At 47.9% G+C, this 70,534-nt stretch overlaps 3 protein-coding genes across 4 annotated transcripts; all 3 read right to left on the minus strand.

Moving 5' to 3' along the window:
• Positions 1 to 11,158: 11,158 nt before the first annotated feature.
• Positions 11,159 to 16,282, minus strand: KRT1 (keratin 1). Its single transcript, XM_046012333.1, has 9 exons — positions 15,686 to 16,282; positions 14,452 to 14,666; positions 14,079 to 14,139; positions 13,569 to 13,664; positions 13,234 to 13,398; positions 12,976 to 13,101; positions 12,213 to 12,433; positions 11,680 to 11,714; positions 11,159 to 11,588 (listed from the first exon to the last, which is right to left on the minus strand). Exons 1-9 carry the CDS (start codon positions 16,280 to 16,282, stop codon positions 11,230 to 11,232), a joined length of 1,875 nt encoding a protein of 624 aa, XP_045868289.1. The 3' UTR covers positions 11,159 to 11,229.
• A 9,320-nt stretch (positions 16,283 to 25,602) lies between these two features.
• On the minus strand, positions 25,603 to 37,880 carry KRT77 (keratin 77). 2 transcript variants are annotated; one of them, XM_046012332.1, is made up of 10 exons: positions 37,541 to 37,880; positions 37,293 to 37,510; positions 31,864 to 32,078; positions 30,687 to 30,747; positions 30,079 to 30,174; positions 28,943 to 29,107; positions 27,305 to 27,430; positions 26,966 to 27,186; positions 26,527 to 26,561; positions 25,603 to 25,925 (listed from the first exon to the last, which is right to left on the minus strand). In XM_046012332.1, exons 1-10 carry the CDS (start codon positions 37,878 to 37,880, stop codon positions 25,618 to 25,620), a joined length of 1,785 nt encoding a protein of 594 aa, XP_045868288.1. In that variant the 3' UTR covers positions 25,603 to 25,617. The 2 variants fall into 2 exon arrangements, with proteins under 2 accessions (XP_045868288.1, XP_045868287.1); XM_046012331.1 differs by having other exon boundaries at positions 37,293 to 37,880.
• A 10,432-nt stretch (positions 37,881 to 48,312) lies between these two features.
• On the minus strand, positions 48,313 to 57,311 carry LOC123946401 (keratin, type II cytoskeletal 3-like). The gene is made up of 9 exons (XM_046011827.1): positions 56,739 to 57,311; positions 54,219 to 54,439; positions 53,146 to 53,206; positions 52,403 to 52,498; positions 52,001 to 52,165; positions 50,404 to 50,529; positions 49,595 to 49,815; positions 48,879 to 48,913; positions 48,313 to 48,587 (listed from the first exon to the last, which is right to left on the minus strand). The coding sequence occupies exons 1-9, from the start codon at positions 57,309 to 57,311 to the stop codon at positions 48,313 to 48,315; spliced, it is 1,773 nt and encodes a 590-aa protein (XP_045867783.1).
• Between the last annotated feature and the right edge of the window lie 13,223 nt (positions 57,312 to 70,534).

Consider the following 70,534-nt stretch of genomic DNA (forward strand, 5'->3'; position numbering starts at 1 on the left):
AACCTGGAGAACTTCATAGTCCAGCACTCAGGCTGCTTAGATGACTCTGGAAAAGAAGGCTTTCCCTTTGCCTTAAAATTCAGACAACCATCTGTCAATGGGGAGCGGTCTCCATCAGCTTCTCCCAAGAGCCAGGGACAGGAGTAATGCTAGGTAGTGAAGGGGAGGGATTTAAGTTATGCTACTGCTGAGGCTGGGAGGTGTCCTCTCTGGGGTTTTAGCAACAGCACTTGGCTCTCTGATTGACAATGGGGAAAGCAGCCTCCTCTGTGCCCAGGCAGACCAGGGGCCCTTCAAAGAGCATAGAGAACACGGCTCCTTATCAACCATTGTGAGACTCGTGGTAGGGAAACAGCATGAGAGGAAGCTTCTGAGACTGGTCCAAGATCAAGCTGCCCTGTTCTAACTCGGTCGTAGAAACTCAGGCTTCCAAAATGGGGCCTTTGGGAGCCCCTCCTATCCCTTTGGTCTTCTTCTCCCTCTCTGACTCCGTGGAAAAAGTGACCATGGTCTCTGAACAAAAAAGATTCTGAGCAGGGTGCCTGGGTGGCTCAGTAAGTTAAGCATCTGTCTTTAGCTCGGGTCATGATCCTGGGGTCCTGGGATGGAGTACCACGTTGGGCTCCCTGCTCAGTGGGGAGTCTGCTTTTCGCCCTCCCCGTCTCCCCCTGCTTGTGCTCTCTCTTGCTCTCTGTCTGTCAAATAAATAAAAACCCTAAAAAAAAAAAGGAAGGAAAAAAGAAAGAGAGAGAGAGAAAGGAAGGAAGGAAGGAAGGAAAGAGGGAGGGAGGGAGGGAAAAGAAAGGATTCTGAGGGACTCTGTGTTCAGGGGGAGAAAAGCCACGGTGATAAGTGACCCCCCCATGGAGTGCCGTGTAACACACAAAGGCTACATCACATGCCGGTTAAGGACGTGGATGTGTGTCACACCCCTTCAGTGAATCCCACCACTTATCAGCTCTGTGACTTTAAGAGGGTTACATTCCCTTTAGTGGCCCCTATTTCCTCATCTGTAAAGAGGGCAAGATGGTGGTCTTTACTTCAGAGAGTTGACATGAAAGTAAATGGAATAATGTATGTGGCACTTAGCACAATTTCCAGCAGGAAGCACGTGTCCCTGCTTTCCCATTGTCCACAGCAGCCACAGATGTCTAGAAATGTCAACACTGTGGTGAAATAAAATAAATAAAATAAAAACAACATCACCACCCAACCCTGCTCTCAAGACCACCCCCCAGTCCCCTGCTCCCTATGCTCCTGTCCCTTCTCCAGCTGGATCCCCACTGGCAGTCAGCTCAGCCCCACTCAGGTGTTAACCAGCCACTCATGGCAGAGCTAGAGGTATCAGTTCTAGGAGATGAAACCACCCTGTGGATGAGTACTTCTTTTAAAAGGAAGATTCTTGAATGCTCCAAGACCCATAAGAACAAAGCCATGGGGAAGAATGAGAGACAGGACAACACCTTGGTCCCCAAGGAATTAGCCTTCTCCAGGCACTCCAGATATGTGGCTACCCACTGGCCCCACCTCACACTCAAGAGCTTTCTCCAGGACGAAGGACGGTAGTGGTGATGCGCCCTCCCTGTAACAGATCAGATCGCCCTCACCGATGTCACTTTGCTTTCATAACCTCCTGAAGTAAGCAGGGCAGGTACTATTATGCCCCCTTCACACATAAGTAAACTGAGCCTCTAAGGTAGTAAGAGATTTGCCTGCAGTCACCAAGTGAGTAATGTGGCAGACTTGGGACTTGTACCAAGTCCAAGCAGGCTCCACATCCCTCTGTGAGCCCCACTTCCGCTCACTGCACCCTCTTCTGCCTAATGCCTGCTCCCCACACAGAGGCTGGAGGAGAGTTTTCTGCCCCCTCTGAAAGGCTCTCCACTCTGTTCCAGTATCTGGATTAAGAGCTCGGAAACAGGTTAAAAACCACCCCAACCGATACCTTCATTTGTGAGAAGAAACGAGCTCAGTGACTTGTCAAGATCCCGTGACAGACGAAGAACCCATCCCACAAGCCCTGCCACATACCACCTACCCCTGACAGCACGGAATTTCCAGCCTGAAAACGCCTCAGGTAAACCAGCTGTGAGGGCTCAATAGATACCATGATCAACGCTCAATTACCCACAATGAAGGAAAATAGGAAGTAAATAAGAGGTTCATCCTTTCCAGGATGTTAAATCTTTCATGGTAACGCTTCCCCAAGGCCGTTAAGGCATCAAACCACCTCCTCTTTCCTATCCACACCTCTGTGGATGGCCCAGGAAGAGGCTAATCGGTTGGATCCAGGGGCAAGATCATCCAACCCTCACTCCATCAGACATTCAATAACCACAGGCTGGTGATCGTCCTGCCATGGGATGTACTGCATTTCTTGCCCTGGTCCTGCCAGGGACAGTCCCCTCTGTGGTAGCACATGGTAGGTCACAAGTACCAGTGAGGAGGCATGAGGCTCCTACTACAGAGCCTTGCCTCAAAGGCTGATGTCCTCAGCGTGGAAACCTTGTTTATGCATTATCAAGCCAAGAGAGAGGATTACGGAGGAGAAGGCAACCAAAACTTGGCACTTCCCCTGGAGCCCAGAGGAGTTTCTCCAATCCCAAGCACACCCTAACAGTGAGCACACTGTGAGTGAAGACACTCAAATGTTAACCTGCTGGTGTTGATCAGGAATGCTTTCAACAGCAGGAATGTCTCGAGCTTTCTTCAGGGACACTACCTCAGTGTCACACTCTGTCTTCTGCTCACCTAGAATGTTCTTCCAGTTCCACCAGGTATAGAACAAAAGGGAATCAACTGTGCTGACAACAGGAAAGATGTTAAGGTTGGTAATAAAAAAAAAAAAAAAAAAAGGTTGGTAATAAAAGGGACTAATCAACTACCCTGTTGCATACAGAGTAGGAATGAGGAGAGTAGAAATGCATATGTTGTTGGTCCAGAAAGCTAAGCCAGAGACCCGCCCATCCCTTCACCCCTTCTGGTCTTCCAAATAACTGAGGTTAATTAAGGACACCTGGATGTAGCTAGAGGAGAGGCAAGATGGCCTCACTGCAGTCCTTGCCTATGCACACCCCGCCATAAACAACCCATGCCCAAGGATGGAATTCTGGCATTTTCTCAACTAAACAAACAAAAATGTTTTCCAAATCACCTAGCTGATCAGTTCAAACCAAGATCACACTTTTATACTTTCTTAAATAAAAAGTCAAAATATTCTAGAAGTTGAATCTGAGACTTGGGGAAAAGAAGAGAGAAAGAAGAATATGGAGGTTTGGGGGAGATTATGGGAGAAGGAAGAAGGAGGTCTCAAAGTTGGAAGTGGTTCCATTCATATAGCTGACTCTCTCTTGAAGTACCCCTGCCTCAAGAAAGGCCAGTCTACTCATGTATCTCTAGCAGAAATTAACCCGTCATCTTGTCTTTTATAGGGTGTCACTGCCAAGCGAGAACAGGCCTCACTCTCTTCTTTCAACAATGGCTTGGTCCATCTTCAGTGAAATTAACCATCATGCCCACCCTCAGTCATCTTTGATCTCCTTTCAAGTCCTTCTTTTGCCTCAGTTCTTGCCCCTGAGTTCACACTAGCTTTTCAGGGAGTCACTCAAACTTTCCAAATGCTTAGGATTGAATGCCACACTGTGGGGGCGTGGTGTGCAATACGTTTTACCCACTACCAAAGACTCTCTGTACCAAGAGGATTAGGATTTAGCTACTTCCTTATGTCTTTATAACTATCAGAACAGAACCAAGAAAAACATCTTTTTATTATTCCCAAGAACTTTCTGACATACTCAAATTACATGATCTTCACCCTCACTACCCCTTGGGAACGACTACCTTGCCATAACTGATCTAGGTCCCATCGATGTGTGTAAAGGAGCCTTCACACCAGCAGAGGACACTCTATACTGCTTAGACAGAACTAACAGAGCCTATTGACAGATTGGAAACTGGGCGTGGTGATGAGGGAGGGGTGAGAATAACCCAAGGTGAACCTGGGAAGGTCATAAGTTGACTAAGACTGCTGCATTTTTCTGATAATGGGTGACAGGGAGTGCCACATTCCCTCCAGCAGATATGGGAGGGGCAACACAGTGACACAGAGCATCCCAGAGCAGCTCGGGTATCCATCCTTCCAACAAACACCAAAAATTGCTGGCGCCACCCAAACGTCTTGTGGGCATCTTTACCTACCCTTTCATCTGGCACAAGATGCCAGCGAACTGTGACTCGAGCAACTTTATAGACCATTTCTCTGGCCTCCTGCTTTAGCCAGCCTATTAGCCGTGTCCTCTTCCCAAGGGAAAGGGCCAGTAGTGTCCACTTCAACCCTTTCACCTGCCCGGGTCCTGATCATGTCTAGGCTCTTCTCAATGTGTCGCTCCTCCAGGAAACTTCTGCTCACACTTGACCTCTCCTCCTGGCTGTTTTCTTGGACTGCACTCTTTCCCTCTTGGTTTCCATGACATCACACTCTCATTTCTACTATCCTCTGCGACTGCTCTTGTACACTTTACTGATTTCTCTTTCTTTTCCATCCTTAGGAAAACAGTCTCAGGAGTTTGTTCTTGATTCTTCTCTTTCTCTTCCTTTTTTTTTTTTAAAGGAAGTAAGTTTCTTTAATTGTAAATGAAACAGAAACTAATGGAAATAGTCACACAAATCAAGGTCCATCTCTGAGATGGAGATATAGCTTTCCCACAACTTCTCCCACTCCATGGGTGCATTACACACACACACACACACACACACACACACCAACTGAAAATATGTACTTCATATTCTCTAATGGGTGCTCTAAAAATGTCCCAGCTTCCAAGTGTCCTAAAGCAACAGTAATGGCAGCAGCTCTTTCTGCCCACCAGTCCTGTCCTTGTGCTTTAATAAAACCACCTTTTTGCACCAAAAAAAGAAAAAGCAATAATATTGCCCTAGAAATCTTTCGGAAATCTGTGGAGTCATTTTTCTGCTTGTCGCTGTGATTGGGGTGGGGAGTGCAGCTACTGACACTTAGTGAGCATGATCCAGATTATGCTAGACTTCCTGAACAACTTTTGAATGCCCCACCATTTATAATGGCCCAGCCCAGAACCCAACTCCATGTCACATATACACACAAAGTGGTTTTACTCAGTTTTCTGTTCTCAACAACAGAGTTGTTAGAAAATGCAACAGCTGTGTAAATCAAGAGAAGACTATATTTTCTTTTCATTAGAAAGCTTACAGGAATTTTCACCTTTGGGGAAAATTGTGTTGGTCAGTGACAAAGTTGCTCGCAGTATTTAGATTGCCAGGACAGCAGACCTGCATCAACCTGCGTTTGTAGCTGACTGCACAAATGGCGATTCCGTCTGTCAGTGCAAACATCTAATGCTTCATTGTGTTTTCTAATACAGTCCTGTCTGAGAAGTTTCAGAGTGAAATATAGATGATATGATTACCAGTATTTTCCCTTTTGTGTCTCCTTTATATTGCAGTTAAGGCACTGTGTTGATTTATTTTAATTTTATGTGATTGCAAGATTTACCATCTATTCTTTTCTTTTCCTGACAGTAAAAGCATACTGTTTTCATTTTTGTTATAAAACAGAGACTCATACCTTTAGAATAACTGACCTAAAGAAAGAATATTCCTTTGCAAAGTAAGCTTTTATCTATGTCCATAAAGCCGCGGTTAAAATATCCATACACGTTTTTGATAGAACAGAGTAGTTGAATGAGACTTCCTCATAGTCCCTCCTAGGGACCGACGTTCTAATGAAGACTGCCCTGGGAGGTTATGGTTTCTAAAATTCCATGCAAAGCCATAAGCTCTGGCTCAAGATTATCTTTTGAATTTTCTCTCCCTAGGGCTAGTGAACAGCCCCCGAGGCTAGTGAAGACCCTCCCCCAAGAGAGGGAGTAAAGATGGCAGAACTGAGCTAAGCTGAACTAGGAGCTGAAAGGTTGCAGGCAGAGCTGCTGGACAGCTGGGTTCTGCTGGGTTCTGCTTTTTCCCCACACAGGCACTAGATGATTGTCTGAGGCCTGGAATTGTAGGAGAAGAGGCACCCAGTGTGGGAGAAAGGGAGAAGGTGGGAAGGTCATTCTTCTTCAGAGTTGGATGCATCTTAGAACTCTATTAGAGATTTGGCTACATTCAAGCCAGACAATTATAAAAAGAAACTTTGGCCAGTTTAGAACTTTGGAAGACTGACCTTCCACGGTGAACTGATCTCTGTGACACTGTGACCATTCAAGGAAGAAGAATGACCCAAAAGGAGTTTCAAGGGTCGATGGAATGATTCTGTCCCTCCAGCTGAAATATTAGGAGTGAGACACATGGATCCAGACCCAGGGAAAGGAGCTGGGTGCAGGCAACTTAAGGTAAGGGCAAAAGGCTAAAACTGGCTCATAGACTGTGGCATGTGGGAAGCCACAGCCAAATTCCAAAATGTTCATCTGCTGAAGAACGTGCGGTTCTGGTGAGGGTTGGGGGGAGGCTGGGGTGGTAGTACCTCTGAGAAAAGAGAATAAATATTTAAATATATTTTTACTCACATGTGCATATGCACATACCTTTGAGAGGATATCCAAGAAACTACAGTTGCCCCAGATAAAGGGAACTCTGTGGTAGGGGATGGAATAATTTTTATCATATGGTTTTACTTGTAGATTTTCATCCTTCTGAATACTTCGATAAGTACCTAGCATCAAATTTGCACCGAACTTACCCAAGGATGAAATATGGGAGTCTAAGGGAAGCCTGGGTGGCTCAGTAGGTTAAGTGTCTGCCTTTGGCTCAGATCATGATCCCAGGGTCCTGGGATCTAGTCCTACATTGAGACTGCTTCTCCCTCTGCCTGACGCTCCCCCCCTTTGTGTACCTCTTTGTGTACTCTCTGAGAAGGAAGGAAGGAAGGAAAGAACAGAGGAAGGGAGGGAGGAAGGAAGGAAGGAGAAATATGGGAGTCTAAGATTTTGAGAGGTCATCACTAGATCTGGGGAACCCCACTATCTTGGCTGGAGAGCCCCGGAAGAATTACGTCTGGTCTCATGGACTTTAAATTTTCTCCTTTTGAGCAAGTTCCTCCCATATCTGTTTTTCTTTCCCACTGAGTTTTCTTGGCAATTCTCCCTGTACCCCTTCTTCCTGAGCTATCTCATAGTTTAACTTTCAGATTTTGATGAAGTTCAGTTTATATTGCTAGCCCCAACAATTACATGGATAGAGTAGAGGCACCTCAAAAAAACCTAACTCATCATTTCTCCACACTAGCCCTCTTGCTACATTATGTTATTACCCAAGCCAGAAACATGGAGAATTCCTCAAATCTACCCTTTGTGTCACCCATTCCCAACCCACATACCAATCCATCACCAAGTCCTAATAATTTGAATCCTAACTACCTGTGGAATGCAGATCCACACCCTCATTTCTGGCCACCCACCCACCTCTAAGGACCTGAACTTAAGGTGTGAGACTTTGCTGTCTTTTGCCTGCACCTTTGCAATCATTCCCTATCAAGTCTTCCTACTCCATTATGGTCCCTTCCAATCTGGTCTGAGTGATTCCTTTAAAACACCCATCTGACCATGCCAGTCTCCTATTAAATTCCTTCACTGGCTCCTTCTCACCTGTAATAGCTGTTTCAGCCCCTAAACACTTGAAAGAAAAAAAAAAGCATTTCCATAAGCAGATCTCTCATAAGCAGACCAGATTTCTTATAGGATATTCAGGTACAAGAAAAACTGTGGTCCATGCTCAACTTTTACTCCACCAGCAAAACAACCCTTTTGTCCTCTACTATCCCAGTACATAGTACATTGCAATAAACCTATAGATCCAAAACCCCACCTGAGAACTTCTGACCCACAAACTAGAGTCCAGACTCCTTTGATGCCTACAAGGAAGGTCCTTTCTGAGTGGGTCTAATGAGTTCTTCACCCTTATTTCTTGTCACTAACTTCATGTTCCTTCATATGATCAAACACTTCATGTAATTTCATTCTTCCATGTCATTATCCATATTATTTCTTCTGTCTGGAGTGTCCTTCTCTGCCTTATCTGCCCAACAAACTCCTGTTTATCTTCTAAAACCCTGCTGTGCATCCCTTCAGTGTGTACCATTTCTAGATCTTCTGTGTTTTTATCATCACATGTTTTGGGTGCATTGTAACAGCACATTTGCATGCAACCCATCACCCAAGCCTCTGAACTCTTTGACAGCAAGAGCCGTGTCTTGCTCATCATAGTATCCCTGAACATGTGAACTTGTCCCTGATACATAGTATGTGTGCAGAACTGTTTGCTGCACAGAATGGAAGCCCAGATGTTTCCTCTGCTGTCTCTCTAATACTAATGCATTTTGACACTTCATATTATTCAATTTAGTTCTTCATTATATACTGACCTACATGTATATTACTGACCTACATGTCAGGTCCTTTAGACCTGACAGGTTTGATAAGTTTCGCTGTAAATTGTAGGATCTGTGTTTCATGTCTGAACTTACCGAGAAAACCCAAGTCCAAACAAGATCAACAAGGGTTTCTTTTTTTTTTTTTTAATTTATTTATTTTTATTTGCTTATTTACAGCATAACAGTGTTCATTGTTCTGGCATCACACCCAGTGCTCCAGGCAGTACGTGCCCTCCCTATTACCCACCACCTGGTTCCTCAGCCTCCCACCACACCCCACCCCCTCCCGCCGCCCCTTCATAACCCTCTGGTTGTTTTTCAGAGTCCACAGTCACTCATGGTTCATCTCCCCTTCCAGTTTCCCTCAACTCCCTCTCCTCTCCATCTCCTCATGTCCTCCATGTTATTTGTTATGCTCCACAAATAAGTGAGACCATATGATACTTGACTCTCTCTGCTTGACTTATTTCACTCAGCATAATTTCTTCCAGTCCCGTCCATGTTGCTACAAAAGTTGGGTATTCGTCCTTTCTGATGGAGGCATAATACTCCATTGTGTATATGGACCACATAACAAGGGTTTCTTTGATGTGAAATGTAACTGAAGAAAGTTATAATGTAAGAAAGAAGTTAGAAAATGTGTGCCTGAGTACTAGAACATTCTCATTGGTTCATTCACTCAGTAGTATTCTAGGCAGCAGTATTCTGGTATCTAGTGGCCCCAGAATTCTTCTCTCCCATGGAGGAAAGTATACCATCTCCTTCAAGGCCACTCAAATCCCATTGTTCTAAATCAACAAGCACCAAGCCACCTATTCGGACTAACTCAGTTTCCTAAGTGTCTTGTTAACAGGATGGGGAGCTCTGGTATTTCAGTCACTGAATATATCACTAACTAGTACACGGACATTATGGTTTACACATCCATTGCTTATGTGTTTAGTTCACAAATATTAGTCCATTAGGAGCAAACTCAAATTGGGTGCATTAACAAAATCAATTCTACATCCCTACAGAGCTGTTGCTGGGTCACAGTGACCCTGCCAAGGCACTTCCTTCCTTGGTGCGCTCAGCAGCCAGCTGTCTTCTACTTCTCTGTCACTCTCTTTTAATTCCATTTAACCACGTCTACATAACATATTCACAATTCACAAAGCATTTCACATTATGTATCCTATCCTCTTGATGTCCAGAAACAAATAGTCTCATCCTCATCTAACCTACGAGACAAGTGAAGTTCAGAATGGCCAACTGATTTGTCCAAGGAGCCACACATCCAGTGAGCTGTGGATTATTTTCTTTAGCCCACCCCTTAAATACCACAGGAGCTTAAACCCGGTTTCTCTGAATTGAAGACTGTTCTTTTTCCCATCAGTTCAGACAGGACTGGAGACGAGAGATATAGCTCACCAGGTTGTGTTTACATTATACTCTTGTTGACATATACTCTCTTTATTCCCCTCAGTTCTGGTTGACACTGGAACTAGGAAGACTTTTCTTAACTGGAAGTTAATAGAATTGATCTCCAGGAAAGTTGATTTTTTGTGATCAAAGGACCCCTTGGAAGCTGATGTTCATTGGTGGTCTTTAGAGCAAGCATCTCCTGAGCCATCTAGAGACCAACAAGAGATGTTACGGTAGCCAGATCAGCAGCAGCAACATTGCAATCAAAAATGGCACTCGCTGAGTGCTTATAGCTTGTAAATGGGGTAGTAAGATCCAAACCCAAGCATATCTGAGCCCAAATGCCCATGCTTCTGATCACTATGCCTTCTTGTTGAACTACTTCACAAGTATGAGCTATATGTGTACAACTGAACTTCTTAAATTGAACAGAGCTTTGGTTAGGGACCTGAAAGAGAGGAAATTGATAACTAGCTATTCATTACCACTCTTGGTTCTTGCACTCCCTAGCCAAAGTCTGCATTCTGACTGTAGCAGCTGTTGATCCTGTGTTATCCACACCCCTCTCATCACTGACTATTCCACGGAACAATTACTCTTCCACACTATACTTTCCTTTCTTCTCAATACCAAACTCGTCCTTCCCAAACTGCCTGCTCACTGTCCTTTCCAAGAAACACTTCTCAGATGAATACTTCGGTCTCTCCATTTCTCTATGACATCTGCACACACTGGGAAAGAGTGTGTTGTATTTAACTATCAAATGCTTAAAGATGAATGGTGCCTGACCAGCGTCCCCATCTTGCCCATCATTTTCATATGTCCCAACTCCCCCATATGCCATATGGCTCCAAGGTCTTCTTTCCCTCCCACAAAGCACCACACAGGACAGAGAGTGCCATGAACAAAGGAGATTGAGACTCGTAGAGAATTTCAAAATGCAGTTTATTGCAGCAATACAAGGAAGGGGGGAGTTTAAGACTTCTCCACAAAAGACAACCAACTTGCTCACACCTTATATACAAAACCAAAGCAGCACAGAGCTTGCTCCAAGAACTAGGATACTAAGGAGTGTCCAGGGCATGTGCTCCATGCACAACAAAGAAGCCATGGTTCTAACCAGCCCTCATCTGGCTGACTTAAGGAGATGCTTTGAAATGTAATGTGTGTAGTGGTCATTGCCAGGCTGTTTCTCAGGTAAAGCACAAAGCAGGGTCACAGCCAGAGGGACCGAGATTGCCACTGATCTAAAAACTTCTTTGGGAAGCAGAGAAGAAAGGAAAGAGCTGGGGAACTAGGGTGAACTAGTGTAACTAATGATAGCTCTTTTCTCCAGTGAGGTTGGGGCAACTGCCCTTGGTCTTGCCAAGCGTATTTGGAAGTGATGGAGAGGGAGAGCTAACAGGATAGAGGACACCTCTTTATCTGACGGCTCGGGAATAGCTGGTGGAAACAAACTTCACGCTGGAACTGCCACTAGAGGTCTTGGTGCCCCCAGAGCTGGATCCCCGGCCTCCGGAGCTCCCGCCACCGGAACCCCAGCTGCCGCCTCTGTGGCCTCCACTACTGCTACTGGAGCCGTAGCCTCCGCCGCTGCCGCCTCCTCCAGAGCCATAGCTGCCGCCGCCGCCACCTCCGGAGCCATAACTGCCACCTCCAGAACCATAGCCGCCGCCGCTGCCGCCGCCGCCGCCGCCGGAGCCGAAGCCGCCGCCGGAGCCGAAGCCACCGCCTCCTCGGCTGCTACCTCCACTGATGGTGGTGTGGCTGGTGTTCACAGCTGCAAGGGGACACTCAGTTATCGTCAGCCCCGCTCCCTCTCCAGCCTAGCAAAACCTTCACATGCCCCCGAGAAAGCAGCTGGTACTTACACACGCTCACGTTCGGGGCACACTCTCCGGACATCCTGTAGGAGGAAGAAGAGCAAGTCCCGGGTGACTCTCCAGCCTTACAAACCCTCTCAGCAGGGGCAGAGATCCTCCCCATTTGGGGGTCCTCCTACCCGCTTGACCGAAACCTAATCCAGTCCCCTCTGGATCCCAAACTGCTGGCATTTTCTCAACGTGAACACAAACAGAAAGAAATCACCACAGAAAATAGACAAGAATCTTCCAGGGAGTGCGAATTAACAGTGCCATTGACCTTCAGGCCAGATGACATCTGAACCCTCCTAGATGGAGAATAAATTATTCCTTCTCAAAGCACTTCGTACAGATGCTCTAGCCCTCCAAACAAGGTTGGGGTCCCAAAGTGAGTCCTCATCTTTCCTCCTGAGCCCAGTATCTTTCCTCTCCCCACACCCAGGACAAGCTGCAGTCCCTCGGCTGCATGCTGGATGGCAGTCAGCCTACAAAGGAGGAAGCACCGTAAGAAATTGCCAAAGTGCCCAGGGTTCTGTCCTCACCTGCTTTCCTCTCCTTCCAGAAGGGTTCTGTAGGTAGCGATCTCCATATCCAAGGCCAGTTTGGTGTTCATCAGCTCTTGGTAGTCACGCAGCAGGCGGGCCATGTCCTCCTTGGCCTTCTGCAGGGCGTCCTCCAGCTCGGCCAGCTTACCCTGGGCATCTTTAAGGGCATTCTCACCACGCTGCTCGGCATCGCTGATGGACTGCTGCAGCGCAGAGATCTGAGAGAGGAGAAGCTCACGTGTCACTCATTCCTTTATCACCTAATCCCACCCTGGGCACCTCAGTGAGGCTGGTACTCTGGATCCAACAGAATCACAACAGTTTTCAGTCCACTTACGGCTCTGGATAACACATCACTGCCTCTGGATAGCTAGTCACTGAGTTGACTTCCTTAAAAGTCCTTAAAGGGAATGCAGAGCAGCCTCTCCTGGGCCCTGACTTGAGGCTTCTCCACCCTTTCTCCCTTTGTCTAAATGTCTACCCCGAAACCTCCTGGCCACCTTTCCTCTCATTCACCAAGTCTTTGCATCATGGGCTAGATCACTCATGACCATCACATCCATTTCTCTGCTAGGTCATTTTCACAAGCTTCCCTAAAGAGAACCCAGCATGAAGCCTGAATTGTGGAAACCAGAATAATCACCAAAGGCTTGGAACAGATTGCAAGATTCAACACTAGGAAATTGTCCTCCAGTTACCTGAGCCTCCCTCCCCAATGCCATGTAGCTATAGCTGAGCAGCAGAAGGAGGGAACAAGTACCTGCTTCTTGACACTATCGATTTCAGATCGCAGTCTCTGGGCCACCCGATTCAGCTCTGAAATCTCCATCTTTGTACTCTTCAGATTGTCCCCATGTTTGCCAGCAGTTATCTGGAGCTCTTCATACTAAAGATGGTAGATCAAGTCAATTAGATGCGGCAGGGCATACCATGGCTCACACACAGAAATATTAGAGAAGACACAGGACAGCTAAACAAGACATTTCAGGAAAACTGGCTGGACATTCGATTCATTCACCTTGGTCTGGTACAGGGCCTCAGCCTCAGCCTTGCTCTTCTGGGCAATCTCCTCATACTGCGCTTTGACCTCAGCAATGATGCTGTCCAGGTCCAGGTTGCGGTTGTTGTCCATGGACAGGATGACATTGGTTTCACTGATTTGAGTCTGCATCTGGGACAACTCCTGCAAGAGACAATAGTTCAGTGACTTAGAATGTTAAAACAAAACACAGCTTAGACAGAGGGAGGAGGAGTCAGGAGATGGAAGATGTATCTTTGTTCTTCTGGATAGTGATGGGCACAGGCTCAGAGGCTCTACATTTGGGTAAATGTGGTCAAAAACAAAGGACTTACTGCCTGGTAGAGTGCAGTGAGGAAATCAATTTCTTGCTGCAAGTTGTCAACTTTGGCCTGAAGGTCCACTTTAGTCATATAAGCAGCATCCACATCCTAGAGGAAAAATGGACATCATGAAATCATGTTTTTCCCAGGACGAGTCCCTCTCACCATCTTTGAGGGGCTTTTCCAGTAGAACAAGCATTTGGAGTCTCCTCTACATCTTCCTACACCAGGCAGATCACAATCCCTAGACTGCCCCACCCCTTGGAATCACAATCACAGGACAGCTCACCTGAGCTGCTAAGAACTTGCCTCCCCACCTTCTCTGTGAAGGGCTGAGAGAGCTGGAGAAGCAAAGGGCCTGGAAAAACCTAGGTCCATGATAATGTGGGGGGAAAACTCTATTCAGCTATTCATCAGGCCCCCACCAGGTTCTCCACATCATGACCTCCTTCTGCTTAGTAATTGGAGACCCTCTTCTATTTTTTATTTCAGATGTGAGGTCCATCCCACGGATTTGCTCACCTTCTTGATGGTCACAAATTCATTTTCTGCATTTGTCCGCTTGTTGATCTCGTCCTCATACCTGCAAGGAAATCAGAGCGATTTGGATATTTGGAGAAGGTGAGACCTGAAGTTCAGCTTCCCCAACCTGAGATTGGCATCACCTGTCATTGCCTCCTGTTATTAGCCTAGGACAGCTTGGTCACCCTGTCCTTTGGAACAACCAAACTTCTAAGCTATTTCCAACTTCTGAGAAGAGGAAGAATTCTAAAGATGCTAAATTAATTAGCTTCTAACCTAAGAAAATATATCACTACATACTCTCTTAGCAGCTTAAGACTCGTAGTCTTAACTTGCCACTTTCTGGAAGGATTGCTTGGTCAGTCTTCCTTACTTGTTCCGGTAGTCTTCCACCAGGTCCTGCATGTTCTTCAATTCTGAATCCATCCGAGATTGGTCACTCTTCAGTTGGTCCACTCTCCTTCTAAGATTGTTGATGTAGGACTCAAAGTAGGGCTCTAAGTTGTGGGTCCGAGTGGAGGTGTCTACCTGCTGCAGCAGCTCCCATTTTGTTTGCAGCACCTGGTTCTGCTGCTCCAGGAACCGCACCTGAGAACACAAGCCCCCGTTACCGACTGGTGCAGAAATGGAGAGGCAACCACAGTGAGACCCATGCCTCATTTGGAAAAGAACTCGTTCTTTCAAGTCCTGTTTTCCTGGCCATGGCAGCGAAATAGGAAGAAAATCAAGTTAACATCATTTTTTGTAACAAAATCTAACTCGCTGTGAATTCACAAAAGCTTTAATTTCCCTGAGAAGGGTAATTACTATACTGTCACAGCTGGAACTTTTGAAAGGAGTAACTAGACAGATACCAGACAGCAAAGCCCTGTATAAAATTACTGCAATTACACTTGAAATAGATACATGATATTTAAGAGATTTGCCTTTCCACTTTTTTTAGGTAGATTGCCATAAACATTGATATGCATTCCATAAACATTCACACTTTCAGAGGGATGTTGGGGAAATCCAAAATGGAATTTGAAATCTATTGTGGATAACTTTGAGTTGACATGATTGATGATTAAGCAAAAAATAAGAAATGGTTTACATATTTTTCCAGAGGTGTACTCAGAATATAAGTATTTTGAAAAACTGCTACCAATGTAACATTTTTAGAGGGCAGAACTCCCTGCCTAAAAGCAAAAGATGTTTGGTGCTGACTTACTATATCCTTTCTGCTACAATATCACAGTGCACTCTATTCACCATCAACTCTCTTTAGGAAGACCTTTCCAGAGCTCCCATTTGCCCCCTAGAAAGCTGAGTTAACCCCATTTCTATTGCCTTCATTCACCATATGTTAAGTAAGTCCCAATTCAGCTCAAGAACTGAATGAGAAGACACTTCAAGGTGATGTCACATTGACCCACACTACGTAAACACAGACTCCTTTGTTCAAGAAAGAGTTTAGTCATTAGAATCATTCACAAGAATACTTCTAATGTATCTCCTAGAAGACAATTCTACGAAATCCCCAAACAGAAACTTGAGGTTAAACCTCAAGGGATCTGAAATGGACCAAGAAGAGCAGCCTTTCCCATGCACTGAGCAGATAAACTCACCTTGTCAATGAAGGAGGCAAACTGGTTGTTGAGCGACTTGATTTGCTCCCTTTCTCGAGTCTTTACTTTTTGGATCTCGGGGTCAATCTCCACATTAAGGGGTTGCAGAAGGCTCTGGTTGATGGTGACTTCCTGTATGCCACCAGGGGGGCAGACAGGCCCAAAACTACCTCCACCAAAACCACCTCCACCAAAGCCACCACCCCCAAAGCCACCACCCCCAAAGCCACCACCCCCAAAGCCACCACCCCCAAAACCACCACCACCATAACCACCCCCAAAGCCACCACCCCCGAAGCCACCACCGCCAAAGCCACCACCACCATAACCACTCCCAAAGCCACCACGTCCACCTCCTCTGGCCACGCTTATGGAGATACTTTTACTGCCACCAAGGTTGACAAGGCTCCGACTTCCAAAACCACCACCGCCACCACCACCTCCACATCTTCCCCCTGAAAATCTCCCGCCACCTCCCCCACTGTGGCGCACAGAGCTGCTAGTGCTCCTGCGTTGGAAGTTGATCACTCCGGCAGAGCCAGAGCTGAAGCCCCCTCCGCTTCGGAACCCGGACCTAGAACTGAAGTGTCGACTCATGCTGCCTTGGAGAGTTGGAGCAAAGTCGGGAGAGGAAAGGAGCTCACACTCCTCTACCCCAAGCACAGAGACTGTCCCTTATATACAGAGAGCACATCTGGGCTTGGTCCTCGAGTCAGCGGGACGCAGAGCCTGTCAAGGGTTTGGCTTGCCTGCAGCCATACAAGATTTTTACGAGCCTCAACAATACGATAAACACTACACACCTAGCTCCCAGGATAGCTCTCAAAATTGCTGTGCATGCAAGATCAATCGTGTGGTAATCATTTTATCAGACAAAATCTTCCTTCAAGTGCTTGTGACCTTGGGAAAACAGGACCCTGCATCTGCCGCCTGTTGCTTCTTGGTAGGATTTCATAACCTCCTGTAACAGAGATATGTATGTTCCCATTCTTGCCTTTGCCCTTGTAAGCTGCGAAGTGCACTGTCCCCTCAAGCCTGGCAGGTGCAACTCCTCACGCTCAAATCGGCGGAGGAACTCTCTGGCCCATATCTGCGATGGCTCTCTAGAGCCCAGAGCTCACTGAGTCATATCTCTGGACCCCAAATAAGAGCTCTAATAAGTGAAAAACTAAAACACTTTATTTCTATTACATGGGCTTTAATATTATAGGAGGAGACACTAGCGGAGAACAGGATGGATGGGCAGGTGTTCTGGAAGGGCCAGAGGGAAAGGCATGTTCTTTCTGAGTTTGCCAGTTGTTCTTTTTCCTCAGAGACAGCCCAGGGCAGGAGACAGAGACACCAGCAAAAGAAACTGGTGCAAACGGAGGGCATGAAGATGCCCGTGGAAAAGCTTAGAGAGCTGGGAAGTAACCGGTAGAACCTATTCCATACATTTTGTAAAGCCAAGGGATAGAGGTGAGGCTTTACCGGGGCTTGGGGACCGACACCGGGTGATGTGGAGAGAGGACTGTAGACTTGGAAGAGAAGACAATGATGTGAGTCTGGAAAGCCTGATCTGAGAAGTGAATGCTGTTTCTGGACAATAGTAATGGCCATAGTAACAGGCATGATACTAGCTAAGATGTGTGAAAAACCGGCACAGTACCAGACCCTGCTCTATAGCTTTTATATGTATTCACCTATTTCATTTTCACAACTCTGAGACAGATGCTATTATGCTGCCCAGTTTTAACACTGGGAAACTGAGGCACAGAAGCTCAAGTTTACAAAGGCAGTAAAGGGGCATAGAGGGGACTTGAATTGAGGATGCTGAGTGACAGTGTGAAATCCTAACCAGCAGTGTTGTATGACACCACAGCGGTGATTTTGGAGTGTGCTGGCCGCTGCATGTAAAGCCAGATGACGCAGCCAGCTTCCCGCCTTAGAGAGCTCCAAAGGCAGAAGGCCCATTCCATCCCTTCAAATCCTTAGTCCCAGGCATATGCAAGCACTTGCAAAGCACCTCAACTCACTCGCAGAAGGGGAGATCACAGGCACAGAGTTCAGTGAGGAGGTTTTGCTTCTATCCAGGTGCAAGAGTGTCCCAACTGCATAGCGACCGACAAGGAAGCCGCCGGGGCCCTCCTGAGGAGTACCCCTTGATCAATCTTAATGAACAGAAGTGAGTGGGGTTGAGATTGGGAACGACCTGAACCCCACATAGACTTCCATTCTGCGACTCCTTAGAAGCCCAGCCTGCTGCCCACCCTTGCACATGAACACAGAACTGAAGAGTCGGTGAGAAGTCAGTGCTGAGTCCAGCCAGCTCTGCGCAGCTCTAAGTGGTAAATCACAGGTCTGTGCAGAAAGTCCTCACTGTGGAATACAAGACATGGGGAGAAGGGGGTCCTGCAAAGACCCTCCAGCCAGGGCTCTGTGCTCCTAAAGCAACACAGATACATGTCAGTCCCCCCAGCCCATACCTCCCTGCTGAGGCTTGTCCCTCCTCTTTTCACAGTTTTTGCACACACCAGCCTCCAGAAGGTGCCCTTCACTTCTCCACTGATCCCCCTCTTGCGCCCCATCTTTGTGACTCTGTAGTCTGGGACTCGGTCCTAACACTAACATCCGTGGGCTGCTAAACCAGCCATGTGTCTGAAGAATGAGTAATTCAGATCTTGTTCCCAACTAGGAGTAATGGGACCTGGGACGGTCTTGGCATGGTAATGACTGTTGCCTAACCATCTCCTGACAGGCAATCAAAATTCTTTTTGTTAAGCATACTCCCCTGGGAAACACGTCGCCCTGCACATTGATTCCTTCCAGCAGTTTGGAGGGGTGTGCACCTGGGTGTGCATGTGTGTGTGTGTGTATGCATGTGTGCATGTGTGTGTTTATTCTCTCAACTTTGCTAGCCAACAACATATCTCTCAGGGGCCCTTGCTCCCATCCCCAAACTGAGAAACTGATACTGGAAGAAAAGAGGTAGACAGACGATTGTTAGACAATTGACAGAGCTGCAAAACTGACTGTAGGGGGTACCGTGAGGAGGGAAAGTCGGAGGGAAAAGAAGAAATGAGAAGGCATAAAAATCACTGTCAGTGGACACGTGCACTTCACCTGACCGAGGACATACACCGACACTACCCCACAGGAGCGGCAAGAATGAAGCAGTCAAACTGTTTGGACCCATTTTACAAAGTGGAAAATTGAGGCGCAGGGAGATGAGGGGACTTGCTTAGACACCCCAGCCCAGGAAACACACATCTGGGACTAGAACCCTGGTTCCCTGATTTCAGTTCAAGTGTTCTTCTAAACCTGAGAAGGGGCGCAAGGACAGGCAAGTGGAACGGTGTCCGACAATCACAGCATGTTCCTGTCTTCAGGGACTCAAAGACCACACCATCTAAGCCACCAATCAAACAAGGCCCCTTGCCCTCCCTGAGCCTGAGAAGGCAGCCTCAAAGAGGTCAAAAAAATGTGTCCAAGTCATGTAGTTCATTCCTGGGAATTGTCCAGTTTCTGAATTAAACTTCTATTCTGTTCCCACCGCTCACTTTTTTGGGACCCCAGCAGGGCTGGAAGCCGCCATGTCACCAGCCGTTCCAGCTCGTCCTTCCCTGCCATGTCCCCAGGACTGTGGTGAACATGTGGCGATATTAAAAAGTAGACATGGGAGAAAGGTGTGAGCCACTCACCCTTCTTCCCGGCTTCCTTGCAGGCCCTGCACTTAAAGAGAGCATGAAAAAGGAGAGAGGCACCCATACCCACAGACACTGACTACATGGTAGGAGCCATATCTCATCTAAAGATCATCCAAGGTCCTCACAGTGGTCACTAAGATTAGCTTCATTTTAAAGAAAAGACAGCTTAGGTCCATGGAGGTTTAAAGACGTACACTCAAGCTGACAAGCCAAGCCCATCAAAGTGTGAGAGCATGCCTGCCGCCATCCCGAAGACCTCCTCGTGTCATGGGCCCGCCCGCACAGCCTGCAGCTTTCTTGCCACCCACTGGCAGAGCCTCACGCCTTGACCTTTCCACTTCTGTGCTTTGTCCAAACCAATCAACCCTCTTCCCTCTTCCTCTGCTTCTCTCCATCTGCCAAACCCACTCACACTCTTCTCTCCCTGATGGGCCATGCAGCCTGCCAGTGACCCACTTCATACTTCTACTCAGAGGCAAGCTCTGGGGCATCAACAATCTCAATTCCTGAGCATTTGGACCTCAATCAGAATTTGTCCATCGGGCCTTGAGAGCAAATGTCTCCAACTCCCCTGCTCTGCCAGGCAGTGGAAAAGGCCCACTCTTCTGGGGAGTTTTCCTTGATCAAAAGCACTCGGCTTCTCCATTGGTTTCTTTTTCTCAGCTCACTTGCTGCCAGATTCAAGTGCATATTCACATGTGTATGTATGTGTGTTCGCTAGTCCCTCCATTGTTCTGGAAGGCTTTGAAAGCAAAACTAAGTCCTCTGGGTCTTTGAGTGCCCTCCTCGTACCCCCACTTGCTCCAGTCTCCCACGCAGCCCCCTCACTTGGAGGGTACCCCCATCCATGCTGGGTATCAGAGTGCCAGAGCACCTCCAGTCTCAAGGACACACACGCACACCCTGGAACTGATCACTGGGATGAGGCTGCCACAGGTAGGCTGTGGCCATGGGCAGGGTCAGGGGTGGTGATGTTTTGATAGCTTTTTGCGGGGACTAAGAAAAAAGTTGAAGAAAGACATGCAATGACAAGCCACCCAGCCCTGTGGGACTCCACCAGGGACGTAGGAGAAGGAAATTTCAGGGGAGTGGGGAAAGCTGAAGCCTGGGGGGCATAAAGGAGAGTCACAGACAATGGGGAGGCGGGGTGAGATGTGGAAAGCTGGCAGCCAGCAGAGGAGGGGCCGAGGCTTTTTAGGCAGGAAGGAGAGGTGCTCAACTGGGGCAGCCTGCTCAGGACAGACAGCAGGGAAGGAGGCCCCCAGTGACTTGCTAGCAGTGCTGGAGCAGAATAAAGGCCAGGAAGGAGGAAGCCAAGATGAGCACATAGGAGAGGGGAGGTGGAGGTTGTCTGAGCCAAGGAGTCAGCCAGAGACCTGCTCCTGACTGCACATCTCTAGCTGTGTGACTCTGGGTAGGTCCCTTGCCCTCTCTGAGCCTGAGTTTCCTCATCTAAAAAAGGCACTGCATCTACCTTAGAGGGAAACCGAAGTGTAGGAGATGTAGATAGAGAGAGCAGGAAGGATTCTCTCTCACTATTGCATTTGGAAGGATCCAGAGATGATATAACTATCAGGAAAATCTTTGAAACAAGCCCCGGTTTCACTGGAAACTAAAAAGACCTGGAAAGGCAGCTTAAGCTCTTGTGATGAGGTCATCTTGTGGGTGAAAGCCTTGGGGGAGGAGGCTGTTAAGTCTATAACAGGGAAGCTAGGGGCCCATCACACACAGGAGGGAATGCTGAGTGCCCCTGCACCCAAAGGGGGCTAGGCCAGCTGGGAATTACTGTCACTGTGGAATAGTTGCTCTGCAGGATGGGGACAAATCCCCATGGCTGAGCATGCTGGGACAGGTGTGGAAGCCAGAACACACCCTCGGAGCCCCCAGAAGCCTTTCTGGCCTGGCACTGGGACATTCAGAACCAGTCTTCCATGCTCAAGTACCTCCCAGCATCCCAAGTTCCCAGCTCAGTCTTCAACAGAGTGTTGACCAACCTGAAGACACACCGTTTCCTGGACTGATCAGAAAGCTGATAAAACCAGGGCAGCAGGTCCAACCAAGTGATGGGAGTTACACCGAGCTTGAAGAGGGCCTATCGGAGCACATGGCTCATAATCGGAAGATGCATTCTGGGCCAAAGGTCCAGCAATGGAGGGAGAAGCAACGTTCTTCACAGGCTTCCTGATATCGAGGACTCTCCCAGCCCAGAAACATACACCTTGTCCAAGGTCAGACAGAGTTAGAATTTTATTGAGCCAATGCTTGCTCCTCCTGTCATCATGTTCCTAGACTATAATCTATGTAGATGAGAAGCTGGTGGAATTAAATTTAGATTCCCAGAGTGCCCTGCCCTGTCCCAGCCTCTCAGTGGGAGAAGCAGCTGGCAAACTCTCCCTGGGAGTGGCCTCCTGCCCTCTTCTGTGTTCCCTCCGGCCCGCCCCTCTGTTGCTTAGTGGCTGGGCCTGCTTGACTCTCCCTCTGAGTATCAGCGCTGTGGGAACAGCACTAACCATGAGCAGGGATAGAATGCTTCCTGGCCCCTGGAAGGACCACAGGTGTTCCCCTCAGGCCTCCCCCAGGGCCCATGAGAATCGTATGAGATACCACATGTGGGAGCATTTTGTATGTGGTTAGAGGGCTATGGAATGGCTCCTTGTTGTCACTGGGGTGAGCTCCAGTGAGAGGCATTTGCTCCTGATGGGATCTCACTGCCTCTAACAAGAGTATTGTTTATACTAGAAGCCTCCTCTGGCATCTTTTAGTGCTAGCCCCCTTGTTCAGGCCCAGAACATGACACTGAGGCCTCTCCTTGGAGTCTCCTTGGACTTCCTTGGCTAACTCCTCTCTCCTTGCCCTACATTTCTCATGCCCCGACCCTATGGAATCTCTGTTCAAATATTCTAGGATTCAGGCACATGGTTCCCTCCATCTGTCCCACAGTTCTCCATGATTGAGAAGGTCAAGGTTTCTGAAGAGAAAGAGCAGGGCCATGTGTTTTGGAACAATCCCAGTTACTGCCCAGAAGTAGAAGGGTGGGCGAGATGACCTCTGATCCACCTTGCTGTGTTTTTAGCCAGAGCCAGCTTGGATTCCTTAAGCACATCCTATGCACATGCATGATCCCAGGGAGCATCGGTCCACACCCTAGACCAGGTCTGGTAGTGTCAGAAAACTTGGGTTCATTTCACAATCCTTGGCCCTGGGGCCTCTCCATGACTTGATCCTTCCTTGGCATCTGAGCTTAATTTCCCCCAGCGTGAAATTCCTTTTTTCTCCGGCTCCATCACATGAACTCTTAGGGCAGCACAGGGATGAATGGCTGCTGCACACATCTTCCCACATGTCCTTCAGTCCCTCCCTCAACCTCCTGCCAGTTAGTTAGCCAATCTCTGCTGGAAATGTGCCAACTCCTCGTGCCTCTGCCATCTCAGGATCAATAAAATTTGCTTCTTACCCTGAGCCAAATCTGCTGCGGTTCCTACCTATCCATCTGGGTCATCAGCTGGGGTCAACCCCTCTTTGCAGGGAAGCTCTTCAAATCTTTGCACTTAACTGTCACATCTCTTCCCAAAGACATCCAGGGCCTTCCACCGTCCCCCTTTGCCGGGTTTTTGGTCAGCCACTGCCACCACAATGGCCACTGGCATCTGAATGGACTCCTCTTAAGTAATGTCCTCAGAGGGATCAGACTACAGAAGAGCTAAAGTGGATTTGGCACACTACAATCTTCCTGGTCCCCAAACCTGTCCCCAGCAGCCACCAACAGCTGTTGGTTCATGTGCTGTCACTGTCGGCGGCTGAATACTCTACATCAAATCATGTTTACGCCCACTGCTGTTTTCTTTCTTCCCATCCCTGTCCCACGGGTTGTTGTTTTTTTTTTTTTTTTACTTCAAATGTGGCATGGCTTCTCTCTAAGTCCTCTCTCCTTCCTTTTAGACAGCTCCTCTGCCCATCTCTCCTTTCCCAGCCCGTTCCCCCACAGGGCCGCTGCCAAGGTGAGACGGGGAGAAACCTCTCAGAGAGCAGGTAGGGGTATGCGTGGGAACACACTGTCTTATCAGTATGGGCTGCAGCCATATTTGAATGAATCCCATATCCAAACTGCCATCTGTACTCCTTCAGGGAAGGAGAAAGTAGGTCACGTCTTTTATGTGACTTCTTTACACAGACTCAAAATATCACATAGGATAAGGTGGTAGCTTAATTTGCTCCATTCTTGAATATCTGCATCTGTGTTTTCCCCAGAGGCATGGATTCCAGAAACCCTGCCCAGGACCCCCACTGGGTAAATGGGCTCAGTCTCTTATCTTCTGAGCTCATGTCTCCTGGAAAGCCACCGTCCCTCACTCACACACATTCACTCTCTTTTACCTTTGAGTCTCTATAACACTAGTCCCCTGTCTGAAGGGCTCCTCCCTCAGTCCCTGCCCACACCTACTTCTGCTCTGTTCCCCAGTCCCATTCCACATTCTAGCCTAGGAGAGCCAAGTTCAGGGACCAACTTCCCTTCCCCAGCATTGGCACCTATGGCAGGTCCCACTGCTCCTGCAATGAAGTATCTGCCTGTGTCCACAGGACAGTCCTCGCTTCCACCTTCAGACTAAAAGGTCCACAGGGACACATTGCTCTGATTTCTCCTCCTTCTGAACTTTCCCCTTCCCCATACCCTAACGTTTGGATTGTGAGTACCTGAAGATTCAGAAACATGTTTAGTCAACACTGCACTCCCAGGGCTAAGGCCACTGTCTGGCACACAGCAGGAGCTGAATAAATGTGTAAGTGACTTTGGAATGAACAGCCACTTTCAGCACTAGTAAGATTATGTCTGCAAGGTCTTTTAAGATCATGTATTACTCATTTAATAAAAAATAATAAAAATAATAACTTCCAGACATGAATAATTGCAGAGGCCTGCAGAAACTTAAGAAGAAATCACTTATCTCTGACTAAACAGTAGTTTGAGGTCACAGAAAATTTTATTGTAGAAACACCAAAAATGTCAAGCCCTTCAAGGTACAACCTTCAACCAGGAAATGATGAAGGGACCCCCACTGAACCCGTCTGAGGTCCCAACAGAATCACAGACTTGGAGGCTGCGTTAGGACTCGGCAAGGAAGTGAAGGTGACTCCAGATCTCAGAAGCGACACCGCCCTCCCCTCCCCCTCTCCAGGCCCGCTAATTGGCTGATAGTTTCCCCTTCGTGTCCCTTCCAGCGCATTGCAAACACCTGTGGAAGGCCTGAAAGGAAGGGTCAAATTCTCACGAAATGCCCAATCACAGAGAAGAGGAAAACAGAGGGACTTTGGGACCCCAGGAAAGGACACCAGGCCAGCAGCTTGCAGACTGGTCAGGACGGAACCCTCCTGAGACCCACACTTGATCCTCCAACTCCTCAGGGCCTGGTACCTGGACACAACAGTGCTGAGCTGCATGTGCCCAGCCTCCTGGACAGTTCTCAGGAGGACCATTATGGAGCAGAACTCAGGAAGGGCCAGGCTGACAAAGAATGGAACTGTCAGGAGGGGTAGGACAGAGCAGATCTCCATTGCTTGCCCACGGACTCCTCGATTCACCAGTAATTAGTCCTCCCAGGGGACAAGGACACATGCCCTCTGAAATACTCCCACCTTGGGCTGTTAACCCAGAGAACAATGCTTAATACAGAGATGCAGAATCAGGACCAGATATGACTTCATGGCGTCTGATGAGGACAGCAAATCCATACTCTCCATCGATGTGAAAGTATGAGGCTAACAGACCGACAGACAGGAATGGGTCCGTGGCACAGAGGTTCCTCTTGCCAAGCTACTTGCCCAAAGTCCTCATTCTGCAGGTCTCCTAAGAGATGGATTACTGTTCACAGGGCAGCCCAGGTGCAGGACAGGTACAGGAAACCTGATATCCTTGACATTAACTCTCCATCATCCGCTTGGTGGAGAGTCTACAGGCTCTATTTCTCCAGTGCTAAACTGGGCCCCTGGGTATCCCCAGGGGCAGGAGCAGGGCCAGCTGAGTGGAGTCTGAGCGGAGAGCGGTCTGGCTGTGATTCCGACCGCCAACCACCGCCCTCCAAAGCCAGATCTGCAGTTTGGGGTTATCCACCTGCTTCCCCCGCTAGTGTGGAATGTGTTAGCAAAGCTGCTGAGACCCAGAAGAGAAAGGTAAGTGAGAAGGGTTCAGGAAGGGCGCGGCGGAGGGGACAGGTGAGCGCCTTGCCGGCTGGGGTGTGTCTGAGCCTCCCTCTACTCCAGGATCCGCTTGTGGGAGGTGTTGGTTGAGGTCTGGATGATCTGCACGCGGGAGGAGCCGCCGCCGCCTCTGCCTGCGTACTTGCTGCTGCTCCGGCTGCTTCCTCCGTAGCTCCCGCCGCCACCGCCACCCGCGTAACCACCTCCGCTACCCCCTCGGGAGCCCCCGCGGTAGCTGCCTCCGCCCCCACGGGAGCCGCCGCCGCCGGAGCCCCCGTAGCCGCCACCGTAGCCTCCAGAGCCACGGCCGCCGCCGCCCCCGCCGCCCCCGCCGCTGACGGTCGTCTGGCTGCTCTGCACAGCTGTAGGGAAAGGGCATCCCCGGAGTGGGTCAGAAGGGCTGGCCAGGGCACCAGCCTGGCCCTCCCCCTGCACCTCTCTGCACCCTCCCTCGGGCTGCCTCCTGCATCCTTAGTGGCTGGCCTCATCTGACTTGCAAAAAGTTACCTCGGATGAAAGGCTTCCCCTTTTCAAAGTATTCTTTATAGGAGAAAGCACTGGGTATTTTAGGGAACTAATGAATGGTTGAACACTACATCAAAAATCAATGATGTACTATATGTTGACTAATTGAACATAATCATAATAGTAATTTAAAAAAGACAAAACATGTCAGGACCTGCTTTCATTATCCATATACCCTGACAAGTTCTAAGCTGCTACTGATTATTAGGTCTCGTGAACTTTAAAATACATTAAGAATTAAAATCGTAACAATTTAGTTCAGGGAATTTCTCCAGGCTTTGCAATTTGTTGGCTCACTGTGGTTTTTTTTTTTTCACGGTGCAGGACTGGAAACTAGAACGCTGAGCGTGGTCCCTGCTGGTCAGCCAACCCCGGGCCCTCCCTCCGAACCGACCCGCCTGGCCCCAAACAGCCCACCGCCTGGGCCCTGCGACTTACAGATGCTCACGTGGCTCTGCAGCTCCCCGGACATCCTGTAAAACCAAGCACACATCAGCCAGACCAGCAAAGCCCAGGGGAAGGCAGGTGACAGCCTAGAAACATCCGGAGCAGAGACATTCCCCTGTAGTGAAAACTATCCCCAAGCTTTAGGGAAAGGTGGGTGCACAGGCTAGGGGGTCAGGGAGTGAAGGGCTAGAAGGGGGTTTTAAGCAGTTTCTGGAAGCCATTGAGCACTGGCTGCGTCGCTTAGGCTGTATAGGGGTATGGGGTATAGGGGACTGATGACAACGACATATCTTCTGCTTCTGATTTGAATGTTTCTGCTCAGCCCGAGCTACTAATCTTCCCAGAAAGCAGGGACTGTCTTCTCTCCAAATAGTCAGTCCCACTGCCCCATGGGGGCAGCCTGCATGCTGGCCCCAGAAGCAGAGCCCACCTGCTCTCCTCGCCCTCCAGCAGCTTGCGGTAGGTGGCAATCTCCACGTCCAGGGACAGCTTGGCCCCCAGCAGTGCCTGATAGTCACGCAGTAGCCGTGCCAGCTCCTCCTTGGACTGCTGCAGGGCGTCCTCCAAGTCCCCAAGCTTCTTCCGGGCATCCTGAAGGGCCTGCTCTCCTCTCTCCTCTGCATCCGAAATGGCCATATGCATCTGCTCAATCTGCCCGGGGACGGTCGCAGAGAAGAACCGAATGGGAGGTGAGTTTCAGGAGCCCCATCTGACAGGGCCCTGTGGGAGGTGGTGTGTCCGGACAGCCCACCCTGAGCATCCTTCTCACCTGCTTCTTGATGTTGCTGATCTCTGCCTGTAGCCTCTGGATGGTGCGGTTGAGCTCAGCGATCTCCATCTTGCTGTTCTTCAGCTCATCTCCGTGTCTTCCCGCGGAGATCTGGAGCTCCTGGTACTGAGAACAAAGGCAGCAACATGGTCAGCCTGCTGTGCTGCAGGAGGCCCTCAACGAGGGAGTGAGTCTACCTTCCCAGGCCCCACCCGAATCTGCTCTCCTGGGACAGTTCCCAGGTATGCCCCATCCCCAGAGCCGTGATACCCCTGATAACACACTCACTCCTGTGCCAAATGTCCCTCATCTGAGCTGTGACACCCCCTACACACACACACACACACACACACGCAGAGTCTTGTTCAAGCCTCCCTCTTTCTCACCAGTCTCTGGCCAGACCCAAACCCTAGACAAAGCTGCTCCTAGATGCCCTTTTCCACCTACTTATTTCCCCATCTAAGACTTACTACTGGCCCTTATCCACACCGGGACCTCTTCCCTTCTGCCAGCACACCACATTCCTTCCTACCCTTTTCCAGGATGGTTTCCCTAGCAGCCATGACCTTATTTCCTCAGAGGCCCTCAGCATGTCCTTTGTTTATTCCCATTCTCCTCTCTACGTCATTTCTGTATCTATGTGGCCCCATCAGTAGGCTTCCACAGCGCTCTGGAGGAGGTAAGGTGGCAGGGAGTGGGGAGAGTTGCTGGTTCGAGGGAAGCTCTGCATCCTGATGCTTTCCCTGTTGACCATCTACCTCCCTGGACTGATGCTAAAATCCACCGTGCTCAGAATGCCTGCCTGTAGGGCAATGGGACAGAGGCCCTCTAGGATTGGTGTTGAGAAAGTAGATCTCAAGTGCCAGGAGTTCAGAATAAAGGAATCAGCCTTTGATCCTTAACTACAGTTTTCACCCTCCAAAAAGGTCTGAGTTCACTGATAATAAAGAAGTAATCAGAGATGTGCCCAAAAACTTAGCCACAGAGATATTTACCCCATAAATGAGGATATATTCTTACCATGGACACCATGCTGCTATTAAAACGATGTATAATATTTAACAGAATGGCATTCACAAATAATAAGTGAAAGACAAAAGTACGAAACTACAGTTTAGAAGATATCATCATGAAAAAAGCAAGAATAAAAAACATCAAAAGTGGTTTAGGGAATGGGTTTGTAGACAGGACACCTAAGTTTAAGTCCTGCTTCTGCCCCTTACCTGCCATAAGACCCTATGGAAACTAGGGAAGGTCATACTCCACTATCTTCAAAATAAGGGTAGCCAAATCCTTACCTTGCAGGCTTGTCATAAAGAGCAAATGAGATTAGAAATTATATATATATATATCCCTGCACTGTGTGTGTGTATATATATGTATATATATGTATGTATGTGTGTATGTGTGTGTGTGTATCCCTGCATTGTCACGTGGGGAGGAAGAAGCCGGTCAGTTGCCTCTCTCTATCTATCTATCTATCTATATATATATATATATATATATAAAATGTATACAGATACATATACGTATGTGTGTGTATATATATAACTTCCAAAATAAGAGGAAGATGGTAGAAATTCTGAGGCTATGTCTGGTTTGGGGTACCAAGTCTGGGTGGAAATCAGCAGTGCTCACCTTGGTCTGGTACAGCGCCTCAGCCTCATCCTTGCTCTTCTGTGCAATTAGCTCATACTGGGTCCTCACTGCGTCGATGATGCTATCCAGGTCCAGGAAGCGGTTATTGTCCATAGACAAGATGACATTGGTGTTGCTGATATGGGTTTGCATCTGGGACAGCTCCTACCAGGCATGGAACACAGGCTGATTCTTTCCACTTTCCTCCTGGGGCTTCAGTTTCCCTCTCCTGTTCCCTCAAGTCTCTTTGGGGAAAACAGAAGCCTGGGCCAGATGGGAGTCTTGCGGAAAGATCTTTGAATAGTTGTTCACTCCAAGAGGTGCCTTAACTAAAGGTAAAGGCCCCCAGACCTAGCCTCTGGGGAGAAGAAAGGAGCACGAATCTAGAGCCCTTGTAGGAACCCCCTGCCCACCGTGCCTCTCCTGTGCCCTCTCTCCCTGCCTTAGTTGGCTTGGCTGCCATCTTTGGTTGGGCTCTCTGACAGGCAGACTTGTTCCTTAAGAAATACATGAGCTCTCAGAGCAGTAGAAAGGCTCCTTGTGCAGCTGTTCCCTCACTTTTGAGCCTGGGCTCTACCGCCAACTAGCTAGTGACTAGCTGAGCAACTGAACTAGTGACTGAGTCTCTGAGTGCCTCAACTCTCTTATCAGCAGAATGAAGACCAAGACATGGCAAAGCTCCTTGCACGACATCTGGCCCAAGGTAGACATGGCAACAGTAGGGTTAGGGGTAGGAGTATATTACCCCTCACCACTGCGGGCTTCATCCTCATTCCCTTTAGGATCCACACTGTCCTCTCCTACAGAATTCCCCAATAGCCCTATTGGCTTCCCAGCACTGATGAAGATTTCTGGTTGGTTTTCTCCCTGTATGTGCTGGGTATTAATCTCATGTCTAGGTAGAATCAAGGGCTGTTCTATCTTCTCCCTCAGGACCCTCCCTGCCTCCCATCTCCAGCACCTGCACCCAAGAATCTGAGCACTGGGGATTGGAAGGCTGACTCCAGTCCCACAGAGCTGAGGTGATTGGGGAGAGGAGTCCCTAGTGGGTCATGCTGGGTTTCAGGCCTCCACCTCCAACAGCCCCTTGTGACATGTGAGGAAAGAGAAGGGTTTCTCATGAGGACTGAACTCACCATCTCAAATAAATACTTCAGGAAACTGATCTCTCCAAAGAGGACATTCACCTTGGACTCCAGGTCTACCTTGCTCATGTAAGCAGCATCCACATCCTGATCAGCAAGCAGAAATAGTCTGACTTTATTGTCCAGGTGTTGCCTGGATGCTCACAGGGTGACCCAGGCAAGTGGCAAAACCTCTCTCAGTTTATTTCCTTGACTGCAAATTTCCTCACCTCACTCAGGTGAGGGACCTGCAAAATCTCTGGCTCTCCTGGCCAGAAGGAAACGTGACACCAAGCCCTTCATCCCAGTCATTCACATACAGCGCCTCAGGTCCCTCCCCAGGTCTCAAGTCTGCACATGACTGACACTCAACAGGTGTCAGTTGACTTAAATTTACCTTCAGGACTGTAGAGAGATAAGTACTCAAGGAAGCCTCAAGATTGAGATCAACTTCACTCTCAGACTTAGCCCCTTCAGTGCAGGGGCCCAGCATTCAGGCCACACCCTCAACAAGCTGCCCCCAGTGGTGACCACTTGGTCACATAGTATCCCACAGTAGTTCCTCACTCTGCTCAGCCCCCTGGGCCCACCATCCCCCTGGGATCACCCCCATCCTTCACCTTCTTCAGGACGACAAAGTCATTTTCAGTGTTGGTCCTCCGGTTGATCTCTTCCTCGTATCTGTAGGGGGAAGTAAGAGACACATATAGGCTGTGGAGGCTGACCTTGGCTCCTTGAGATTTTTCCACACAGCAGGTGGCTTTGGAATATCCAAACTTTTAGTGCTAGACTTGCACTATCCCCTGCCACTCTCACAGACAAGCAGCTGAAACCAGCTCTGGGCCTTCCAGGTCAATAGAGAGGACAACAATCCAAAGTGGAAAATGCAGAGCCGCACAGAACCACCCCAAAATGTCCCTCTTTCTTTTGATGTTTTACCTTTGTAAAGTCGTCGCGCTCACTCATTTTTTGCAGTTGAGAACATAAATAGCCACTTTTGCTAAGTTGTTTTAAAGAGAAAAAAATGTCACCTACCCTGTTCCCCCCACACACACACCTTCAGTGTGAATTTCATCTTGCCCTTTTGGAGCCATACCCTCTTGACTCTCTGATTGGCATGTCAGGGTGACATCAAGAGTAACACCCTGCACTGTCACATGGGGAGGGAAAAGCCATTCAGTTGCCTACACGGTGCAGGAGCAGCTGATATGGCATTAGAAAAGTCCTGCCATCCCTACCATTCTGACAAATAAAAACTAGTGCTTAGTATGTGCAGACACGGTCTAGGAACTCATCAAGCATAATGTCATCTAAACAGGTGGTTCTCAAAGTGTGATCTCTAGTCCACCAGCATCACGTGGAAGCATACTAGAAATGCAAACCCTCTGGTCCTTTTCCAGGCCTACTCAACCAGCCTGCTGCACACTGAAGCCTGAGAACCCAGATCTGCCTGTCACAGCAACCCAACAGGGAGGGTGCTTATCATCCCTACTTTACTAAGGTAAAAACTAAAGGCTTAGAAAGACAGAGTTGCAAGCAGTCAGAAAGTGGCAAAACCCACTGGAACTTGGCTCATCTGGGTCCAGCACCCTGAGGATAGTCTGCCCTTCCCACCCAGTACAACAGAGCTATCCTACCCGAACTGTCATAGGCAAGATGGTGCCCTCTGTGGTTGTGCAGTACAGAGCCAGGTGGCTGTATGTGGGGACCCCGGTGTCCCCTGATATAGTAACATGAAAGCAGAACAACTTGCCCCTGAATCAGTTCCTGACCCATTTACCCTTCCTGGGGTCTCACTTGTTCTTGTAGTCCTCCACGACATCCTGCATGTTCCTAACTTCATTGTTCTGGCGCATCTGCTCGGCGTTGAGGAAATCCACCTGCCTCCGCAGCTCACTGATGTAGTTCTCCAAGATGGGCTCTAGGTTATTGGTCCGAGTAGAGGTGTTTACCTGCTGCAGCAGCTCCCACTTCGTTTGCAGCACCTGATTCTGCTGCTCCAGGAATCGCACCTAAGAGCAAGAGACTTCCAAGTTCACCCTGGGCTGTGGATCCAAGAAGCACCCCCGTGGGTAGGAAGTCTGGCAACCAGACAGCATATCTGACCTCAGAGAATCCAGATGGCCCCCCTTAGGATCAGAGAGCTTCCCTTTCTGTGGGACGAGGACACACGGAACACAATGTGGTTTCTGATGGTTGATCAAGGGCTATAAGGTCAACTTGCCTAAAATTAATTCTGAGTTACTAAGCTAACTCGGGGGGCGCCTGGGTGACTCAGTCGTTAAGCAGCTGCCTTTGGGTCAGATCATGATCCTAGGGTCCTGGGATCAAGCCCCGCATCAGGCTCCCTGCTTGGTGGGAAGCCTGCTTCTCCCTCTCCCACTCACCCCTGCTTGTGCTCCCTCTCTCACTGTGTCTCTACCTATCAAATAGATAAACAAAATCTTTAAAAAAAAAAAAAAAAAAAAAAAGGAAAGGAACTAAGCTAAGCTAACTCTGGTTTTGATGGTCAGCCACCTCTAGTGGAGTGCCTTCTTTCCTTCAGCTACAGCCATGTACACCACAGAGCTGTCACTCCCACACGCCACACTCCCTGCCAGCATAAGGAAATGGTGAGGCAGAGCATCTGAAACACTAATATCCAAGGCTCATTTCTCTTTGTGGCTGAAATGCTGTCTGTGATTGAGGAGAGGAAACAATAAGAGAGAAGAAACAATTTGACTTAGAATATGATACTGATTTCTGACCAAACCAACCTGGGTGCCCCCATCCTGCAGGGTCCACCATGTCCATTTCCTGCCACTGTATGTTTCAGAAGGTCATCTCACATAAATGCTAACTCAGAATTTTAAAAACAAATGGTCCCACTTTTTATTTTTTTTAAAAAGGTTTTATTTACTCATTTGGGAGACAGCATGGCGGGTGGGCGGAGGGAGACAAAGGGAGTGGGGAAGCGGACTCCCCACCAAGCAGGAAGCCTGAAGTGGGACTCAATTCCATGACCCTGAGAAAGTGACCTGAGCCAAAGTCAGATGCTTAACAACTGAGCCACTCACGTGCCCCGTTTCCACTTTTTGGAAATGTTGTATAGGGGCACCTGGGTGGCTCAGTGGGTTAAAGCCTCTGCCTTCAGCTCAGGTCATGATCTCAGGGCCCTGGGATCGAGTCCTGCGTCGGGCTCTCTGCTCAGCGGGGAGCCTGCTTCCTCCTCTCTCCCTGCCTGCCTCTCTCCCTACTTGTAATCTCTGTCTATCAAATAAATAAATAAATAATCTTAGAAATGCTGTATAATGCATATGCATGCCCTAAAGTAAGGACGTTAGGATTATCTAGTGTTTGGGAAATACTCATGTTGTGATTCCCCTCATTAACATTCACTGACACGGAAAATGGGGAGTGGACATCATCCTATATTCTCACTACCTCTTCTTCCAAAACTGGACACAGAGGTCAGGTACAGGGTCCAGAGAGCTGACTGGCTGTGGAGACCAAGTGCATGGATTGTGCTCCGCATGATCATAATCAACCTTTACCTTACCCCCACAGGTGGCCTTCAGATGGAGCCTCTCTTCCCATGCCTTACGTGAAGATAAGGGATGCCTCTATACTTCGCTTGGGTGCAGACACACACACACACACACACACACACACACACACACACACACACACACAAACACTCCAGAATCCTCCTGGGAGTTGTGTATGAAGACAAACCCACTGCTTTGTGTGGTCAGGCCAGAACCCTGAAGACACTCCCCTACAATGCCACCTGGCCCTCAGGACTACCCTTCTGAGGGGCCAGCCCTTGTTAACTCCCTTTGGATTCTTACTCTAGGCTGGGAGACAGTGAACACTATTCCCCGTGGCTCATTTTTTTAGTTTCATTAAAGCAAGAGCTAAGACAAGCAGATCTCACAGGTTGTCTCAGCTTGAACTGCCTCCCCGGGAAATTCCTGCCACCTGGCCTAGTTTTGTTCTAGCAGCATTGCAAGGAGGTAGACAAATCAAACAGACATGGGGTCTTAGCCCTGTCAGTATTGTGGGAACTGAAGGAAAAAAATTTCATGGGCCCACAAGGAATCTCCACATCAAAAAATGAGGGGCAGGTTAGCCAGAGGACCTTCTCCCCCTGCACACACATGATAACTCAGAGCACATCAGCAAAGGAACCCATGGTCTCATCAGGCCACCGAAACTGCAAAGGCAGAGACTGGGTGTAGAGAGTGCCAGGCAATTTTAGTAGGATTTAATAGCTAGAAAAATCACTGAAAGCCATTGTGATTTTTTCCCAGACCCCCCAAGAAACACCTGGGCTGTGTCCCATCAGCATCATGCTGAGCTCACCTTCATTCTGGAAATAGCATACCCCTCTTGGCTTGTCATGCTCCTCTCCCTCCTGTTTATGACACTCCAGCCATAGGGACCTTCTGCTGCCTCCAGCAGCCCAGATCTCCCCAGCTCTTTGCCTGGCTAAGGATTTACCCTTTTGATCTCAATGAAAGTGGCATTCTTCTAGTATCTCACCTTCATAGCCCGCAGTCCTTTCCCTGGAGCATCTAGTGTGATTTGCCATCACTTAGTGCTGTTTGAACATAACCCTCCTTGGCTGGGGGACCTCAGGAAGGCAGACCCATGTTGGCTTTGATCTCCTGTGGACACAAGGTGCTCAGACCCATAGACACACAGTGCCCAACACAGAGAAGACAGTTCATAAGTATCATGGACTAGTGAAATGCTAAGGGCTTTGGAATTGCCTCCAAGTGTAGACAGCTGTCCCTCTGAACAGACTGGAAACTCCTAGAAAGCAGGGATTTTGTCTGTTTTGTTTATAGTTGAATCTCCAACACCCAGAATAGGCTGGTATATGATAATTGCTCAATAAATACATGTTGAACGACAAATCTAGTCAGCCCTTCTGGTGTCTGGCTTGGACACTCAGAGTAAAAATGGACACAAAGGATTTGTAGAACCAAAGGCAAGGAAAAAGGACCTCTGGAAGGAAAGGGAAGCGGTGTTTGGGGGGGGGGGTCCATCTATTCCCATGGGGATACCGGCCTGACCTTGTTCAGCTGAGTTTGAATCCTCTATGCCAGGGTGGTAACTGGCCTGGATAGTCTACACCCAGAGGCATGTGAAATATACAGTGTGTCAAATGGCCTTAGGGACAATGGAGAAAAGTAACACAGGGATAAGTAAGGATGGATAAGGATGCTGGTGTGTGGATGCTACTTCAAAAGGGAAATCAGGAAAGGCTCCACTAAGATAGTGGCATCTGAGAAAAGACCTGAAGGAGATGAGGGAGCAAGCCAGACCACTCTCAGGAAGGAGCAGTTCAAAGCAGCGGGAATGGCAGGAGAGCAAAGGTCCTGAGGCAGGCATGGGGTGCCTGAGGATTCAGGAATTCAATAGTGTCCTGGTAAGCAAGAAAGAAACAGGAAAGGAGCACAGAGGGAGTGAAGGGTCACTGCAAGCAATGAGCTTGTAACTTGGGGAGATAAATTCCAGCCCTCACTCTGTTCACTAAAATGTGCAGCTTGAGAGATGTTCTACCCAGTGGTGGCAATGTTGCCTAATTCTCACAAATGCAATCCAGGAGTGAGCAGCAGCTGTGGGGCGGAGGCTAGATCACACAGGGCCTTATAGGATCTTGGCTTTTATTCCAAATGAGACGAACAGCCAATTGAGGATTCAAAAAGAGAAGTGATACAATGATACAATGTTTTTAAATGATGGCTCTTGTGTGACTCTGAGAATGGACTATATGAGATTAAGGGTGAAAGAAGAAAGACGAGATGAGAAAGTAGAGTCAGAATCCACTGCATAGAAGCCTTCTCCCTTCCAGCTATGCTAGGACTCTAGTCCTCCTGGATGAGGGCTCTTTCTTCATGGTTATGACAAGCCTTAGGGAAATTCAGCTTGCCACAGTCACCTATACAACTTGGCCTTTGCCCACAGCCCTATGTCATAAAATGTAACAAATGTCCTATATTAATGGTGGGAACCACAGTCTCCCAGGAGATCAGGTGCCAGTAGCCCATGACCATTTTACTGACCCTCAGTCCTCTCTTCTCTCATCTCCTCCTTTAGCTTAGTCTTGACCTCCAGTGATGTCTCCTTCACCTCTCACTTCCTTACACCAGTCAAGCCTTCCCAGTCCCTGCCCATGCCTGAGGTATGAAAATGTTCAGCCAAATTTCCCACCCAAGGTGATCAGAAGTAGCCAGAGCACTTTGTTCTACTCAGCTCCCGTTTGGCTATCTTTGGGCCTCAATACTCTTACCCCTCCTCCCCCAGCTCACACACTCTGTCCTTTCCCAGAATCTACCCAGATATCAGAGACTCGATAATGCACAGCCCAGTGGTTGACTTTAGCCATGGGTGATCTGCAGTCAGACCACAGGTCAAGCTCTGGCCTCAGCACTGAATTCCTATGGGACTGAGGGAAAGTCACTGAGCATCCAGGGGTCTTTGTGCCCCAGGGTGCTTCCCACTACATCACAAGAACAAAGACAATTCTGGGGAGCCTACAGGGGCTACTGTGCCTCCAACTCTGGACAAAAGGAAATGCTGGAGGAAGGTCCTTATCATAGGCCTCTACCAGCCTCGGCTTGCTAATCTGGGTCTGGACCAGCCCTAATATGAGGTTTAATTAAGGAACTAGAGAAAGGGGCTATGATGGCTCCATCTGGCCCATTCTTGGCCTTGGATAAACTAAAACAAGGAACAGTGATAGACTCCTACCTAGTATGCTACTCACTTTAGCCCCCAGTAATACCCTCAGAGCATTTTTCATGGCTCCTTGAGGCCGGGACCTGTGTTCTTGTCACTCTGTAGCACCTGACACTGTATCTGACATATAGTAGATGCTTAGTAAATGTTTGTGGGATGGATGTGTGGATGGATGGATGGATGGATGAGTAAGTGGGTAGATGGAAAGTGAATAATGATGAATGAGAATAAAGTCACTACACCATATATTTTTTCTGTGGGGCATTTTCACACTTCTTACCTCCTTTCAGGCCAAAAGGAAAAGACAAATCCCCTCAATAAGTCAAATTGAGGCCTGATGAAATAAATGCTTTCTTAAGGTCTCAGAACATGTACTTCTGGAAGTGACTGTTAGCACCAAACTGAGATAATACAAGGTGGTAAGAGGTGGCAGGGCACAAGGCCCTCTCAATTATTTGATCAGGGGCTAGAGACCCCCCTGCCCTTGAGGTACTCACCTTGTCAATGAAGGAAGCAAACTTGTTGTTGAGGACCATAATCTGCTCCCTTTCCTGGGTCTTGACTCTCTGAATTTCAGGGTCCACCTCCAAGTGAAGTGGCTGAAGGAGGCTCTGGTTAATAGTCACCTCTTGGATGCCCCCTGGGGGACAGGAAGGACCAAAGCCCCCAAGCCCAAAATTGCTACCCCCCAAACCACCTCCTCCATAGCCACCACCTCCAAAGCCACCACCCCCAAAGCCACTACCCCCAAAGCCACCACCTCCAAAGCCACCTCCCCCAAAACTTCTGCCCCCTCCTCCAAATCTCCCTCCTGCACCCCCACCCTGGCAGAAACCACTGGCACTTCTTCCCACTAAGCTAATAGAGATGCTTTTACTGCCTCCCAGGTTGTAGAGGCTCCTAGAACCAAACCCCCTGGCATGGCTCCCACACCCGCCACCACCACCACCACCACACCTGCCTCGGACCTGACACACAGACCCCACAGCCCGACTCCCACCGCCAGAGCCTGCAGAAGAGCCTATGCTATAGAACCGCCTGCTCCTGGAGCTAAATGCTGACTGAGAGCTAAATTGGCGGCTCATGGTTACTAGAACATCCAGAGAAGCAGCCAAAAGAAAAGTCCTAGCTGGAAGAAGGCAGAGACCCAGGAGGAAAGGAGCTATGACTCCTTTGACAAGAGAGCTGGCTTAGTCCCTATATATACATGCATTCGCTGGGCTGGGCACCTTCCGAATCCTGGGAGGGGAATATTTATGTTTAGTTTGCCTGCCAGCAACATCTGTTTAAAACCTCACACCTATGAGTTGCAGAAATTGTACTGTAGATAAACTTCCCCAACTTGATCATTTATCATTCATCTCTTGCCATTTAGAGATCAGAATGCAATAATCTCTCAGGACTGAGTTGCTGGAAACTCCTATACAGTTTCCCCCAAATCATTAGCTGATACCTTCCTGAGAAATGCCACCATTGAATTGATTGTCTTGGGGTGTGACCAGGGAGATCTGGGGCAAAGCTAGGGGATGTCTAGCTGCCTTGTGATCACAGCCATAGCATTACCCTGATCAGATGAAAGTTTTGTTCTGCCCTCCCCTCCCCCTGCTTCTGCTCCCTATTGTTACTGATCATCACCATGCACATCCCCAATTTTAATCACTTGAAAACAGAGTATTGTGGTCACTGAGTGCAAGTGAAAGCCTGGAGACTCTGCCCAAGACTGTTCGCATTTTGCTGGGTGCATCATGTGCTGTTCTGTGTGCCTCAGCCTCCTCCTCTGCAAGGAAGATGAGCTCCTATAGCACTGAAGGTCTGTGATTGCAGATGCATTGAACATCTCTCAGGACTGAACATGGTCTTCTAGACCAGAAGACAAACTATCATGAAATCTCTCTTTTTTTTTTTAATTTCCAATGTATTTTAGACCAATGCTTTTGTAAAATAAAATTTTTAAAATTTCCCTTAAGAGGAGAATTTTTTAAAGATACACAATATATGGGCCCCAATTTTTTATTTTTAAGTTCAATAGATACAAAATTGTTCTATTGTAAATGGAAAAAATTAATTAAGTTTCTAAATGGTTTTTCTCAAATTCTGTATTTATCTCTTCTCAAAGTTGTAACAAAGTGCCCCTGGACCAGCACTGGTGTATGGACCCAAATTCTGGAAAGCACTGCCAGCAAGCCTGGAATAAAGCTCTTTCACTGAGCATCAGCGTCATCCAACAAAAATGTGTGTTTGTGGGGTGCCTGGGTGGCTCAGTGGGTGAAAGCCTCTGCCTTCGGCTCAGGTCATGATCCCAGGGTTCTGGGATCGAGCCCCGCATCGGGCTCTCTGCTCTGCGGACAGCCTGCTTCCTCCTCTCTCTCTCTGCCTGCCTCTCTGCCTACTTGTGATCTCTGTCTGTCAAATACATAAATAAAATCTTTAAAAAAAAATGTGTGTATTGAGATACCACCTAACACCAGTTAGAATGGCCAAAATTAGCAAGACAGGAAACAACGTGTGTTGGAGAGGATGTGGAGAAAGGGGAACCCTCTTACACTGTTGGTGGGAATGCAAGTTAGTGCAGCCACTTTGGAGAACAGTGTGGAGATTCCTGAAGAAATTAAAAATAGAGCTTCCCTATGACCCTGCAATTGCACTGCTGGGTATTTACCCCAAAGATACAGATGTAGTGAAAAGAAGGGCCATTTGTACCCCAATGTTTATTGCAGCAATGGCTACGGTCGCCAAACTGTGGAAAGAACCAAGATGCCCTTCAACGGAAGAATGGATAAGGAAGATGTGGTCCATATACACAATGGAGTCGTATGCCTCCATCAGAAAGGATGAATACCCAACTTTTGTAGCAACATGGACGGGACTGGAAGAAATTATGCTGAGTGAAATAAGTCAAGCAGAGAGAGTCAAGTATCATATGGTCTCACTTATTTGTGGAGCATAACAAATAACATGGAGGACATGGGGAGATGGAGAGGAGAGGGAGTTGAGGGAAACTGGAAGGGGAGATGAACCATGAGAGACTATGGACTCTGAAAAACAACCAGAGGGTTATGAAGGGGCGGCGGGAGGGGGTGGGGGTGGTGGGAGGTTGAGGAACCAGGTGGTGGGTAATAGGGAGGGCACGTACTGCATGGAGCACTGGGTGTGATGCCAAAACAATGAACACTGTTATGCTGTAAATAAAAAAATAAAAATAAATAAATAAATTTAAAAAAAATGTGTGTGTTTGCCCTCTGAACTCAAATGGACGGTGGCTTTCAGCTGAAACTTAATAATAAACTAATAATAATAATAATAATAATAATGTGGGAGAAATAGCCTTAAATGTCCAGAGTCTGAAAAATGGCTAAACGATTGCTTGCCCATTTAGATACAACTATTTAAAATTATCTGCAAGGAGAGTGAGTAACAGCATTGTTGAAAATGTTTATGATACAAGGTTAAATGAAGAAAGCTAAATATACACCAGTGTGTCTGCACTATGAACTCATAAAAATTAAGAATGCACAGAAGGCAGGCTTAAAAAAGTAACCAAAAAAGTACATCAGCTTATTGAGAATTGTAGGAGGGTTTTTTCCTAATATTTTAAATGTCCTTTTCCTTTGTGTTTATGCAATAAGTAAATATTTTCACAAAAGTTGGAACTGAAACCACAGATGCCAACAACTACAGAGGTGGGAAAGGCAGGTGGTGGGAAAGAACAAGACAGGTGTCGCAGAGCCACAGTGAGGAGAAGGCACCTTAGGCTAGGAGGGGCTCTGTGGGCAGCTTCAAGTCTCCCCACCTTATCTGCTCAGTAACTGCTTTAGTGCACTGTCTCCAGGAGACACTGTGGGATAGACAGAAAGTGAACCTGAAATTTATAGTCAAAAAAAACTGGTTTCAGCTCCCAGCCCTGCTTCTACTAGCCTGTGATCTTAGGCAAGTCACTTACGCCAGAGTCTCAGTTATGTAAAGGACTCAGAGAAGCTATTTCTCAAGGAAACTTCTCAGGGCTTTAAGGCATGTGAAAAAGCATAGAACATTATAACACACTAAACAAACATAGAAACAGTTAACTCTCAGATCCTGGTAAGATGACCAAGGGTCCCACTTTGCCTGGACTTTCAGTGCCTAAACCAGGATAGTCCTAGGCAAGTCAGGACAGTTGCCACCCTAGTTCTGGCATATCAGAACTAAGGTCACACGGTCCTAGTCTTGACCCTAACCACTTTGGGGAGCTCTTGGTAGGAGAGGGAATCCATGGCTCAGCCCCAGTCTTGGGAGACATAAGGAGAAAACCAGCGGAGTGAGAGGAACGAAAGGGAAGTGGAGCTATGGAGTGGGATGTGTCGTGTAAGGGAGATATCTGAAGGCAAGGATTCTGAGTCAGGAGAGGCAGAGAGAAGAAGCAAACAGAGGGTATATGGAGAAGGGATGGTAGGTCCCAGACAGGAAGCAGCAGTGGTGTGGGGGAAAGATCCTTGGGTTCAGTTTCAAATCCTGGCTCTACCCTTCCTGGCCCCATGGCTTAGACAAATTCTTACCTCCTTGAACCTCACTTTCTTGGTTTATTAAAAAGGAGGATAATAAGGCCAGATTCACAGGGTGATTATAATGAGTAGCTGACATCAAACATGAAAGAGCACATTAGAAATTCCAAAGAGTCATACAAGGGGGGTTCCTCAGGCTGCCCTCCATGAACACCCCAGAGTATGTGAGCTCACCCCGTGCTCACCTGATACAGTGCTCTCTTGTGCCACTCACTTTCAACCCCTGCCATGAGGAATGCACATCATTAACCCCTTCTCGTGTGTCTCTCTTGCTAACTAAATAAATAGGAAGCTCACCAAGGATTATATTTACCCCTATGCTGAATATAGGGAATTACTAAATTATGATAAAATAAAAGAGGAAGTTCCAGACAGAATTTAGAAAGCTTCTTTGGTCTCTGGCTGTGACCAGCTACCAGCATCCAATGCCAACACCCCAGTCTATCTCTTGTCATCTGGATGGTCCCCAGTAGGCTGCTGTCACCTCCTCAAAGGCTTAGGGGTGGGGGACCCAGCAAATACTACTCCCTGAGCCTTTGCTATAGGGTGATGGTTATTCCCTACTCCCTCAAAGTAAGAGAAAATTGAGTCAAGGTGATGCATGAGAGATTTTTACTAGTCCCAAAGGAAATACTTGACCTCAGATAATATTAAATGCTGGATGAGGTTTCTGGAACAAACTGCTATCCCTAAAGGAAACCCCTCCACTGGTTGGATGACAAAGAATAGTGATTGCTAAACTCGCTACAGGTTGGGATCCCCTGGAGATCTTCAGCAACCACTGAGGCCTATGCCTCCCCGCCTCCCCTCACCCCAGACCGGGATTTCACCAGTCTGGAGTGTAGTCTGGGCTCTGGAATTTTTTAAAGGTCCTAGAGGAGCTTAATGGGCAGCCAAATTTGGGAATCACCAGCTTGAAGGAAGCAGAACCAATGAAATGGCCTCTTGAGATTCTATTCAGGCTGAGGACAAAAGAATAATAATGAGCATCATAATAAGAGTTAACCTCTTACGGAGTACTTTTTCAGTGGGCCATGCACAGTACTAGGTCTAAAACGTGGAAAGTCTCAAACTAAAAATCAACATGATAAGGAAGTCATTTTTTTTTTAATTAGCATATAATGGATTGGGGCGCCTGGGTGGCTCAGTGATTTAAGCCTCTGCCTTTGGCTCAGGTCATGATCTCAGGGTCCTGGGATCAAGCCCGCATCAGGCTCTCTGCTTAGCAGGGAGCCTGCTTCCCCCACCCCCATCCCCCACTGCCTGCTTCCCTGCCCCTACCTGCCTCTCTGCCTACTTGTGATCTCTGTCTGTCAAATAAATAAATAAAATCTTAAAAATAAACATATAATGTATTATTTGTTTCAGGGGCACAGGTCTGTGATTTCATCAGGCTTACACACTTCACAGTACTCACCATAGCACATACCCTCCTCAATGTCCATAACACAACCACCCTATTCCTATCCCCCACCCCCTAGCAATCCCCATGAGTTTGTTTCCTGAGATTAAGAATCTCATATGGTTTGTCTCCCTTCCGATCCCATCTTGTTTCATTTTTTTCCCCTCCCTACCACCCATGACCCTCCGCCCTGCCTCTCAAATTCTTCATATCAGGGAGATCATATGATAATTATCTTTTTCTGATTGACTTACTTTTCTCAGTCTAATACTCTCTAGTTCCATACAAGCCTTTCTCAAGAAACAAGATGGTCTCAAGTACACAACCTAACCCTACACCTAAAGGAGCTGGAGAAAGGATGGAAGTCATTCTGATAATCGTACTCATTTACAGGTGGGGGAAAGGAGACTTGGAGAGATCAAGTAACTTGTTCAAGAACGCGCAGATGAGAACAGTGGTGCGGAGATTTGAACCACTCCGAAACCCACATGTATCGCAGAAGAGGTGAGCTCTCTGGTGAAAGAGATGTCCCCTTCCTCCCCTTCACACTCTGCCCACCTGCCACCAGCGCTCTCCTTAAAGGAAAGGGGCGAGTCAGTGGAAGGCTTGAACTGGCCCTGCTGGTCTCCCAGGTACTGAAACCGAGGGCTGCCAAGAGGGTGAGGCCCAGGGCACTTATCAGGCGCCGAATCACAGTCTTGGGCAGCAGCAGGAGGCAGGGTTCAAGAGGAGTTGCTGGCATGACCGGCAGGGGCAGCCCCTGCAGATCTGCTCCCCATCTCAGCCTGCATCTCCCAGGTCTGGAGGTGGATATCACTGAGCAGCACACATGTGCGGCAGGGGTGTGGGGACAGAGAAAGGGAGGGTGGAAGAATTTCAGTCCCAGACCGCCCAGGAAGGAAGGGACAGCTGCAGTACTGGTGTAGGTATGGCTGCTTTTAATCTCCTTCAAATGGGAGTTTTTAGACCCCTGGGCAGCAGAGGGAGGCAATGATGTGACAGGGATCAGAGAAAGCAGTGTCCTGGGGCTGAATCAAAGCTCCTGGTCTTGGCCTCCACACTCTGAGACCATTATTCTCCCTACAGAAGAATGTCAAACCTGGATGGGTGACAGAGACCACCAGCCTGGAGCTTTCCTTTTACAAAAGAAAATAGCTACAAAGAGAGCAAGGACTTAGTCAAGGTGACCGGGAAAGTGGGTGGTGCAGAGAACTAGAGCTTGGGTACCCTGCCTCCCAAACCAAGAAGAACATGAGCCTTTGAAGAATTCCCACAGCCTCTGAGCTCCTGCAGCCTGGGGGAGATGGACATGGGGGAGCCCCACTTCCAACCCCTAATAGGCCCTGCCTAGGGGGGGTCAAAAGGCGGTGCCAGGCACACAGGAGCACCCCTGGGGAATCCTTCTCCTGACTTCTGGGTTATGGTGGGTGTTTGTAGTAACGACTAAGCCTTCAAGCTTCTCCTCAGGCTCCAAACCAGCCAGGACCCCCACCTCTGATATCCTTTTGACGAGTATCCCAGGACCTACCCAGAAACTATTAGGCAATGTCTCTCTTTCTCCTAAAACTTAACAGGTGCTCTGGGCCCCCAAGCCCTCCCAAAGTCTCAGGGCAGCCCTGCACATTCTCATGGCCAAGGTCCAGAGATAATGTTGTTCCAGGCATATTGTGCTCCTCCATCCAAAATGCTTGAAGTCATGACTATTTATACACTCATTTATAAAGCTGGCAACTCTCTCTTGTCTCTGAGGCAAAAGGAGCAGCTACACAGGTGTGGGCCCAAAGGAAAATAAGGGTTAGACCAGAATTGACTTCCAAGAGAAACTTCGAGGCCCTGGTAGGGAACTGGGATTGTCTGGCAGAGGATGCTTCTATATGCTGGGTCAAAGAGGAAAATGGGAGAGATTCAAGTTTACAGGGCTAGTTAGTGCTGCAGTGGGGACCATAACCACACATCCGTTGGGGGTGGGGGGCAGAATATGAGAGCTGTGGGAAACTCCCAGGTCATGTCTCACCTTGCCGGTGATGGGAGAGACACAAATGAAAGGAATTAACAATTTGTCACCCTTCCCTCCTTTAAAGAATAGGTGGGTTCCTATCGGCAAAGGCAAGGGAAGCAAGGGCAAAAATGAACTATTGGGACTTCATCAAGATCAAAAGCTTTTGCACAGCAAAGGAAACAGTTAACAAAACCAAAAGACAACTGACAGAATGGGAGAAGATATTTGCAAACGACATATCAGATAAAGGGCTAGTGTCCAAAATCTATAAGGAACTTAGCAAACTCAACACCCAAAGAACAAACAATCCAATCAAGAAATGGGCAGAGGACATGAACAGACATTTCTGCAAAGAAGACATCCAGATGGCCAACAGACACATGAAAAAGTGCTCCACATCACTCGGCATCAGGGAAATACAAATCAAAACCACAATGAGATATCACCTCACACCAGTCAGAATGGCTAAAATTAACAAGTCAGGAAATGACAGATGCTGGCGAGGATGTGGAGAAAGGGGAACCCTCCTACACTGTTGGTGGGAATGCAAGCTGGTGCAACCACTCTGGAAAACAGCATGGAGGTTCCTCAAAATGTTGAAAATAGCCCAGCAATTGCACTACTGGGTATTTACCCTAAAGATACAAACGTAGTGATCTGAAGGGGCACGTGCACCCGAATGTTTATAGCAGCAATGTCTACAATAGAGCCAAACTATGGAAAGAACCTAGATGTCCATCAACAGATGAATGGATAAAGAAGATGTGGTATATATACACAATGGAATACTATGCAGCCATCAAAAGAAATGAAATCTTACCATTTGCAACGACGTGGATGGAACTAGAGGGTATCATGCTTAGTGAAATAAGTCAATCAGAGAAAGACAACTATCATATGATCTCCCTGATATGAGGACATGGAGATGCAACATGGGGGGTTAAGGGGATAGGAGAAGAATAAATGAAACAAGATGGGATTGGGAGGGAGACAAATCATAAGTGACTCTTAATTTCACAAAACAAACTGAGGGTTGCTGGGGAGAGGGGAGTTGGGAGAGGCGGAGGGGGGTTATCGACATTGGAGAGGGTATGTGCTATGGTGAGTGCTGTGAAGTGTGTAAACCTGGCGATTCACAGACCTGAACCCCTGGGGATAAAAATACATTATATGTTTATAAAAAAATAAGAAATAAATTAAAAATTAAAAAAAAAATAATAGGTGGGTTCCTGAAATGTTTTCCATAAAGAGTAATGATACTTTACTGAGCTTTCACAGTGTGCCAGGAGTTAAAAAGATGACATCATTCAACCAGAACAGCCTCATTTTATTGCTGAGATTTAGCACGGGGGCAGGTATCAAGCAGCCTGCCCGCAGTGACACAGCTTGCAGGAGGAGGCCAAGATCACACCAGACCAGCCTGCCTCTAAAGCCTGAGAACTTCCCGCTGCGCTGTATTACTTTCTGCTTTATGAGACAGTTTCAGGATGCTTTGGAGTTTGGCTGTTAGAGCTTGAATCTTGGCTCCACCACTTAATCCCTCTGTGCCTCAGTTTCCTCACTTGTAAAGTAGAGATAATAACACTGCCTGCCTCTGTGAAGATTGAACGAGTTAATTCATAAAAAATAAAAAAAAATAAAAAGCTGCTCGCAGGGTGCCAGGCAAATCACAGGAGGGCATCGGTTTTAACAAAGGTTATATTGCTGCACAATATATGCAAATTTCAATGAACCAAACTGTATTTTCCATCCAGATTCCCTTAACAAATCAGAATGGCATCATGAGCAAGAAAACATGGCGCTGTGATATTTTTAAATCATAGAAAGATGCGGAAAGCTTTCTTCTTTAATCATTCTGCTTAAAGGAATGTTGCAGTTTCTTGTACATGAGTCATGAGGCTAAAGGTACCTCTCTCCGAGCTACATTCACAGGCCAGGGCGGGGGTATGGCCATCAGTGGGTTTGCTTTTGAGAGGTGAGGCTATAACCCCAGTGAGGACCGGCTGCGGTGGGACAGTCTCCACACTTCCCTCTCTTTGACTGTTCTGGCTGTTCCAGGTAAACTTTCCACTCTAGAGTCAGAATGTTCTCAGTCAAAGCTACACTTGTGTGGTGTGTTTCTCTAGCCTGGTGAGCATCTGGCCCTCGGCAAGTGTGTGTTTACTTAGATAAGAGGTGGTCACTATAAGGTGTGTCTCGTCTTTCTGCTTATCTGACATCCTTTGTCAGTCCTTTATGCTAATGAGGACCATGATTTATAAGGAAGGTACTCGTGCACGTACTCCTATGTTTGTTCACCTTTTATTTTGCTTCTTCCCCCTATGCGTCCCTGATTTGAGAGGGGCTCCTGCCCTGGCCCTGCACTGAGCCTCTGTTCTGTCCAAGTGCCTCCAGATCCGCCTTGATGGTGTGCTGCGTCCGGTGTAGGTGTAGGGGGAGACCGGCCGTGAGGCTATTCTACGTTCTTTGTCAGCTCTCATAACTCTTCATTTTGGAAGGCTTCACCCCAAAACAAATACAACATGATAAAATATACCCTTGGCATATGTAATTTTTTGATATAAAACATTTGAATTTTTATCACTGCTTTTTGAAAATATTTGTCTACCAGCAACTCATTCGATTACAATGAGCTACAATTAACGGACAATTTCAGACCTACCTGGAATTACTGAAAAGCAAGGAAATCTAACCTACAACTTTTTTCAAATGTAGTGAAATTTTTAAGAATTCAAAATCTTATTAATTAAAGGAGTTGATCTGGGACGCCTGGCTGGCTCAGTGGGTTAAGCCTCTGCCTTAGGCTCTCAGGTCATGATCTCAGGGTCCTGGGATCGAGTCCCACATCGGGCTCTCTACTCAGCGGGGAGCCTGCTTCCCCTCCTTCTCTCTCTGCCTGCCTCTCTGCCTACTTGTGATGTCTGTCTGACAAATAAATAAATAAAATCTTAAAAAAAAAAAAAGGAGAAGAAGAAGAAGTCGATCTGTATCCTGGCTAGTATCTGATAGCTGAAAAGCATGCCTCTCCTCCCTGAGAACTCTAGAACTTCCTCCCTAGAGTCTCCCTCCAGGCTCAGGACAGAACTCCCTGTGTGAATGGTACTGCTCCATTAGAGCCAGTGACCCTCTAATCGAAAATGAAAATTCTACCACCATGTCTGAAACACAATGCAGTTTATTGAAGATACAGAATAGAGAGTTCTTTTCTGGGAGTCAAAAAGGGACTCATGGGAAATCAAAGCACCAGCAGGAGGTGGGCGGGGGAGGGGGCGGGAACAGCTGGCTGCAAGATGGGGAAAGAGGTGTATGCAGGGGCTAGCTGAGGCTTTCCCATAAGGCAATGGGATGTGGGGCTGGAGTGGGGGCACCTGTGAGGCAGAGATGTATCCACCCACCTCCCGGGCCCTGCCCCTCAGCCTGGCTTTGTGAGAACAGACGGTTTTTCCAGCCAATCAACCTTCCCAGCAAATTCTGGACTACAATGCCAGTCGTCTGGAAAGGTGGGGCTCCAGGGCACAGGTCAGAAGATGCAGGTGTTCGGGCAGGTGGAGGGGTCCAGGGACACCTTGGACCCCCACTCAGAATTTGTGGTGGGACCGCTGGCTCTGGGAGGAGCTTCGCGAGTTGCGGCTTGAGCTGTTGCTGCCGCCCCCGCTGACAGCACAAGAGCCCCCAGAACCAGAGAAGGCGCCACCGCGCACCACCAAGCCCCCGCCTGAGCCCAGGCCCCCACGGCCCCGGCCCCCACGGGTCGAAGCTCCGCCTCCCAGAGCGCCGCCTTCCAGGGCACCGGCTCCCAGGGCTCCCCCGCTGCCGCTGCCGTTGCCACCGCTGCTGCTGTTGTGCACCATCTCTGCAAAGAGCATTTGGGATCAGGGAGCCTGTGGGGCGTGCTTTAGTCCCGGGGGCACCCCCTCTACCCTCTGGGCTCCCCGAGGTCCGGCCGACTGAAACTCGGCAAAGGGTGGCGCTGGCCCGAGGCCAGCAGAGGTAGGAGGTTGGCCCCTGAGACTGAGACTCAGAGCCCCTGAGTTACCCAGGCCACCACCGGAAATCTCTTCCAGCCTGCGGCTCTGGCCCCGGATTGGAGAAGCATTATTCCCAGCCATCCAACCCCTTCCCAGAGAAAACCCTGGGTCCTCACCGATGGACACGGAACTCTGGCACTCTCCAGACATCCTATAGGAAGACCAGACCCCAGTGTCAGTAACCTGTGCAGCTCCTCCCTTCCCCAGATGCACCTTACCTAGGTCAACAATTGATGCTGACAATAAGAAATAGAATGGTAGTTGCTTGAAAAATCATGACGTGCGTTCCTTTTTTCTATTGGGTCAGGTTGGACTTCAGTTCTTGCCCTTTCCACTAACATTCCACAGAGTCACAGCTGAGGCGCACTCCCTGGCCCAGGCATCCTCTCCCCACTCCTCAGGATCCTCTTTATTCAGTGAATATTATATGAATCCACATAGGCCAGGGTCCTTACCTAAGGGCTAGGCTACAGGAACCTACTCTACAGAAACCTACAATTAAGGCGATAATAAAGAAATGGCCTAGAAATAATCTTTCTGCCTATGACTGTTGTTTGCAGACATATATTCTACAGCCAAAACATGAGACAAGAAGGAGGGGAAAGCCCATGCAAGATAAGACTCTGGGGTGTCACTGTTGCGTGGGGACACAGCTCTCCTGGAGGTCTGGCAGCATCTTGCAGCCCTGAAGAGGAGGAGCCTGGGCCTGCCCAAGGCTTGGTGCCACCTCTAGTGATGAGCACACGCACCCACAGGGTACCTGGCAGCAGGCTCAGGCAGCAAAGCCACCAGGTCCCTGGGCCTCTTGGGAACCAGAGGGACTCCCACTAACCTGCACTCCTCGCCCTCCAGGAGGGTCCGGTAGGTGGCGATCTCCACGTCCAGGGCCAGCTTGACATTCATGAGCTCCTGGTACTCCCGCAGCAGTCGGGCCAGGTCCTCCTTGGCCTGCTGCAGGGCAGCCTGAAGGTCCTGAAGCTTGGCATTGGCGTCCTTGAGGGCCAGCTCCCCACGCTGCTCTGCATCAGCGATGGCCGTCTGCAGGTTGGCATTCTGGGTACAGGGTGCCAGGAGTCCAATTTAGATTCATATACTGAGGGCCTGCACTGTGTGCTTGGTGCCTGCATATGGGCCCCCTCACGTAGGGCAGATAAGGAAGCCACAGCCCATAGAGGTTAAAGCCTGGGCTTCCATATAGGCCCTAGCACATCAAGGAGTGGGATTAGAGACACCTGGCCTCAAGAACCTAGCCCAGCTCAGAAGGAGTCAGATTCTTCCTTTACCTTCTCCCCTTTCATGGTAAGAGACTGAGAATCTTCTAAAGACCTCCCTCCTCCAAGAATTCTTCCCGAATCATCAGAGAAACTTTCTCTCAGCCCTAGCACAAGTAGCCTTCCCAGGCTACTTTCCCATTTCAGTGTTCACACAATCAACTTCTTTTCCCAACCACCCCCTTCAGCCACCAGACTCCAGAGGGATGACAGAACCTTTGTTCAGGACCCAGCCCAGAACTGCATCTGGTCTACCTTAGCATGTGCGGGTCTAGGACAGGATTTCATTGGAGTAAGTGCTGAGCCCTGAGTGTTACGGTGCAAGCATGAGCCCGCAATCTCAGACATACGCTCTTCCTCCTCTTCTCACCTGCTTCTTGACACTCTCGATCTCGGCCCGCAGCTTCTGGATCATCCTGTTGAGCTCCATGATCTCACTCTTGGTGCTCTTCAGATCATCCCCGTGTCTGCCGGCTGTGGTCTGCAGCTCCCCTAGCTGTGTCCAGGAAAGAGTCACCCTTTCAGAAAGCCAGCAGAGTCCTTACGGATCCCCTAACCCAACCAGGAAAACCAAAACACAGACACGTGACTTGTACAAGGTCAGTCAGCTGGAGGAACCAGGTACTCTCTCCCCTGCATCTGGGGATCTGGCTTTTAGCACCATGGCTGTGTTCATGGAGCAGACACTTTGCACCCAGCCCTGTGCTTCATCTCCTTATACTTCACAACTACCTGATGAGAAAGGTATGATTATCTCCATTTTATGCATGGGAAAACTGAGACACAGATTGCTTAAGTCCCATGACTGAACTCATCTAGCTATCAAGTGAAAGTGCTGGAACTTGAATGCAAACATTTCAGATGCTAGAACCATCTTCTTCACCAGCAGTCTGTCCCTCCTTGGGCAGAAGAGCCAGAAGAGGGGGCACCTGGGTGGCTCGTGGGTTAAAGCCTCTGCCTTCGGCTCAGGGTCCTGGGATCGAGCCCCACATCAGGCTCTCTGCTTAGCAGGGAGCCTGCTTCCTCCTCTCTCTCTGCCTGTCTCTCCGCCTACTCTGTCTGTCAAATAAATAAATAAATAAACCTAAAAAAAAAGAAGAAGAAAGAAAAGCCAGAAGAGTCAACAATATATGGACCAACTTATGCCCCATTCAGATTTGGGATGGAAGGAGGGGGACAGACACAAGTTCTGGGGTCCCTTTGCTCAGTCTCCTTCACCTTCCCCCCTCTTCTTTCCAGACACCAGCTTCAACCCCTCAGTGTGATCAAATCAGAGCACACAATGACAAGGTCCAGATTGGAGGAGGATCAATGGAAATGTCCCCAGCAATAAAGGGAATGGAGCCAGAGGGATTAATGATTTCTCAACCTTGGCACTACTGACATTTTGGGTAGGATAAATTTTTTTGTTGGGAGGTGGGGTCATGCATTGTAGGATGTTTAACATTATCCCTGGCCTCTAGAACACCCACTAGACTCCACTGGCAACTCCTGATCCCCACCCACAACCAAAACTGTCTGCAGACTTTTCCATATGGCTCCTAGGAGAAAAATCCTGCCTTCCCCTCCTGTTGAGAAGCACCAAGTTACAGCAAAGTCAGAGCTCCCTGATTAGGAAAAGAGATGCAGGGATACCTAGGTGGCTCAGTCAGTTAAGCATCTGCCTTCAGCTCAAGTCATGATCCCAGGGTCCTGGGACCAGATCCCACATGGGGTTCCCTGCTCAGTGGGGAGCCTGCTTCTCCCTCTGCCTGTCACTCCTCTGCTTGTGTCCTCTGTCTCTTTCTCTTTATCACATAAATAAATGAAAGCTTTAAAAAGGGTGGGGAGATGGATGTGGGGGACACCAAACCAGTGAAGAAGTGCCACACTGGAGATATAAAAGAGAATGACTCAGAGGCAAGGGCTGCCCAGGTAGCTTGATGGGGAAGTGAGAGTCCCCAGGGTTACAAGATGGTGTCACCCACCTTGCTCTGGTACAGCGCCTCGGCCTCCGCCTTGCTTCTTTGGGCGATCGCCTCATACTGGGCACGGACCTCGGAGATGATGCTGTCCAGGTCCAGGCAGCGGTTGTTGTCCATGGACAGCACCACGGACGTGTCACTGGTGTCTGACTGCATCTGGGACAGCTCCTGCAGGGCCAGGCAGACATGCTTATTCCTGAGCAGACCCACACCAGGGCTCCCCAAAAGACAGGGATCCATCAGCCCAGCAGGTGTTGGGTCTGAGGACCAGGTGAGAAGGTATCACTTTTGTCAGAAGCATAGATGTGACTCAAGAGCCTCCTGGTAAAGCTCTGGTGAGCGCCTTCTTCTCCAGGAGGTGGAAAGCAGGTGGGTCAGAGGCTTGCAGGTGAGGAGCAGACTTACGGCATCATAGAGAGCCTTCAGGAAGTTGATCTCATCCGTCACAGTCTCCACCTTGGCCTCCAGTTCCACTTTGGTCATGTAGGTAGCATCGACATCCTGAGGGACAGCTCAGTCACTGTCCCTGCCAACCAGTGGGCTGGCCCAGTCGTGAGCCCTGAGGAAGGGGCCACAAGAGCCTGCCCCCTGGAAGTTCCCACTCAAGGGAAATGAGGCCCAGGCAGACATATCATAACAGGACTAGACCGCTGTCTGGAAGGCTGGCCTGGCAAATACCTGACAGAGAGGAGCGGAAAAGGCTAAAGGCTGAGAGGGGCAAGGTGAGCCGGGCTGAGGCCACCATACTGGGCCTAGGTGTGGAGGGTTTGTGAGGAAGGCCTGAGGGAGAATCTAAATTTGCAATACTCAAAACTTCTGTTTAAATAGCTCCTGAGAATGTATTCCTGGAAAAAAAAAAAACCCTATTTCTAATAAAAACTCAAGGCCTACCCAAATTCATAAACTCCATGGGCCCATGAGGAGGAGCATGGCCAAAGTCTAGGCCTTTTATAGCCTGCTGCATAGACTCTTCAGGCCCTGCCCCTGCTTGCCCTGCTCTTCAGGCTTCCTCCCTAGCCCGGGCCCTCACCCACATGGCCTAAAGAAGACCCTCCGCTTAGCAGGACTAAACTCGTGCTTCGCCTCAACCTTCAAACCACTCTGCTTTTGGAGCTTTGGGCTGGGAGGGTAGGGGAGAGATCCTTCACCTTCTTCAAGAGTACGAAGTCATTCTCTACAGTCGTACGTTTGTTGATCTCCTCTTCATACCTGTAAGATAAGAGTCCCCTTTGGATCCTCCTTCTCTGGCATGTCCCTATGGTCCCCGAGCAATTCTCAGAAGTAACATGGACTCAGGGCCTCTGCCAGTTTAGCTCAAGACATGCATCAGTGCAATGCAAAGCCTTCTGGATTCAGATGAGAGTTCATCCAACAGATTTTACTGAGCATCTACTATGTGCCAGGTACCATGTAGTAATGGTGATGGTAATTACTGGACACTAGAGTAGGAGCCTCGTCCTAGTGGGGTCGTATTTTGATTAATCCCAGAAGGCTTCCTGTAGAACTTGGGTTTTTTTTTAAACCATTTATATGAGCAAAGGGAGATGACTGAGCTGCTAGGAGCTTTCAGGGGGAGATGTGTGGTGCCAATTCTGTGTATAGCAAGTATAGGAGCCCCATGGTCTCCCAGTAGATACTTTCTGAATTAAAGAAAACCAAGAATGGGTCACTAAGAATGTGCCAGGTCCTGCTTCATGAATTATGCTTGTATTAACTCATCCCATCTTCATTACAACAAATAGGGTCAATACTTCCACTATTCCCATTTTACAGTGAGGAGACTGCAACACAGAGAAGCTGAGGCACTTGCCCAAGATCACAGAGCTCATTAGTGGCAGAATGGGGCTTGACCAGGGCACAGCAAGTTGCTACTCACTGAGAGGTTTATTGACAGAGGAAATAAAATTTCTATTTGAAGGGGAACTTGAAGATAATCTAGCCCAGGGAGGACAAACAATGTTTTTTGAGTCTTGGAACTCCCCAAATTATATGTATGTGCCTTTTCATTAAAGTCTCCAAAGGACTTCGGCCTCAAGCAAGCCATGAGCCTCTTTTTTACAGACTGGGCTATCGAGAGTCAAAGAGGATGGGGTAATTCCTTCAAGTTGCAGCCAACTGGAACAGAGCTAAGCTGGAGACTAGGCCTCCTGCCATCTGCCCCTCCCACCCTCCAGCTCCACCCCCTCCCCAACACCGTACCCCGGGACCGAGCAGCACACACCTCTTCTTGAAGTCTTCCACCGTCTCCTCCATGCCCCTCAGCTCACCCTGTAGCTTGTCCTTCTCCAAGTGCAGCCCATCCAGGAAGGCCTTGAGGCTGCTGATGTAGTTCTCAAAAAAAGGCTCTAGGTTGTTGTTGTTGGTATTAGAACCAGAGCCCTGCTCCTGTAGGAGGCTCCACTTGGTCTCCAGGACCTTGTTCTGCTGCTCCAGGAAGCGCACCTGCAGCCCAATGAGAAGAGCATCGAGGAGCTTTCTGGAGCCAGCTCCAGTCAAGCAGGCTCATGACTTCTCCAGTAGGACTGCATTTTGAATGCTGCAATAGCTTAGTGCTAACCCCATGTGGATAGCCCTTTGGTGTGATGTGGAGAGCCCGACTGAGCAGGTATAAGGAAACTGAGGCCCAGAGATGACAATGGTCACACAAGTCAGTGACAAAACAGAACCGAGGTTTCATGATACATACACTTGATGATCTTCCTGCTATATCATTCATTCATTCATTCATTCATTCATTCCTCCCTCCATCATTCATTCCTCAATCATTAAGTATTCAACAAATAGCAGGAGATTCCAACATCCTAGAGCGGCCATAGTCCTCACGAGGAGGTTTGCAGTATAGGTAGGTACACTGCATGAAGGTGGGAACGAGCAAAAGCCATAGAGAAATGGATTTCAGGCAGCCCTTGTCCCAGGAACAGGGTCCAAATGCACCTAGGTTCAGCCCCCTCTGCCAAGCCTGGTTAAATGCAAGGCTCAGCTGCATTTAAACTGCACCATTAGCTAAAGGTGTCTCAAACTTTCATTTGCTGCAAAACATTTCTGCACACAAGTTCAAGGCCAACTGCATAAACCTGTGGAATAAATGTCAATCAATTGGCCATTCAACAAACATTTGCAGAGCTCCTGCCAGGCCTCATGCTGGACACTCAGGACTCCAAGACCCAGGAATCCCCCCGAAGGGTGATGAGAGCTGCTGCTGAGAGCTGCTCCTGGGCCCAGCATTGGAAGAGCAGCATTGTCACATTGCCTTCCACCTTTCTGTGAGTTCTTTATCAGGACACCCATGTATCTGCTGGGAACTAGCAGGCCACTTGACTTTGAAGAGTTTCACCTCTGCAAAGGTCTGGTATTCCAATGTTAATATGCTTTTCCTCTTTTGGTTTTGCCCAGGACACCCATGTATCTGCTGGGAACTAGCAGGCCACTTGACTTTGAAGAGTTTCACCTCTGCAAAGGTCTGGTATTCCAATGTTAATATGCTTTTCCTCTTTTGGTTTTGCCCAGGACACCCATGTATCTTCTGGGAACTAGCAGGCCACTTGACTTTGAAGAGTTTCACCTCTGCAAAGGTCTGGTATTCCAATGTTAATATGCTTTTCCTCTTTTGGTTTTGCCCAGGACACCCATGTATCTTCTGGGAACTAGCAGGCCACTTGACTTTGAAGAGTTTCACCTCTGCAAAGGTCTGGTATTCCAATGTTAATATGCTTTTCCTCTTTTGGTTTTGCCCAGGACCTGATGTAGGGTGAGGGGACCCCAAAGAGTCCCTATGAATCCTCTCTCTTTAAGGCCTAATATTGTCCCAGGATCACAAAGAGATTTCCCCACATCATACTCAGCAGTATGCATGAAATCCTCAGTTAGCAGCCACCCAAACCTAAATGCCCTCTGGTGACCATAACAATTAGCATTGTGGCCCTTGCATGGAATATCCAAAGCACAGAAGTCCCTAGAAAACCTCTCCCCAGCTTTGCTTGCACATGTACACAAGTATACAAATGCCAAATGGCCTCAATATCCACAGCTCCCCACACCAAATTCTTCCTGTGAGAACCACCGAGGAGAAGGTACCTGTTACCCCTACCCATCCCACCTCCCAAAACCTTTCTGCATCCCTCTTCTTAGGCTGATGGCAGATGAATTCCTCTTTCAGACAAATCCAGCTTGGGCAGAGTCAGCCTCTCTTTCTTTCTTTTTTTTTTTTTAAAGATTTTATTTATTTCTTTGACAGAGAGAGAGCACAAGTAGGCAGAGAGGCAGGCAGAGAGAGAGAGAGGAGGAAGCAGGCTCCCTGCTGAGCAGAGAGCCCGATGCGGGGCTCGATCCCAGGACCCTGAGATCATGACCTGAACTGAAGGCAGCGGCTTAACCCACTGAGCCACCCAGGTGCCCCCAGCCTCTCTTTCAAAGGGAAATAGCTCATAACTCCCCTCGCAGAGAGAGGAAATTCTGAGCTTGGGTTTCAGAGGGCAATAGTGAGGAGATATCCATGATGGCAATGAACAAGCCCAGCAGTGCCTCTGACAAACCGCAGTAATGGGCCATGTGGAGGGGGCAGTAACTCCAGCCAACATTTCCATCATCTGCAGTAACACCACTTGCTGACATGCCACAGAGGACGCGAGGTGTAGGATGAACCCACAAGTTCTTCCTCAGATTCACAATAAGAAGAAGAAAAAGAGACCATCCCAGTTAAGCCACACTTCCTCACTGTCCAGCTGTTCCAAGATGGACTCACCTTGTCAATAAAGGAAGCAAACTTGTTGTTGAGAGTCTTGATCTGCTCCCGCTCCTGGGTCTTTACTTGCCCAATCTGGGGATCAATCTCCACATTGAGGGGCTGCAGGAGGCTCTGGTTGACAGTCACTTCCTGGATTCCTCCAGGGAAGCCACCAGGACCAAAGCCACCAGGCCCACCAAAGCCACCAGCTCCACCAAAGCCACCAGCTCCTCCAAAGCCCCCAGCCCTTCCACCAAAGCTCCCACCCATCCCTCTTCCACCACCTCCAAAACCACTGCCTCTGCGGGTCCCCCCAAACTCTCCAGCCCGGGAGCTGCCTCCGGCCACGCTGATGGAAATCTTCTTGTTGCCCCCAAGGTTGTAGAGACTCCTGCTGCCAAAACCTCCTCCCATCATGGCACAGGCAGCAGACCCACCACCGCCCCTGCCTGAGCGGGCTGTCGAGGAGGACCTGGTGGAGCTAACGCGGCTCTGGCCCGACACTACAGCTGACTGGCCACTGAAGCCCTGGCGGTGGCCCCCGCTGGGAGATCTGCAAGATTGTTGGCTGTGGCTGGCCTGGCGATTCATGGTGGACAGCAAGGTATTCCAAAGGAAGGACAGATGGAAAGGCTAGAGGAAACTCAGACACCTTCTGAAGTTCTGGGCTGGGGATGGCCCTTATATAGGGCCAGGGAGCTTGGCTGGCTTAGAGTGCCAGCCAACTAATTGAGGTATTATCAGCTTTGGTTTGCCTGGCAGCAAGAAGTTGAGTCCAAAATTCGTAACACACCTTGGTAATCACCCCAAATTTCCAGATTGCTATGTTTTCCCAGGGTTACTCACCTGAAATAAGCTCAAGTTGGGAGAGGGGCCATCCTGCAGGGCTGGACACAACCCCTAATCCCTGAGAGACTTAGAGTCTCCCCCCCACCCTCACTCCCTGGGAGTGACAAGTCAGCATTTCTCTACCTGACCCGTGTCCCCAAGGTCACTCTGCCAGCCCATCCAGCCTCAGAAGATCACAGGGATGGGTGCAGAGCCCCAGCAAGGAAGTGGGTGAAGAGCGGGAAGAAGGGACCGGCTGGGAGGAGAAAGACCAAGGAGGTGGAAGGAGATGCAGAAGTCAGGTAAGGGGCAGCAGCTGCCTCTTGGGCTCTTGCTGTCCAGGGAGGAGAAAGCCTGCATGTGAAACACACATGGAGCCAGTTCTTAGCCACGAGGGTTTTGGAGGGAGAGCTGGAATGGAATAGGAGAGAAGGGTCAGTCTGAGAAGGGTAGGCATGTGCAGTGGACCAGGAGGAAGTACTGACCATGACCAAGACCCATGAGAGGGAGGGGACAGGTGGGGAGAGGGGCCCGTGGAGAGAGGAAAGCTGGACGAAGGCCAGTCCAGCCAGGAAGAGGGGTCTTGACCACTGGTCCAAGCTCAAGAAACCACCAGCCTTTCCTCTTCCAGACTCACATTAAGAAAACAAATGCAGGATTCCCAAGGCTTCTCCTCCTTGGCTCACCTGAAAGACACCACCTTCCTGATCTAAAAAGGTTGGGATCCTCCCCAGGAAATTTTAAGAAGAATGGAAGCTAAAAAATCACCTCTTTTCTGCAGCTGGGCAGTGGCCTCTGAACTTGACTCAGTGAAGCAAGTGAAGGCTCTTTTCCATCACGAGTTTTCTGAAGTATCTATTTATCATCGTGATGTACACTACAGTGCCGGTTACATTCAACACATCATGATCAAGGAGTAGATTTTTGTCCTAAAATTCTCTACATTGCTCTTTCTTCCATACGAGAAATAAAAGTTTCAGATATCTTCTAAACACTATGTCAGTATCTCCCACTAGACTGTAGCACACTTGTCCTCATCTCTAATTCTTTTCCTAATACACACTGCCTAAAATCTAGAAATTTTACAGAAGCTCCATTGAATCTGCCAATTTCCCTTTTATTATTACCATTAAAGTTATTTTAAAAAAAGAAGAAGACAAGTACTGTCTATTCCTCAGGTTGTTGAGAGGATCATGTATGAGAAAAGTTCTCTGTAAATTGTGTGCGGTGTGAAGGTAGGTCCCTTTTATAACACTTGTCTCCTACTTCCTTTCAACAGCAAGACCAGTCTTGATGACTCTGCTCCTGGCAGCAAAACCCAAGGCGCTCTCTGGAAAATGAGTCTCCACAGAGACCGTCTGACTTTACAATGGCCTCCATGCTCAGACACACGCGCCTCCCAGAACCCTTTCTCATCTATCTCAGCCTTTCCCCCCATTCACCCCCTCCACTTCTGGCCGCTGGGCTCCTACACTTGGCACCAGGCATGCAAGAAAACTGCTCCCTTACAAGCTCACTGGGGAGAGGGCCGTTTTAAACCAGTGACCCACCAAATCTTAGAGTAGTTCCAAAACCCTCCAAACACGCAAAGTCACAAAGACCCTCAAGGAAGAAGGGCTACGAAAGTTTGGGCAAGTGGAGGTTCTGCCTTATCCAGCTCTCCCTTCCTCAGAATTCTGAGTCCTCAGACTTTCTGCCTACAGAGAGAGAAGCAGAACACAACATGAACAGTGTGCATTCCCACTAACGCACACATACTGACATACATACTCACAAAACCACACACGCTATCATCACAGTGCCCTGTCCTGTGTTCTCTTTCCCTTTATGCCACAGATGAGAAATACCCTCCTTGCCCCCTTCAAAACATAGGTGCTCGCCCCACCCCTCCAAGACCCTGATTCTTGCTCAAAGCATCTCGCTAATCTGAGAAACCAAGACACAGAAACCAGGGCTGAATAGGAGCACAGACTGAGACTTCACAACACAAGTGTGACTCAGCCACACCTGAGCCTTCTCCTTGTACCCAGCTTCCTTCTCTGCCCACCCAGGCCTTCAGACTTGAGCAGAGGGCTCACATTGGACCTCTCGAAGCCCAGGGTTCAAAGGAGGCATGGACGTGGGAGAAAGGGACCCCAGGGTCCTAGCCTCATTGCCTCCACCACCTCAGCCTGCTGACATCTGTGATGCTGACTGAGGACAGAGTCAGCCTGGGGAAAGCAGATGGAGGGTGGGTTGGTGGGCAGGGGTTGGGGGAGGGGACTTTATGACAATGCCTAAAGCTACTCTCTTCACAGGTATGCGAGTCTGATCCTGACTCCAAAATCCAAAGGGTGCTTTTTCAATGTGGTCCATGGCCTTCCTCAAAAGAGACCCAGGGAGCAAACGAGGAAATATCGCACACTGTCTTCCTGCCCCTGCTTACCTTTTTTTCCAATCCTTGCTATTGAGGGAAACACTGCAGAACAATTCAGTCAGTGGTTTCCACCCTTTGACAGTTGCCAATGACCTGGCCCAGTTTGAATATGCTGAGAAGTCAGTTTGCATTTTAAACATCAAAAACAAATTCCAAAGAAATTGGGGTGGAAGTTTGAGGCTCTAATGAGGGCCCATCCCAAATCCCTCCTTCCTGGCAAAGCCCACTGCTAATCCCCTGCACCTGCAGACTATAAAACCCCGTGTTCTTCCCAGCTGCCTCTTAAGAGAGGAACAGAGTATGCTGCTAACAGAATTAGTCCAGATGGGCCTTTCTAGAGGGAAGGGCACAGGGGCTTCCGGAGAGACACGGGGCCCTGCAGCCTCTCCTCTCCATGGTCATGGCTATGCCTCCTGGGCTGGTACCATGACAGAGGCCCCCTCTGCTCTAGAGAACCTGAGCCCTCCCTGGGGGAATCAGGGAGGTGGAGGAGAAACTGCTCCTGACTACCGGGAGCCCAGCTTCTCTGGGGAAACAGGGCAGTCAGATGCAGGCACTCAGGGTTAAGGACCAGCTTAGCAACACATTGCACGGCAGATGGCAGACAACATGGGCCAGGGACAGCATGGATGGGTGGGGCTTGGAAGGAGTTGAGGAGGGAGAAGCATGAAGGGCTGTGTCAGGATGGGGGCCACTGGGTCAGGGGGTGAGGGCCTGAGCTCTGGTGTCCTGTGATCTGCGATCGGAGAGAACACGGCTCCATAAAGAACTCTTGTCCCATACCAGGTGAGCTCTGAGCCAAGTCTCACTGAGGGGCCAGCCTCGCTGCATCTGGAACTCGGCAGCTGCAGCCCTGAGGGACAGGGCCCCTGATGGGTGGTTGGCCTCCTCAAAGTACCCAGACCCTGCCACCCCAGGAGGCCATCAGAGCCATGGAAAGCAGCCCGGGGGGACCTGGGTGGCTCAGTATGTTAAGCATTTGCCTTTGGCTCAGGTCCTGATATCAGGGTCCTGGGATGGAGCCCCCTGTCAGGCTCTCTGCTCAGCAGGGAGTCTACTTTTCCCTCTCCTCCCCACTCACACTATCTCTCACTATCTCTGTCTCTCTCAAGTAAACAAATAAAATCTTTTTTTAAAAAAGCAGCCTGGACAGAAACAGGAAGACCTGCTCCTAGGCTCCGGATCCTTCCAGGCCTCTATGTAGCCAATCAGAATGGAGGTGAAAATCCCCTCCTCTGTCTGTGGAGCAAAGCTGGGAGTTGGGAGGTGAGGACAGTGCAATAAAGGGCTTTGTAAATGGGAGGACAGATGTGCTGTGTTAACTGAGGGTTGGTAATATTGGCAGGAAGGCAAGCCATGGCGTGCTGGCCAAGTGGTGGACTCAGTGATTGACATTTACAGACCTCTTCCCTTCCATCCTCCCCACAAACCTATAGGGAAGGGCACAAAGCTCCATTTCACAGAAGAGGAAAACTGGGACTCAGAAGTTAAATTGCTTGTCCAAGGCCCCACAGACAGGATGTGGCCTCCAATCCAGTTCTGCCCCAGTCTGGAGCCCGTGTTTAAGGAATAGCCATGCACGACTCAGGCCTCCGGAAAAGGCTCCCTGTGTGGGGGCTCCGTGGGGAGCTCTGTGTTCCCACCCAGAGTTCAGCTCATGGAGCAAGCTCTGACTTTGAACAGTTGACTTGGATTTGATCAAGTTTGGGAAATGGCAGACGAAAACAGAGTACAGAACAGGGAGAAAAGGCACAAACAGGACCCTACTCTTGTCTAAACATGGTACCTAGCAAGGCCACTTTGCAAGTTCCCCAGCAGAGGGGACAGTCTGTGCTTTCCATCTCACTTTTTCCTAGTCAGGCTCACAGTCCCAATTTTGCAAGTCTGTGAGCCACAGGCCAGAGCCTGGGCCGCCCTGACACTGAGCAATTCACAATCAGTAGCCCAGCCTCTAAGTGAAGCTCTGGTGTGAGGCTCTTCTGCCTTCCCCCTCACCTGCTTCCCAGCCAACCCTTCCTGAGCACCTTTCTGTGCTGGGCACTGTGTTGACCTCTTCTGACTGGTTCCTTGTCTGTCCTAGGGACCATGAAGGGTCCTCTCTCTTAAAACCCCCTTCCCCTTTTCTTTACACCCAAACTGACCCATAATTTAGGAATGAGCAAGCAGCCCAGCCCCACAGCAATGTCTTGTATGATTAGCCTGGCCCCTTGAGCTCTCCTGTCTAACAGCTCCTGGTACACAGTTGTCCCTACCAGGCCCAAAGTCAAATGAGAATGTCTTTCTTTCCCTCATCCAATGGGGAAGTCCTTGGAAGGCAGGCCCCATAGCTGGAACTGTCCCTATACCCTCAGTGGCCAGCCAGCCTTGCACAACTTGAGAAGATGTTGTTTCCAAAAAATGCCAAGCCACAGCCTCATAAGCATCTGTGCATGTAAGTGTTTGTGCATATAAGTGCATCTGTGCATATAAGTACACATGTAAGCAAATGTGCACTTAATAGTATCGGACATTTATAGAATATCTTCAACTTTTTAAAATCCTCTCATTTATCTAAACTGACAGACACATGGGCAAACATGCCACACACACACACCCTTTGTGACTCATACTCACAGACTCAAACAACCAGCAACCCCAAATGAAAACAAGAGCATTAAGCATGAACTAGGTTTAAAGACTGATGCAGTTAGAAGTCAAATGCCATCCCAACCTACCCTCTGACTCTGCTTTCTCCCAAGAGTCTTGGAAACCAAAGCTGAGAGTGAGGGTCAAGCACAATGCTCAGAGAACCCAGGCAGGAGTATCCAGCCCTTGTTTTCCCCAGGACTTCATGCCCTCCGAGGGATACATCAAGGACTGCCATCCCTTCAGTCTTCTCTCCAAATGTCCATTCATTCGCTCAGCAATCATTTGTTAAGCACCTACTTGTGTCAGGCATCAGACTACCCAATGGGAACATGATGCTACACAAGACAGGGCCCATGGTCTGGAGAAGTTCATAGTTGTATTGAAAGAGGGGTCAGTCATATAAACAACTCCTTATATCATAACGGGGTCAGTGTTTTTGACAGCAGTACTATGGACATAGGGAGAAGAAAGACTATGGAAGGCCTTTCATACTTCATAGAAGAAGTAATTTTGAGTGGGTTATTGAGGGATGAGTAGGAATGAGCCAAGTGGAAGGACAATAAGAGAAGACATCCCTGCTAGAGAGGAAAACATTTCACATACAGGTGAGGAGGAGTGTTGGTGAGAGATCACACATGCTTGCAGGGAGTAGGAAGTAAGGAACATGGAAGAGGAAGACAGGTCGTGCAGAAAGAGCCAAAGGTGTAGTTTGAAACTGATTATGATGGTCTCTGTGCCACGCTGCAGAATCGAGACTTCACTCTGTGGACAGTGGCCCTCAGCGATGACTGTACATCAGGACTTCTGGGCAGCTTTTCAGAATCCAGGTCCTCAAGCCTTATTCCTGACCTTCTGAATCAGAATCTTAGAGAATGTTGGCCCAGGCACTGGTATTCTTTTAGAACTACAGTTTACTTTAATTCTGATGTGCTAATTCCTATAACATAAGCCACTATATTAAGGGAGGAAAAGTTCCATGTCTTTAGGAAAGGCTGGGGAAGCAGTAAGAGAGTCACCTGTCCTGTCTTCGGACTAGATAGCGATTTCTAATTAGTCCAAGAGGCCGGGCAGAGCAGCCAGCCTTTAGATGCAGGTGCGCATCCTGAAGAGTGAGAGACACCACCAGAATGCCGGAAAGGAGGCAGGGAGCTTTGCAACCCATCGCTGAGAAAAGGCAAGCAAAGGCACACCATGGCCTGGAGCATACATGTATCTGATGGACCTCAAAAACATCACACTGATGAGAAGAAGCCAGACACAGAAAGAATGCATTCTGTATGATTCCATTTACATGAAATTCTAGAAGAGGCAAACTAACCCATAGAGACAGGAAGCAAGCCTCAGCCTGGGCCTGAGGATTGGCAGGTGATTGACAGCAAAGGGACGTGGGAGAAAATTTTGGAAGATGTCCTGTATTTTAATTGTGGTGTATTTACATGGGGATATACTTTTGTCAAATTCATTGAAATGTATTCTGAAAATGGCTGCATTGTTATCATATGCAAATCATCCCTCAATGAAGTTGATTTTAATTTTTTTTTTTTAAGGCCGCCTAGGTGGCTCAGTGGGTTAAGCCGCTGCCTTCAACTCAGGTCATGATCTCCGGGTCCTGGGATCAAGTCCCGCATCAGGCTCTCTGCTTAGCAGGGAGCCTGCTTCCCTCTCTCTCTCTCTACCTGCCTCTCTGCCTACTTGTGATCTCTGCCTGTCAAATAAATAAATAAAATCTTTAAAAAAAATATTGAGATCATAGGTTGGTGGAGAGGCAGGCAGAGAGAGAGAGGTGGGGAAGCAGGCTTCCTGCTGAGCAGAGAGCCTGATGCAGGGCTCAATCCCTGAACCCTGGGATCATGACCTGAGCTGAAGGCAGAGGCTTTAACCCACTGAGCCACCCAGGTGCCCCAATGAAGTTGATTTTAAAAAGGCAACAAGAAGAGGAGGAAGGAAAATTGAACACTCATGTTGAAGAGAACATGAGCTGTGAGGTGTCCTTTGCAATAGCTATTCCAAGGAACTTTACTGCAATTCTCTGTCACCATATATACCAAACTGTAAGTCCCTTAAAAGGATAACCATGTTATATTCCTCTCTGTGGCCAGCAACTGCATGGTACATGGATGGAATTGGTGCTTAATGAAATTAAAATAAATAGATGACTAGAAGGGAAGTAGGCAAACTCACCCAGGAAGATCATGTAACATGAAAAGAACAGTTAGATCAAAGAGGGAACCCAGGGAAATATCAATGCTTAAATATTTTTTCATTTTATTTTTAATTGTAAAATGTTTCAATCATACAGAAAACAATATAGCAAACACCTGTGTACTTACCACCAAGATTAGCCAGATGGACATCTCTCTTTTAATAATTAAATGTTATAGAATCTCCAATTTGATGTATGTGTGGGGGAAAAAATATGTAAGAATCAACAGCAGATCTGAACATGAAAAGTGAAACAGTAAGCCTTTGGAAGACCCCAGAGAGGGTCTTCATGACCTTAGAGTATAGAGCAGAGTATGGGACACAAAAAGCACCACACTAAAGAAAAATATGATGAATTTATAAAATTAAGTAATTCTGTTGATCAAAAAAGCTCCATTAAAGAGTGAAAAGGCAACCCACAGAGTGGGTGGAAATATTCATGTATCTAACAAAAGACTCATATCCAGAACATATAAAGAACACTTGTAAATTCACAAGAAAAATAGGAAAATGGGCTGAAGATGTGCATGAAAGAGGATACCCAAAATGGCCAGTGTATGCATGAAAGGAGCTCAACATCCTTAACCACTAGGGGACATGCAAATTTTTAAAAATCACAAAGATATATATAGTATCCCCTCCAAAAAGGCTAAACTACCAAAGAAAGGAAACATTAAGTGTTCAGAGTATCTGCTGTAGCTGTACATACCATACGCTATGGACACAACAATTCCACTGTTAGATGTACACAAACCATTGAGTGTGTTCATGTATTCACCACAAGATGTGTACTAGAATACTCACTGCAGGTTTGTCCATAATAGCTGAAAATTGAACTCAGACACCATGTCCAACAGTATTAGAGTATGTACATAACTGGGTTTAGCCACACAGCAGCATACTTTTTTTTTAAGATTTTATTTATTTATTTATTTGACAGAGAGAGAGACAACAAGAGAGGGAACACAGCAGAGACAAGTGGGAGAGGGAGAAGCAGGCTTCCCGCCAAGCAGCGAGCCTGATGCGGAGCTCCATCCCAGGACTCTGGGCAGCCACTTAACAACTGAGCCTCCCACACGCCCCGAACATAGCAGCATACTAATGAGAACAAATGATCTGCAACCACAGAGTTGGTTTTGGAGGAATTTTGCTCTATTGTGTTAAACAAAAGAGCCCAGACACAAACTGTATGATGCTACTGAAAAATGTTTATGAAATATAAAAACATTTAACCCTAACCTATGCTGTTAGAAATCAGATTAGCCCTTTCAGGGGTGGGGATGGGTGGGAGACATAGCTGGAAGAGAGACCAGAGTGGGGACATCTGGGGCAATGGGAATGTTTGTTTCCTGCTCTAGGTGCTGGTTGCATGGATGAATGGAGAAGGCAGAGGTGCTCGGGGCTGAGGGGTGGGGAGTGAGGGGCACACAAGAGTATTAGAGGGTAGGTGGCCACAGCAGGTGGTGAGCTCAGCTGTGGCAAAGCCAGACATAAGGAGTAACAGCAGATGCCTCCTTCTTTTCCTCCAGCTCCAAGAGGTCGGAATGTGGAAAACTCAGTAATGCCTTTGTTATATAGAGACCTTCCCTTTGTGAAAGTTTGAATCATTCTGCTTTATCCTAAGGGAAGTAGTTACGCAATCTCAGTAGCAATATTTAACCCAACCTCCAGGGGAAAAAATATGTAAGATACTTACAGATGCACAGAGTAATGACACACCCCAGACATCCTGCTGTAGAAAGGAAAAGAAAAAAAAATTGCAAGAACATAGAGCCCCCTCCCACTCAAGGTGTTACTTAAGAAACACCATAAAGATTAGAGACCTCCAAAGGTCTCTTTGCAAAGATAAGGACCACGAGGACCAAAGAGGAGATGGAACCTGTTCAAGTTACACAGTGAGGACAGGTAAACCTCAAATGATCATCCAGCAATTTGTATGGTTCCCATCCAGTGCTCTTTCCATGGTTCGATCACCGAATATCCAGGCTTCTTTCTCTGGAGCCCCTCACTCAGTCTAGGCCCTACACCCCAGCCACCATGCCTAAGTCCCAGCTCTGTTGCTGCTGCTGTTGCCAAGGCAGATCTAGTGTCCAGAAAGAGGGCTCTGTGGAAACCAGGGACCATGCTCCACCTTCTCGAAAACCACCAGTTCTTCCTCTGTTGCTAAAGGAGCCTCCTTCAGAGCTACCTCTTATGTCCCTTCCCTGGCTCCTTACCATGGCACAGGCTGTGAAGGCATATTAGATGAAGATACCCCCCCCCCCAAAAAGAACCAAATTGCAGAATTTGGTTCTCAGACAATGGGCTGAATCTCTCCCCCTGACCCCATTCTGCGGCTTAGCCCTCAGCTAGAAACTCTTTTTTTTTAAAGATTGTATTTATTTGTTTATTTATTTATTTATTTATTTATTTATTTGAGAGAGAGGGAGAGCAAGTAGGGCAAGGGGCAAAAGAGGGGTGAAAGGGAGAGAATCCCAAGCAGACTCCACACTGAGTGGGGAGCTCAACATGGGGCTTGATCTCCTGACCCTGAGATCATGATCCTGAGATCATGACCTGAACTGAAACCTCCTCACCCTCCTTTTCTTTCCATGGTCTGTTCTGGCCTTCTTTCCCGGATCTCCCTTGAAAATTCAAAATCCCTCTAATTTTGTATGCAGCATAACAAAGGCCTATTTGTCTCACCCTCTCCAGATTTCCATGGGGAGAAAGGGAGGGAAAGGATCTCACCTTTCAATAATTCTTCAATAAATCAATAAATCAATAAATTCTTCAAAGCAAAGAGCCACACCATTACATATGTCTTAGAACAGCTAAAGGTTAAAAATACTGACAACTTGCTCTGGTGGATGCGCTTTAACTGCAATTCTCATACAATGCAAAATGGCACAACCACTCTTAAAAACAATTTAACAATTTTTTTTATAAAATTAAAGACACAACATATGACCAAAAATCCCACTGCTGGGTATTTACCCTAGAGAAATAAAAGCTTACATTCACACGAAAACATGTACATGAATGCTTATAACATCTCTATTCATAATCACAAAAATTGGCGACAACTCAAATGTCCTTCAAGAAGAGAGGAGACAAACAAACCATAGTACATCGATTCCATGCAGTACTTGTGGCAATAAAAAGAAGCGAACTGTTGCTACAACAAATTGGATAAATCTCAAAGGCGTTATGCTGAGGGAAAGAAGCCAATCTCAAAAGGTTACCCACTTTGTGATTTGATGGTAAGAAATTCTCAGAAAGACTGAACTATTGTGATGGAGAACAAATCAGTAGTTGCCCGTGGTTAGAGGTGGAGGGAGTGTGTCACTATACAAAAGTAACATGAAGGAATTGTGGGGGGATGATAAAACTGTTCTGTACCCTCTTGTTGTGGTGGTGGCTTCCCAAATCTATACATGAGTAACTGTATTAAAATTTATAGAATAGTACACCCAATATATGATCAGTAAAAATAGAGACAAAGGAAAAAGGAACATGTTGAACAATAGCACAGCAGAGGAGTGGAGATGGGGGGCCACTAACTTAGTAGGACACTAAATCCACAAAACAAATGGCCAAGTTTCTGCAAGAGATAAATTACAAGGAATAAAAAGAGGGATATGAACCAATTGCAATGCATAAAGATGATTTAGACCCTGATTCAAACAAGTGATTTTAATGAAAACATTCACAAGACATTACAGGAACAGTGAACCTTGACTGGATTTTTTAAAAATTTTTATTTGAATAGAGCTGACACACTGGACTGGATTTTTTTTTATCATATTAAAGGATTAATGTTTATCTTGTTAAGGCTGATAATATTAATATGGTTATCTTATTTAAAGAGTCCTTATCCTTCAGAGGAACTTAAAAATTATATATGAATAAAATAGTATGCTGTTTGGGACTTGCTTCAGCATAATCTGGAGGGGTAAAGGGAGTGGGGAGAATAGACATGAAACAGGATAATGAGTTAATTGCCAAGCTCGGTGATGGATACAGAAGTAAGCATTCATTGTACTAGTCTCTCTATTTTTATATTTATTTGAAATTTTCTATCATAAAGAAGTTTTTTAAAAGCTACTTAAGATTAAATAGAACACCTTCCTCTTCTATTATAAATAAGTCATTTTTCCTTTATAGTAGTTTTTCTTTCCAGTGCACTCAAGCAAGAACAGTTGTGCATATAACTCACATTAACAACTGGCCCGAACGTGGTCAGAGTAATAAGAAGTTGGATGGCATGATCACATAGAAATAATTTGACAGTTTAGAGTTTGAGCCAAATCTAACAAGGAAGATTTAACAGAGATTAATGTAAAATAAAATCCTACAGGTGTATTCAAGCAAAGCGGCGGTATGGTTCAGCATGGGGAAACACAAATTCCTAATGGCTTGTATAAAATGGCACCAGCTCAGAATGAGTCAGCGGCAGCAAGGAGGTGCCAAACTCACCTACAAGGTTGAAGGATACACAACAGGAAGCCCCATGCCCGCTGATTTCCTGGGCTAGTCAGGCCACTCTTGGAAGTCTGAGTTGGGTTCCAGGTATCCAGAGGATGTGATGTCTATGGGAGAGCATCCCAAAGCGGAGTAGGAAATGGAAATATTCCACCTGGAGAAGGAATCCAATGAAAGGAAAAACCATCCTCAAATATTTGTAGACTGTCATGCATAAGAGGACTTAGGGTTGTTCCCTATGGCCACAGAGGGAAAAAACTTGGACCAATGGGTGGAATTTATAAGGTAGGACTCAGCTGAGCATCCTCTGTGAAAGAGAAGAGTTACCTTCCACAGAAAGGTGGGCTGCTGATTGTGGAATGCTGTTTCGGAGAAGACTTCAATGTCTAAATGGGGAATCCTTTTCAGGGTCTCTGAAGTCATTTCTAACCTTGAGAGTCTGAATCTTCAGAAATTAATTAATAGTGGTAACCTTTGAAATAATAATGGTAATATCTCTGATTTATTGAGTACTTATCTTGTTCTAGGAGCTGTGCTGAGCTTTGGCATGCATTATATTATTTAAGCAGTCCATCAGTCAAAAGTAAACATTTTCTGTCCAGTATTACATAACATACAAACAATATATGACATAGTCCCACTCTTTAAAGAGCTTATAACCTAGCTGCTAATCAAAATTTGCACAAATGAATGAATATGAATATGAAGGGGTGCCTGGGTGGCTCCATCATTAGGCGTCTGCCTTCAGCTTGGGTCACGATCCCAGAGTCCTGGGATCAAGCCCATCTACATCAGGCTTCCTGCTAGGCAGGGAGGCCTTCTTCTCCCTCTCCTACTCCCCCTGTTTGTGATCCTTCTCTCACTGTCTCTGTCAAATAAATAAATAAAATCTTAAAAAAAAAAGTATATGCTATGAAGTATAATGTCTCCATCAGAAAGGATGAATACCCAACTTTTGTATGAACATGGACGGGACTGGTGGAGATTATGCTGAGTGAAATAAGTCAAGCAGAGAGAGTCAATTATCATATTGTTTCACTTACTTGTGGAGCATAGGGAATAACACAGAGGACATGGAGAGATGGAGAGGAAAACGGAGTTGGGGGAATTCGGAGGGGGAGAGAAACCATGAGAGACTGTGGACTCTGAGAAACAAACTGAGGGTTTTGGAGGGGAGGGGAGTAGGACGTTGGGTGATCCTGGTGGTGGGTATTATGGAGGGCACGTATTGCATGGAGCACTGGGTGTGGTGCATAATCAATGAATTCTGGAACAC

Source organism: Meles meles, chromosome 7, assembly GCF_922984935.1.
Source record: "Meles meles chromosome 7, mMelMel3.1 paternal haplotype, whole genome shotgun sequence".
In the NCBI taxonomy this organism is placed as follows: Eukaryota; Metazoa; Chordata; class Mammalia; order Carnivora; family Mustelidae; genus Meles; species Meles meles.

Bases quoted from the DNA above. Each gene is read 5' to 3' on its own strand.
- KRT77 (XM_046012331.1), bottom strand. From the start codon at position 37,880: ATGAGCCGCCAATTTAGCTCTCAGTCAGCATTTAGCTCCAGGAGCAGG. The intron at 30,175-30,686 runs GTGAAGGATGGG...CTTGCTGATCAG, and splicing joins ACTTTGTCGTCCTGAAGAAG to GATGTGGATGCTGCTTACAT. The intron at 25,926-26,526 runs GTAAGTCGCAGG...CTTTCCCTACAG, and splicing joins GCAGAGCCACGTGAGCATCT to CTGTGCAGAGCAGCCAGACG.
- LOC123946401 (XM_046011827.1), bottom strand. From the start codon at position 57,311: ATGAATCGCCAGGCCAGCCACAGCCAACAATCTTGCAGATCTCCCAGC. The intron at 52,499-53,145 runs GTGAAGGATCTC...GCTGTCCCTCAG, and splicing joins ACTTCGTACTCTTGAAGAAG to GATGTCGATGCTACCTACAT. The intron at 49,816-50,403 runs GTGAGAAGAGGA...CCCTGTACCCAG, and splicing joins TCGAGAGTGTCAAGAAGCAG to AATGCCAACCTGCAGACGGC.
- KRT1 (XM_046012333.1), bottom strand. From the start codon at position 16,282: ATGAGTCGACACTTCAGTTCTAGGTCCGGGTTCCGAAGCGGAGGGGGC. The intron at 13,399-13,568 runs GTAAGTCCTTTG...TGTCTCTTGCAG, and splicing joins TCACTGCACTCTACCAGGCA to GAGTTGTCCCAGATGCAGAC. The intron at 12,434-12,975 runs GTACTTGTTCCC...CTCCTCTCTCAG, and splicing joins TCGATAGTGTCAAGAAGCAG to ATCTCTGCGCTGCAGCAGTC.